The sequence below is a fragment of the Chenopodium quinoa genome, unplaced genomic scaffold (assembly GCF_001683475.1).
Source record: "Chenopodium quinoa cultivar QQ74 unplaced genomic scaffold, ASM168347v1, whole genome shotgun sequence".
Classification (NCBI taxonomy): domain Eukaryota; kingdom Viridiplantae; phylum Streptophyta; class Magnoliopsida; order Caryophyllales; family Amaranthaceae; genus Chenopodium; species Chenopodium quinoa.
In genome coordinates this window covers 1045392-1117480 of record NW_018745395.1, presented here as the reverse complement: position 1 = coordinate 1117480, position 72089 = coordinate 1045392, and the positions used below count along the sequence as shown (strand labels likewise).

At 34.3% G+C, this 72089-nt stretch overlaps 5 protein-coding genes across 5 annotated transcripts; 2 read left to right on the top strand and 3 right to left on the bottom strand.

Moving 5' to 3' along the window:
• Positions 1-17384: 17384 nt before the first annotated feature.
• Positions 17385-20345, bottom strand: LOC110712988 (caffeine synthase 1-like). The gene is made up of 2 exons (XM_021891447.1): positions 20067-20345; positions 17385-17726 (listed from the first exon to the last, which is right to left on the bottom strand). Exons 1-2 carry the CDS (start codon positions 20343-20345, stop codon positions 17385-17387), a joined length of 621 nt encoding a protein of 206 aa, XP_021747139.1.
• A 10975-nt stretch (positions 20346-31320) lies between these two features.
• On the top strand, positions 31321-36683 carry LOC110712905. Its single transcript, XM_021891367.1, has 3 exons — positions 31321-31650; positions 35285-35401; positions 36020-36683. Exons 2-3 carry the CDS (start codon positions 35375-35377, stop codon positions 36479-36481), a joined length of 489 nt encoding a protein of 162 aa, XP_021747059.1. The 5' UTR covers positions 31321-31650; positions 35285-35374; the 3' UTR covers positions 36482-36683.
• On the top strand, positions 33582-34862 carry LOC110712987. The gene has a single exon (XM_021891445.1). It carries the CDS (start codon positions 33582-33584, stop codon positions 34860-34862), a length of 1281 nt encoding a protein of 426 aa, XP_021747137.1.
• A 993-nt stretch (positions 36684-37676) lies between the features above and the next one.
• LOC110712951 (cytochrome P450 71D10-like) lies at positions 37677-41390 on the bottom strand. Its single transcript, XM_021891413.1, has 3 exons — positions 40773-41390; positions 39965-40301; positions 37677-38350 (listed from the first exon to the last, which is right to left on the bottom strand). The coding sequence occupies exons 1-3, from the start codon at positions 41321-41323 to the stop codon at positions 37736-37738; spliced, it is 1503 nt and encodes a 500-aa protein (XP_021747105.1). The 5' UTR covers positions 41324-41390; the 3' UTR covers positions 37677-37735.
• Positions 41391-46113: 4723 nt separating this feature from the next.
• On the bottom strand, positions 46114-55466 carry LOC110712917 (caffeine synthase 1-like). Its single transcript, XM_021891382.1, has 4 exons — positions 54200-55466; positions 48190-48358; positions 47371-47646; positions 46114-47150 (listed from the first exon to the last, which is right to left on the bottom strand). Exons 1-4 carry the CDS (start codon positions 54235-54237, stop codon positions 46809-46811), a joined length of 825 nt encoding a protein of 274 aa, XP_021747074.1. The 5' UTR covers positions 54238-55466; the 3' UTR covers positions 46114-46808.
• Positions 55467-72089: the final 16623 nt, after the last annotated feature.

Below are 72089 nucleotides of genomic sequence, written 5' to 3'. Positions count from 1 at the left end.
CCGACCTATTTCAAACGTTATTGGTCGTTTTGGTGGTGGTTAGGGTTTTGCAAGTTGCGAAATATGGAGGTTTGAATGGTGCGGCTGGTGGATCAAATTTATCGGGGCTGGTTGTGGAGGCTGGTGCACGGTCAAATAACTCGAATTCGGTGGTTCGAATGGGCTGGGAGCGATTAGGTTAAGTGTAGTGGAGTGGCTGAGGTGGTTGCATGGGCTGGTTTGGTGTTGTCATTTTGTTAGAGTTGTGAGGCTAGGCGAGGCTGGGACCTGGGGTAGTTTCGGGGAGAGGAATGATGGAGTTGCCGGTTCCAGCTAGTTCCGAGGGGAGATCATGTGGTTACGACGGGAGGTCAGGGGTTGTCGGCGTTTTGGTTGGTGGTTTCGATCCGGTGGTGGGACTGGGTTGTGTTAGGATTTAGGGTTTTTTTTTTAAAAAAAATGTAATTATTTTTTTTTTAAAAAATCATTGAGTGACACGTATCCACAATGAGCTACACTAACGAATTCCATCTAAGAATCCGTTAGATGGTGGTGAAATAATTTTTTTTTTGTGTGGTGTTATAATAAAATGTGAGATATTGTGGTATTGATATCCATTTTTTGTGAAATTTGTGGTGTTATCCTATCAACAATGAATTTTTTACTATAATTTATACTATGTAGTATTATTGTATTTTGGAGACGGGGATTATGCGACTCTTGAGCGGGGATTAGGTTGGTGTAAATATCCAAGTAGAAGGGGGACGAAGATGGTTTTGGAATTTTACCCACCGGGCGCAGGGATGGGCCAGGGATGAATTTTGGACCGCCACGGAGATAGGGATGGGGATGGCGTCATGGCGATGGGTATGGGAATGTTACGCAGGGCTAGGGATGGGAAGACCAACATCCGCCCCGCCCCGTCCCATTGACATCCCTACTGGTGACTAGTGGGTGAAGCTGGGCAAACACGTAGGATAAAAGAGTGACTGAGAGAGCAAGGGAGAGATGGGGAGGACAACCGAAGTCACGCAGTCTCATCTGGTGGTTCGCTCGTTGGCGGTTTAGGTAGCCGCTTCACTCGATCTTGTGGTTTGCTCGTCGATTGGTAGCCAATGGAAGGTGTTTTCACTCACTGGTTAGCTGTCGATATGATGGTTGGTGATTGGTGGGGTGGCCTCCAGCTTGCTGCTCATCAGATGTGATCGGTGTCTCGGTGAAGGTGAAGTGAGGGAAATTAAAAGTGTGGGAGGGAGACTAGGAAGGTGAGAGAGGAAGATCGAAAACCCGAAATCCCCCTTTTTTTTGTGGACTAGGGACCAAACCTGAATCCACCGATCGAGTCTGGTCTGGTTCGATCCAAACTGACTTGGTTTCGGTTTGGTTTTGTGTCCTAGTATATATGAAAATGCACACCCTAGTTCTTTTTTTCCTAAAAAAAAATGATCGAAAATGCTACACTTATGGATTGAATGCTATAAAACAATGAACACTTATTTGTTGTTGTCTCCTCCACCAATTCGACATTTTTTTAATAAATTTAAATTGTCCTCTAACAAAAAAAAGTTGTTAACATCTCAAAATTAAAGTTCCTTCAATTCTATTATGAACTTGAAAAAAAAAAACTATATTATGCACATGAGTGTACCTAAATACGTTAATCGCATAAACAATACCTAAGTGCACACCCTGGCCACAAGACATTGTATGCACACTCAGGTGTATGTAATAATTTGCGGACAAAAGTCGAGAATCAAAGGGTGCTTTACAATGGGGAATAGTAGTATTTGTAGGTGGCCAGTTCAACTTTTATAATTGAGAAGTAATTGATGTGAAAATGATGGGAAAGATTTGTGTAAACAACAGTGGTGGATTTGTATTATCCTCTTCCTACTTGTTGCTCAGCTCGGCTCCACATTATTTCACATTATTGTGCTCTTCCTTCCTTTAATTACCAAATGCATCTTTAGAGGGTCTTAGAATAACATAGGTGCATATCAACATGATTATTACTTGGCTTTGCACATGTATCATGACATCTCGATTATTATATTTTATTCTTTTTATTATACCAGATTACCAGTATACATTGACGTTTAAAAAAAAATTTGTTCAAACAATGTTGGAACTCCTGCTCTTATATTTCATGTAAAATAATGTGCAGTTGTATTACTACCACTACAAATGAAAAACTTATATATGGGAAAATACAAGTTTATCTGTCAGATAAACGATGTTTTGTTAATCTGGTGGCATTTCTGTAAATATATTGAAAAAACGTGATCACTTATTTAGTACTTTTGGTGATCTGTTCAATTATTGTTTGCAACTTGCATTTACTGTTTGGTGAGAAAATTACACATGTACCCCTCCATTGGTACTTGAAAAGACGGTTATTTAATTTGTTTATCTGGGGAATATACTGGGCACAACTCCTTATATATATGACTCAAAAGTAGTTTACAAAAATATTAAAAATAAAAAAAAAGGAGATCGAGCATTCTTATAAATGTTACAAGTAAGACTAAATTGTAAGTTGTAGATTTTTGCAACATGCAATCTATGTAACAAAATTTGTTCATTCACTCATATATAAAGTTGTCAAAGATATATTAGGCCAAGTAAATTAAAACCCTAGCCTCTCTTAGTCTCTCCTCCCTTGGTTTTCTCTTTCGGAATCTCAAAACTCAACTTGTATATATGAAAAAAAAAAATGTTATATTAAGTCCGTACCCTATATTTGTATATACTTCGTAATTTCGTTTATGAGTAGAAATAATAGAATAGGATTTACTGTGGTGGGCATTGGTATTGTTTGGTGCACTATTGCGTGAGGTTCTTGAGCCACACGTACGACTGTTCATTTAGGCCTACAAGTTGAAGAGTACAATATCATGGTCCAAAATTATTAGTGTCTACAACTTATTGACGAGCCTAGGGCCTTAGGCTTTGTATTATTAGAGTTTTGTCCTTCAATGTAAACATAACATGACAAATTGTTGGTGAATTCTACTCCTATTCTCCCTTTCTTTAAGATAGAAGCTAGGTTTAATTCAACATATTCAATAAAAAAAAATTCAGTTAAAGCTTTTGATTGAGTTGGTTATCTAACATACTTGTAGTATTTAAAACCAGTGTGATAAAAAGATTATGAGTTTAAATCTCATTCACCCTTATGCGTCGGTATGGAGAGTTTCCAACTGCATCCACATTTCAAACTATTGTAGCTCTCACGCAAGAGAGTGTGATAAAAGCATACAAAGTATAAAACGATCCTAGGCTTCAAGTACCATCAAAGTAAACTTTTAATTGAGTTGACACTCTAATAACTTATTTCTAACAAGTAACAAATAGTCTTCAAAAAAAAAAAAAAAAAACAATTAACAAATAGATAAAACCATTTTTTTTATTTGTATATTCTTATCATTAAACATTTTGATTTTATAATTAAGATAATATTATGAAATTTTAAGTTTTGAAAAATACATAATAATACAAACCTCATATCATGAATAGCCCTGAGATACCACAACTTTACTCTTATATTTTGCTCCCATCAATTTTTTCTCTCGTCAACATTTTATTCAATCAAAACTTTAAAGAGTACTAGTAATTAATGAGTAAGTTCCGTTTGAAAAAGAAAAAATGAGTAAGTTGTATTCAACATGTTTATTTTTCACAATTCATATAGAGAAGTGATAAACATACACTAGGTGTATGTGGGGTAAACATACACCCCCAATAAAAAGCCGCCACATCAACATAAACTAAAAAATAAAGAGGGAAAAATGAGGGGGAAATTAAATGGAAAATGGCGCTACAATGCAAGTTAGGCGGGAGTAGTTTCTTAGTGCTAAGCATGCATTAATTGTGGAAATAACTACCCTCCACTAACCCACTTATTTTCAATTGAAAACCAAAAGGCTATCCCATGTATTAATATAATTGGCCGGAAAAGACAACTTCAACATGGAAGCTATTAATAGGGAGAAATTATCTGGCAATGTGGTTTTTTTTTTTTTTTTTTTTTTTAAATGCTCTAAAGATCGATAGTATTTTGAGTACTTCATACTCGTATTAAACTAATACACTCCATGCCCGAATTAAACTAATTTTCAGTCCTGTTTGTTCATTTCTAAAGAAAACATTCAACAGTACATAACTTGAATTGTTATTTATCACCAAAGTGTGGTAACTTCTAATTTGTTCAACTATAATCGTTAAATATATATTCCACTTAATTTATTAGTTTTATTTTGTTATTTGAATCTACTAATTTATTTTTGACAAACTTCTGGGATTATACAAAGCATTATTTGATGATAGAGAAACTTGATAAAAACGTGTATTGAGTTCTAGTTGGTTTTAATAAGATTAATGTTAAGTTAGTAACAAACAAATTATTTTAGTATCATGACAAGGACACGTTCTGAGTTTTAGTTGGTCTTATTACCTTTTTAAGTTTATAATATATTAAAAAGCTTGATATTAATGTAGTAACAATCCCTCAAAAAAAAAATGTAGTGACAAAACCACTATTTTTGTATCCTAAACTATTTTTTCCTTACAATTTAAATGTTAAGACATTGATCTCTCAAGTCCACAACAATATTGTGAATGAACTAGGTTCACGCAAGTTTTTCCCCAACTCCGAAGTATTTATTGTATCTAAATTAGTAACAAAGTGTGTAACTAAGGGCTTGTTTGGAATCATTTTTAATTTTAAGTTTCCTGTTTTTTTTTAAAACTAAAAACCAAAAACATGAAACAAGAAAAAAATGTTTCCACTTTTCTGTCGTCAGTTTTCAAAATTATCATGATTTTAATAAGTCTAAATATTTTTTGATTCATTATGTGACATATTTTTTTTTTAAAAACACTCAAACTCAAATATATTAAGTAATCAAAGAGTCTATGAGTACAAAAGGAGCAACATCGTTGGGACAACGATTTTCCCAAAATTGTTCAACCCCGAAAGGAACATATTTAGCGAGGGAATGCGCTACACAATTACCGTCTCGCTTTACATGGGACCAAATAACCGAATTAAACTTCGTACACATGAAGAGAATATCTCCTAGGACAATATCAATATCTGTTGTGTTCCTTGCTCCTGCTGACAATCGATCAATGACTAACTTGCAGTCCAACTCCACAATGATATCCTTGAGCCCATATCTGCTGCCCAGCACCAAAGCACGGAGGATAGCCTTTGCTTCCGCAACCTTAGGTGGCCAAAATGCTTTGACTCTCCTAGTGGCTGCCCAAGCTACCTGGCCCGGCCCTTATTGTCCCTAGCAACCATTCCCATACCAATCCAACCCTCAATTGCAAGAGAAGCATCAGTATTGATTTTGACAATGCCACTTGGAGGGGCACACCAGTGAGAAGGGCTACGGCTAGTGTGCACTCCAACAGTTTTGTAAATTCTAGCAGCATATTTATCAAAATCCTCAACCCACCTGAACACTCTCTGGGATAATATGGCATTTGGAGTTGTTTTATTCTCAAAAACCTTTTGGTTCCTCTCACCCCAAATGCACCAGGCCAAGAACATACCACGTTGCTGCACTTTTTTATCGAGGTCCTTCCAGCTTACCACCAAGTCGCAAACTGATGCAGCCCTGCCCCAACATGCCATTTTCTCACACTCACAATCAACCCACAAATCCTTAACACGAGTGCAACTAACAAAGGTGTGCTCAACAGATTCTACCTCATGCCACACCAAGGACAAGATGTGTCCTCAACCATATGTCTATGAAGCAAAAGGCTACGAGTAGGAAGTGTACCTGTGCATAGACGCCAGAAAAAGTGCTTCACCTTCGGTGAAACGGCAGCCTTCCAAATTTCCACCCAAGCTTGGTGAAAATTGTCAAGATCACATCCTTTACCAAGGAGATATGCGGTTTTGACATTGTAATCCCCACCCTTCGAGAACGCCCATGTTAATTTATCCTCCTGCCCAATTTCACTAAGAGGAATAGCTAAAATGTTGCGCTTATCCCTCTCATTGAAATGTTCATCAATTACCTCATAGCGCCACTCCTTGTTGTCCATATCAATGATATCATTCACCAATTGTAACTCAGGAACTGCATAGCTCGAAATGAAACGTCCCTCTTCATCAGTGATCCATGGGTCATGCCATAAATTGACCAGTCTACCATCTCCCACTCTCCAAATAATTCCCTCCTTAATGAGAGCTTTCGACGACCAAATGCTACGCCAAGAGTAGCTACCCGCAAGTCCAAGGGAAGAGTCGAGGAAATCAGAATTGGGGTAATATTTCGCTTTAAAGACACGCCCCAATAATGAATTTGGAGCTTGCACCAGGCGCCAAGCTTGTCTACCCAATAAAGCATCATTAAAGACACTTAAATCTCTAAATCCCATACCTCCCAAGCACTTTAAAGTTCACATAGCATCCCAGTTTCTCCAATGTGTTTTCCTCTTCCCATCCGACGAGCCCCACCAAAACCTTGCCATGGCCGAGTGGATCCGCTGAATAATTGAGCTTGGAAGTTTGTATACTCCCACCAAATAAGTCGGGATCGCCTGAATAACAGATTTAAGGAGAATTTCCTTCCCAGCTCTCGAGAGAAGTTTTTCTTTCCACCCTTGAAGTTTTTTCCAAATTCTATCAACTAGAGCTCCAAAAACAGCTTTCTTCGATCTACCTACAATTGTAGGAATGCCAAGATATTTCTCATGTCTCTCCACCTGACGCACATTCAAAATACTCATCAAATCTCCCCTAATTTCACTGCTTACCCCTTTACTGAAGGACACCTCTGACTTTTCATAGTTAATTTTCTCCCGGATGCCTTTTTCATACTGGTTGAGTATATCACCTACAATTTGACATTCCTGTCGAGAATCCCTTGTAAAGAGTAAGCTATCATCTGCAAAGAGAAGAAGAGAGATCGTCGGCCCATTGCGACTTGCTTTAGCCCCGTGAAGTTTACTTTCCCATACTTTACTCTGCAACATACTAGAGAAAACATCTTCCACTAGAATAAAAAGGTAAGGAGAAAGGGGATCTCCTTGTCGAAGCCCTCCATTACTAGAAATAGGCTAAATTGCGACGAAATACTTACGACGGACATGTTTTTCCGTCGTTAAGGTGGATATTTTCGATGGGAAACATTTCGTCGCAATTTAGCGACGGAGAATTTCGAGGCATTTTCCCATTTTACGACGGAAATAAATTCCGTCGTAATTTAAAACTTCCGACGGAATATTCCGTCGGAAGTTTTAAATTACGACGGAATTTATTTCCGTCGTAAAATTCATTGTCATTTTTTGAAAATTAAAATTCTATCCTTGACCTAAAAAAAAGGGGGAAAGAAACGCAGAGAGAGAAAGAGAAGCAGCGGGAGGAGAGAGAGAAAGAGAAGGAGAGAGAGAAGGAGAGAGAAGAAAGTCGCGGCGACGCTTACCCTTGACGCCGGCGACGCCTGCAGTCGACGCACATCAGCCGTCGAGAACGAAAGAGAGAAAGAAGGGTGAAAGAAAGAGAGAGGAGAAAGAGAACAAGAAAGAGAAAGATAAGGAGGAAGGGAGAGTTGTCGAGGCAGGAACAACCGCCCTGGTGGTTTCCGGCGAGCCGCCGCGTCTAGGTAAGTGTGTGCAATTGGTCAATTTATTTATTTTTTTTTTGGCAAAAAAACCACCAACGGCTAACATATAACCACCACAATGTAGCCGCACCTCCGTCCCCTAGCCGTGACTGAACCACCTGGCCGTGGTTGTTTCCGGCGACGCCACACCTCCGCCTGACAGTAAGTTGCCTTTGCTTTCCCCCTTTTTTTCAATTTAATTTTGTTTACTTATAAACCCTTAATTATTTTATTTTTTTACATTACAAACCCTAATATAATGTATGTGTGTATCTTACTTTTGTATGTGTGTATCTTACTTTGGTTGTTAGATAGTGTGTTGGATTATAATTAGAATGTATTCAATAACTTTTAGTTTGGTTAATTTAGTGACATGGGTCATCTCTTATAAGTAATTAATTGCTCCCTTCTCTTTAAAAAAAACAATATAATGTTAGTTTGGTTTAGTTTAGTTTAACATAATGTAGTTTAGTTAAGTTTATGTTAATATAATGTGTTTTAGTTTAATTTATTTTAATATGAAGTATCTTATTGTAGTTTAGTTTTTTTAGAAATATGTTAGTTTAATTTAATATATAAAACGGTAGTTTGGTTTGGTTTAGTTTAATATGATATATTAGTTTACTACGGAATTAACATATGTTACGACGAACTTTTTCCGTCGCAATTTTGCTGTTTTCTTGTAGAGCTCTAGTGGGATTCACCGAGCCACAAACTCCTCCATTGATCACAAAGGAGTAAGAAACAGACGAGACACAATCCATCACCAAATTCACCCATCTCCCATCAAAACCCATAGTAAGAAGCAGCCTTCGCAAAAAACCCCCATTCAACCCTATCATAAGCTTTAGTTTCATCGCAATTGACCCTTTCTACCCTTTACTCCTATTTTTCATCGTATGAAAGACTTCCAGAGCAATAAGGGAATTATCAGTAATCAGACGATCCGGAACAAAAGCACTCTGATTTTCCGAGACAATATCAGGAAGAATATTTTTGAGTCTAATCACAATAGACTTAGAGACTAGCTTATATAACACATTACATAAATCAATAGGGCGGAATTCAGCAGTAGTAGTCAGTTTATCAACTTTCGGGATAAGGACAATATTAGTAGCATTAACATGACAAGGAGAAATTATGCCATGAAGAATATTACTAACAAATAAAGCAATGTCATCACCAATAATATGCCAAAATTGTTGATAAAAAAATAGCATGCATACCATCCGAACCAGGAGCTTTGCAGGGATGCATTTGTTTAAGAGCACCATAAATCTCCTCCTTTGAGAAAGGCCGAGTGAGCTCCCTATTTGCTTCCTCCGAAATCATGGAGCTCATGGAATTGAGCACTTCATCAATAATACTCTTATCGGGATTGGAAGTAGTGAAAATAGAGTCGAAATGGTTGGTGATTATCTTTTCGATTCTTTCCTCATCCTCATGCCAAGTGCCCTCTGGATCAAAGATACCTTTTATGAAATTCTTCTTTTTACGCTGCGATGCCTTATGATGAAAGTACTTGGTATTTTTATCTCCGTCCCGAATTTCAGCTACCCTTCTTCTGACGTACAAGTAGGCTTCTAGCTTTTCATTATAGTCATCAAGAATTTTTTCGAGCCTTGTACACTCCGCAATATTCACAGCTGAATTCCTCCTCTTTTGGGCCGAATGTAGAAGCTCCTCGGTTTCTGCAATTTTTTCTCCAACTTATTGAATTTCTCGCTGCTCCATTTAACTAACCCCTTGCCATTGCTGCTATACGGGTAGGAGTACCCTCCCCAGCTGAGCTTTCCCAAACTTGTTTCACCGTGGCTTCATAAGTTTCATCTAAAAGCCAACTTGTCTCAAATTTGAAGCTCTTTTTCTTCTTCTCTTTTTTCCCTTGGGAAACCTTCTGTGAAAGCAAAAGGGCAGTATGGTCTGATCTGTAGCGTACAAGGTGTTCCACCTTTGAATTTGGAAATAGCCCAAACCAAGACTAAGAAGTAATGAAACGATCAAGCCGCTCCCTCACTCTAGTCTCCATCGAAATGCCTCTTTCCCAAGTGAACCAACTCCCCTCAGTGGCATAAGGCACAACAGCCTTAGCTATGGGTTCAGCAGTAGTATTCACCTTCGCACTCATTGAATGCACCAAATCTAAATTACCCAAATTTCCTTTCTTCTCACTGTATACTCTTTCCTCTTGTTGTGACTTCATAGTGAAGGTGAGTCTTTTGGTATATTTCAATCTTTCCACCTCTTCAATTTCCTTTGAGAGACCCTTCCTTGGAGTGGCTTTCAAATCGGTACTCCATCCAAGTTGGTCCTGCCTATCTTCCTCTGCTACATTGTCGCAATCCTTCTCGGAGGGCCCCATTATGCTGCAAGCAAAGCAGAAGAATGGAAGCCTTTCATAAGCAAAATCGACTCTTAGTTCTCTTCCCTTACGGTCCTTGATCATCTGAAAACGCCGCAGCGGTTTAGAGGTATCAAGCATTAATTTCACATGACGATAACGCCCAATCCCAAGCACATCCTCCTCTATTTATATCACATCTCCCATACCTTCTACTAGGGCTTTGACATGAGAATCAAACCTGCAATTAAAAGGGAGATTTTTAAATCGCACCCAAAAGGGCGATTCCCTGAGCACCACTTTCTCTGGTTGTTCATCACCGTCGATTTCTTTTAAAAGAACCAGCATATTGTCAAAACACCACGACCTTCCTCTAAGCACCTTTTCAAGGTCCTTCCAGTGGAAGAACTGAAACGCATACATGTTAGGGCTAAGAACCCTAATCGCTAGTCCATGAATTGGAGCCCAAGTATTGGTAATTGTTTTCTTAAACGCCTCAACATTGTAAGATCTCTGGGTTAATAATCTTCCCACAAGCATTAAGGACAGATTATTCTCCTCTGTTTCAATCACTAGGGCCCCTAAATCAATTGGTTTTTTCTCCTCTTCACAAATGCAAAGTTGGGAGTAAAGGTTCGCAATTTCATCAGCCATTGTTGGGGATAATTCACGGTCAGTCACAGGTAGCAGCCACCGGAATCCGGTAGAGTCCTATCTCAAGGATAGAGGTCACTCTTTTTCGCAAGAGGGTTTTCCCTTTCTTTCGAGGGAGTTCTTTTGCTATTTCAATTATATGGGAATCCTAATTCAATTTTATTATGTGATATATATAATATACTTTTAAAAAATAAAAAACCAAAAAACAGAAAACCACTGACAAACGAACCCTAAGTAACTAACCACCAAATTAAATTAGTAACAAAGTAATGTATTTATGTAAAAATATATATACAAAGTAAGGAATAACTCTTATAAGTTGGAGGGCTAAAATCAAATAGTAAAGGGTTATTTTTTTTTCTTTGAAAGAAATAAAATGGTTAAAATTAAATAGTGGAGGGTTAAAATAATAACTATTGGAGTATACATAAAATATAGTAATCGGTTATGAATAAATAAAAAAAGAATTTAAAGTTTGTAACAAGTTTATAATAAAAATGTAAAAAAAAAATTATACTTTGTTACTTCTTGTGGGAAAATTTCTAACTAATACTTGCTCTATAACCCTTCTTTTTACATCTTTGTTAGCATTACTAATATGACTGTATTCTTTAATATTGACATTAGATAATTGATTATTATTAGACACTTCAATTAATCTTGTAATATATAAAAACTAATTATTCGATCAATTATTTTACCAAAAAGTTAAATTATATATGCAAAACTAAATATTTTCAAACCATATATATATTTGTTAGCATTGCTAGTATGATCTCATTCCTTAATATTAATATTAGATAATAGATTATTATTAGACACTTTAATTAATCTTGTAATATATAAAAACTAATTATTCGATCAATTGTTTTATCAAAAGTTCAATTATGCAAAACTAAATATTTTAAAAGTAAGAAGTAGCCGCTGAAATACTCAATATTGCTTCAAGCACCAATTAAATAACACATTCACAATAAAACTTATATCTTTATACTTTGTTTTATGTAAAAAAATCTCTAACTATTTTTCGTTTTATCATCCTTTTTTTCAAAAGATATAATACAAATGCACATTAAGTAAAAGTTTTAAATTTCCTTAAAAAAAAAGTAAAAGTTGTAAATCATATTTATAATAAAACTTCTAATTTTCAATACTTTGTTTACTTTTGTAAGGAGAAATATTACTACTTTTTTTTTAACTACTAGTAATGGTCTCATTCCATCATTAAAATATAATATAACATTCGATTTTTTTTAGTTGCAACTTTGGAATATTTTATATTTCTCTCAAATAATACCCCAAAGTTGCAACTAAAAAAGAAATTTGAGGTAGTATAATTGATTAATATAAGGCACACTAAGCCAATTATTAATTTTGAATTGTTTTTTTTTTACGTACTAAATAGTGAAGGATTAAAGTGAAGGATTAAAATCAAATAGTGAAGGGTTAAAATAATAAAATATCAAATTCATAAAATAGATATAGGTTACTAATAAATATAGCATTATGTGAAATAAAATACAATGCAAATAAATAGAAAGTTTCAAATAACATGTTCACAATAAAACTTATATTTTTTTTTACTTTATTTTTATATAAAAGCTCTCTAACCGAGGGTGTGTTCTATTCACCTGATTTTCACTGATATGAACTTATCTTAACTTATCTGAACTTACATGAACCTTATTATAACTTATTTTAGTTGTAATTTGTAATTGGTTAACCCTTATACCTATCAAATATGATCTGAATTTATCTGAACTTAATTAATTGAACTTATCTGAACTTATTACACCTGAAATAAGTGAAAATAAGGTGAACAGAACATACCCTTGTCTTCATTTTATGATTACACTTATATATTCTCCTATTGTGTCAATTGTATAATGTCTATAGTTACTAAACAAATAAAGGGAATACTATTCAAATATATATTATTACTAAACAAATTAATAAAGTGGCACTTGTAAACATATAAGATTCGAACTCGAGACTTGAATACATGGAACTCATTTTGAATGTTGCAGTTGTAACTGAGATTGCGGGATATTCACCATGTTAACAAATTGATGCCCCAAATAATTATAGTATACATCTCTCTTATTTGCAAACTATAATATAAGTTTGAATACTATTCAAATAAATATTGTTACTAAAAAAATACAAATTTACAATCGTTTCGTTAATAATATACTTGAAATTTATTGCCCAGTTTATGTTTTAATTTCATTTTTAATTATCATATAATAATGGACTTAAACATTTCATGGATTAAAAAGCTTGATGTTTAACTCTAAACTAGAAGTTTAATTTCTTACTAATCTATTACTATGATAAATCAATGAGCTTCATGTATGTGTTGTCTTTGTGAAGAATCAAGTATTGAAGAAATATAAAACTTTCATGTTTTAAAATCTGGGAAAAATGAAGAGCATTGGAATTAATTCAATTTCATAATACAACATTATTGAAAATTTATAATCGATTTTAATTTACATTGTTAGGATGACAATATATTTCTATTTGTCTAAAAACAAATTGCTTAATGAAAAACAAAACATTAAAAAAAACTTATTAGAAATTAACAACATGAAAGCAAAAATTTAAGACAATCTAGAAAAATTAAATTATTTTTATTTTTTTAGTTTCGAGCATAAGATTCGTACAAATCTAAACAAAAGAAAATTTTATAAAACAATTTTTTTGGTCAAAACATTGCATATTCAACAGAATCTTTGTAAAAAAGAAACAAATTTTAAAGCAAAAGATGGAGAAAGTATATAATAAATAATTTACATGTTAAACAAGAACATAAAGAAATCTATAAAATAGATTAGTTTGTTTAAGCATTTCTAAATTCAATTTATTTTATTGAAGCAAACTTGAAAATAGATTTCGTTAAGCAATTACATATAAATTCTGTTAAAAAAATAGAAACTAAGTAGAACATGATGAACAGAAGAGAGAGAAGTGAGAACAAAAATGAAAGCAAAAAAAATTACAGAAAAAAATGAGATGAGAGAGAAGGGGTAGTTGAGAATTTGGATCCATTAATTATATCTTGAAAATTGAAATAGAATTTGAAATTCAAACTAAAATTTTCATTTAAATTTGAAAAAATAATCTGAAATTTTTATTTTGGGCCCCAAATTAACCACCTATCATAGGTTGACACAGTCCAAGTGTATATATGGCCCACATACACCTAGTGTATGTATAGCCTTTACGATTCATATACTTCCTCTGTTCTTTTATTATTGCACCACTTGCCTTTTTAGGAAGTTTCACAAATATTGCACTATTTCCTCTTTAAGAAAAAAATCATTTGTGTTCACACTACAAATACCCAACATACCCTTGGTTTTTCACACTTACTTTTTAGTTTATTAATATGTCACATGGACAATTTTGTATTTTTACCTTTCTCTCTCTTACTTTTTTCCACTACCAAAATATTTACACCCAACCCTTATGGTGCAATAATAAAAAAACGGAGGAAGTATATACATTCCTTAGACCATTCTCAGCAGTGAGGAAAAAAAAAACCTCTCAATCTCTCTCTACCCACTTTCTCACTCCTCCCATACAATTTCTCTCATCAAATGTTTTTTTCACCACAGCAATGAGGAGAAAAAAAACCTCTCATCACTTTCTCCTCCACTATTTTTTAATTTATTTTTTAATTACGTTTAAAAATAATTTAATAAAAATTTATAATTACGTTTAAAAATATTAATAATACTAACTGGAAATTTTTTTTATAAGAAATAATTATAATAATAATAATAACAAGAAGAAATTGGGAAAATATGTTAATTTCTCTAATTTATGGGTTTTTTTGAAAGTATATCAAAATGCATGTCTATTTATAGAGAAAAAAATTTTATGGTCGTTGGTGAATTTTTTTTTTTTTAAAATAATTACAACGGTTATATTTCAAATACAAAATATAACCGTTGTAAAAAAACAACAAAAGCAGTGGGGGCCACATGTTACTGTTCATCACCAAAAGCCCTCAACTCTTGAGGGTTTTTATTTTCACTCATCGGTGAGTGTTTTTTCACTCACTGATGTAGTGTTCGGATTTTTTTTTACACCCTTATTTTTACTCGTGAGGGCTTTTCTCCTCACTGCTGGGAGTGCTCTTATATCAACAATTCAGTGCTCCCATCACTAATAACCGACAATATATTTTCAAGAAAAAGTTGATGTCAAATTTCATTCAAAACATGAGACATGATCACACTAGGCTAGATAGACCAATAGACATGAGAATAGGATATTTCTACAGTGTCATTTTTCAATAAATGACACCACAACATAATGATGTGTCAAATTATAATTGGTCCATTTTTTATTTATTTTTAAAGGACTAAATGTACTATATAGTATATATGCTTGTAAATACATGTACTCCGTATTTTTTTTATAAAGAATACTGTACATCATTATACGAGTAGTTTTTTTTTTTTAACAAATCATTTCCAAAAATTAAATTAAAATTAAAATTAAAATTCTGAAAATCAAACTTAAAAAAGCAAATCAAATATTTAGTGTGTGTTCATCATCGTTAATGGCCATTTTTTTTATGATCTCTCTCCTGGGCAATTAGGGTGCAGCGATTAGGTTGCAGTTCCCGACGAATCCTCCGGCGCACGTGGATCCGGCGAAGGTTCAAGGCAGCGGCTCAAGGTTTCGACGAATTTTCAAGCGGTTTTAGGCGTATTTTGGGTGCGTTTTTTGGTGCTTTTTTAGGGGTCTTTCTGGGAGGGTTTCTGGTGCGGTTTTCAGGCGACATTATAGGCATTCCGGCATGGCAGTTCTTGGACTATTTGGTGACGGTTTTAGGATCGGTTTTGGTCAATCTCAGGAAGGTTTCAGGCGACTTTCCCGGGAAGGATTAAGGATATAGTCACTTTTCCGGCAATTTCCAGGCAATGTTACTGACTGTCATTCTTCTTCTCTAGAAGCATTCCATGATCTTGATTTTTAATTATAAGTATATTTTCAAAATTTTATTAATATTATAAAATAGATTTTCACAAAGATGATGAATGATATGATGAACGATGATGAACAATTTTGATGTAGATGATGAACGAATTTAATTTTATGATTTCTAATTATAATTAAAAATTCGAAAATTAATTTTTATTATAAAATTAGATTTTTCATAATTTATAATTTTTTATTAAAAAGAATAAAAAAAACAATTTGAATACATTATGGACATTAAAAATAATTCAAAAAGAAAATAAAAACACAAAATACAGGCCAATCAGATTTTGCCACATCAGCAAGTTGTGGTGTCATTTTAAAAAAATGACATTATAGAATTTTTAATTTACATGAGAATATAGCTGATCTCAACAGTCAATTGCCTTATTTTTCTGACAACCACCATTACATACAATTATACAAGGATCACTATCAACATGAACAGAATAATAAGTAACAAGATAAAAAAAAAGAATAAAGGAAAAGAATAAATTCAATAAGAAAAGCGACATAATATTATATTATGTGAAACTTAGGAATATTTTATATCTTACAAATCATACAAAAAATTGCACATAATATGCAAAGGAGGTTGTTTTTGGAAACAGTATACTCCTCAGGTATTAAGGTAATAATATCAAGATGCCTTAGAGACTAAGTTCAATGAATGTTCAAATGTTCTTCAGCTCCGCTTAGCAAGGGTATATCTGAGGGCTCCACCTTGATGTCCGAGAGCTCGGCCTGCAAAACAAATAAGGTTAGCTGCCCGAGGGGGTGTGACCCGGGAAAACCCCTTCGATGCTTAAGTCAGCAAATATGCTTTCTAGAGAGAGAAAGTAGAGAAAGAATGAGAGAGAATTAGGAAAAAAGTTTTCATCATTAATAATTGGAGAGCTATTTATAGATGTACTTATCTGGTGGCAAAGTTGTATTTGTGTGGAGCCGGGCCCACGGTATGGGACCTCTAATGGTTTGAGTATATTGCCAGGCCAAAAGTTGGGGACCTTTAATGACATTAAGTATTCTGGGCCAAATTGAATCGGATCAAGTGATCATTGAGTTAAATGGACCTTACATGTGAGGGGGAGTGTTGAAGATTATCCTACATTTAACACATGTAAGTGTCATTCGTTGATAAAAAGAAGAGAGAGTTAAACACTTTGTAAGGCTAAGGGTCTAATCCTCCTATTGCCATATGGTTTTGGGATGAAACCTCCTTGGATTTGTGAAGTGGACTCTCTCTCTCTTGGTTTGCGGGTACGGCCCAGACCCGCATTTAATACTAATTACAACTTTATTTCATGTCAAGAGAATATAATCTCCAGTTTCGATAGCGAGTTGCCCTAATTTTAGGAACAACCAATTTACATACACTTAATACAAGGATTAGTAGAAACAAAAATACAAAAATAATATGCTAACAAAGAGATTAATAATTGGAAAAGAACAAATACAACAAGAAAAGCAAGATAGAAGAGCAAAGAAGCAGCAATGCATCCTTCTATACTAACACTTAAATAATTTCTTCTTTTTATCTTAACTAGGACTCTTCCTTGAGACCTTGACCTCGAAACCATTGATGAATCGATACCAAATGATCCAACTCCTTCACAAATATGCATAAACCAAATCAACCTAACACACACAAAGTAAGAAATGAAAATAGATATTCCTTGTTTCTTAAAGTTTTCTGGTTTGACTTTTTTGTGCGACAATCACTCTATAATTAATCAAGAATAACTTTTTGAAACAGAGGGAGTATTTATCTATGTTCATGCATATCATGCTTATTTTTTTCTAAGTAAAATCGTAACAGAATAGTGTTTTGCAGCTTGATCTTGAGCCAAATACTGGTATGCATAATATTTAAACTTCTCATATAAAGGGGTAATTATCTCTTCACCAAAATGATGCGAAAGTACTGATTCTGTGTATGCTCTAACGAGGTTCGTAATTATCTGAGATCTTTCCCATTTGTCCTCAATTTCAGGTACCATATCAAGTTCCGTTGTCACTGAATGTTCGACTAAAAATGACCCTTCCTTCTGCACTATGCTTCCAAGTTCATCTGTGTTTGCCAAATACAACGGAAACTCAAAATTGTCTAGCTTCTCTTCCTTGATTACTCCCTGAAAAATATTCATTGTAAGCTATCATTAATAACTTCTTCTGGCTTATTCGAAAAAAAAAATTTATCTACAGATCTACTCCATATGATACATATAATAGAATTAAAATACTACCTCTGTTTCATACTACGTATTTACTACCTCCGTTACAGGTTATATGCAACGATTATACATTTTCCTTCTCTGCTTTATGTTGGAATTTTAAAACAAAGAAGTTACGGTGTTTATTCTTTTGACTGTTGGGATTTATTGGCTATTGGAATCCCTTAATTTTAGCTTCCTCTTATTGCTAATTTAATGGGCATTATTGCTGATTAATGTTGTCACTTAAAGACTAGCCGTTACCCCTTTTAATGTTGATAAAAGCTAGCTCTTATTGGGGATTAATGGGTGGATGTTACACCACTTGATTGACGACCATTTTCCCCTTAATTGTTAGTTGTTTTTACTCCCTCCAATGCCTTATAAATAAACCTTATTGACCTCCGAAAGAAAAACAACAATCAGTCTTCTCTCTTTTCTAAATATATCTAAACACGAATTCATTCTGTTCTGTTTTCTGGGCAAGTATTCTGAGTTCCAGTCTGGTTTTTGAGTGCACATAAACTCCGGCGCTGTGCTTATCCTAGAGGGCGACCGCTTCTAGTCTACTGCACCGGGAGGTAGCGCGGAATTGTCTTTTAGGTCGGTGGTTCACCACAACACGGCAATTGTCAATTGGTCTACACAACATTAAGATAAGTATTTTCTGTTTAATTTGCTTATTTACTAACACTTTATGTCAAATCGTTACACATAACCTGTAACGGAGGTAGTATCATGTTGTCTTTCATACCATACTTAGTTTCATTACCAAGATCCTTAGGAATTTTTTTATTTGATTTTGAAACAATTTATTTTATCTAATATATTGTGCAAGTCTATGTACGGATATTAGGGTATGGGTAAGTTGACTAGGGAGTAGGGACGAGCCGACGAGGTCTTATGGGTCGTGGGTAGGGTTTGGGTAGAATATGGCTCAAAAAACATTATATCCAGACTCGTGTCCTACTCAATGCCACCTAGACCCACCACCTATACCCTACCCGACCCATAAGGTCTGGGAAGAAAAAAAAGAACATATGCATTATGTAGAAAAAATGCAAAATTAGAAGGTAGTTGATAAAGGAGAGTGTGTAAGACCTCTGAAACAAGACAAGTAAGGGCTTGAGTCATTATTTTGGTCATCAAGAACGGCGTCCATGGCAATGAATCCGTCAAACATGGTGAACCGGTGATTGTTAGGAGCATAAATCCGTTTAGTACTACTTCTTTTGAGCGACATTTGAGAAACTGATTGAAGTCCTGTTCAAATTGAGCCCAATAAGCTTCAGCAACTGGTTTGGGACTTGTTTCGGCTATGTGAGTGTTCCCCTTGTTTATTGACATGCCTTGATCATCATAAAGCCCGGGTGGAATCTGTACATATCTCAAATCGAGGTGTTAAAATTGACACGACTCAAAACAATTTGATGTAGTTTAAATTGACCTGATCTAGAATACAATTGGTATGGACACAAATATTTAACAAAAGGAAAATTTGTTAATTACTACCTCAGAAAGAGCTCCCTTGTTAATTACTACCCGTAAAAAAAAAGTTTCTAATTACTACCCCACATTCAACATAATTGCACCGATTACTACCCAAGTGCTATTTCCGGTGACTTAACTCAACATATGACGTCATAACCCAATTGTAACCACACACTAACCTAACTAAAGTTAAATAAACCTAATGGACCAGAAACTGAGAAACCCATGGACCAATAGTCCAATACATTTTCTGTTTATTTAATGTCAAGCTAACATTAACTTTGTCACGCATTATACACTTGCGTACATAGTTACATCTAAAAAACTAAGAAAAATATGTGGCCATTACAATGGTTGGAAATAATATGTTATAGACCCATTTTATTCATTTTGTACATTGAATCCTATAGTCTTTTTTTTTTTTTTTTGAAGAATTGAATCCTATAGTCTAATTGATCTGAACATGGGTCTGAACATTTTAGACCCGACTAACAAGGCAATATGTCAAGACCGAATTTGAGTTTGCATTAAAAAAAATGAGTTTGGGTCCATTGTAATATCTAACAGAGTCGCACAAATTTGACGTATTTCCATCTCTAGAAACAACTTATATATCACATTGAATTAGACAATCGATTTAACTAGCCACACATTAAATGTGGGACATTCTGCCACAACCACAACAAATCATTAAAGATAAAGAATGCTCAAAGTAAGAAAAAATAAAAAATCCACTTAACAAAATAACGAGTGTTTAACAATACAAACCTTAGATAACCAATGAAGAGTGTAATTGGAATGAACAAAGTGCAAAGTATTGTGAGGAAAAAGCACGTCATAATAGGAACCGGGCACACCCATTAAGAAGCAAACCGGCTCACCTTCATCCTTTCTTTTTAACACCTCCAAATTCAGCAAATCTTTAAACAATAAGCTAAAATCATTTGAGGGAAGGTCATTCATGTACATATGAAGTTTAGGCTGTTGATGAACTTCACTATCATGCTTCGATTCCTTGCACTTCCTTTGCATAATTTCTATCACCATTGATACTAGGGCCAATGGAACTTGTCCTACTCCACATCCCAAATCAGCTACATTAAGACCTTTAATTAAGCCTTTACTCTCCGAGATTAGAGATTGTATTGTGCTCTCTATTATGTGTTAGGTTCATTAACCACACTTCATTCTGTTATAATTGAACATGATTAAAATATAATTAACATTAGCTTAGCCCCGTGCCATGCATGGTAAGTCTAATTTATTTATTTTGTAAAAAAGTTAAAATAATTATATCTAATTTTATATATTTTTTTATGGTTAAAAAAAAGTAATTTTTTAATATCAATAATATAAATCAAACTTTTTGTTACTACTTTTTTCTGGAGAATCTAATATTACTCTATTTATCGAATAACTAAAAAAAAAGTTGAAATAATAGTTTAGGTAAATGAATACGGAAGAATAAAAAAGGAAAAGAGGGTTTTGGAGGGAAAAAACAGCACCAGAATGTGACATGTGTCACTCCCGGTGTCTGTTTTAGTATTAGCTAGCCTTATGGCCCGTGCAATGCACGGGTTATTCATATAAAATTGTATTGAGAGATAAGTGAGGAAATATCAGTAAATCATTATAGGGTATAATATGTAATCGAAAAAATTGCATTGAGAGATAAGTAAGGAAATATCAGTAAGTCATTATAGGGTATAATATGTAATCGGAAACGTGATTAAAGAAATTAAAATTTTGGAACTTTAATCGAAAAAGAGGCTTAAATAGAAGGTGGAATGAGTAAAATTAAAGAGAGAATAGGAAAAGGTTGAATCAAAGGGGAGAGATGAAGTGTGTATGAAAGATGAAGTATAAGTTTAATGAAAGAATTAAAAAAAAATGGTGTAATAATAAAAAATTAATAGTGTAAGATGACATATGACACTATGGTTAGAGAAGTGTAATAGAGTGGATAGTGACATGTGTCTTTCTTAGTATCTTGGTTATAGTTTTTAAATACTAACTAAGTATAGACTAAGTATAGATTAAGGTTATTGATTGATTATTCTTATGTAATTCATGCAAGAGAGGACAATTTTGATGATTATAACAGCGCCATATATATGTTTTTCTAAGGTAAGATACAATGACAGATTTGGTTCGTCTTCTTGCAAGACCAAAACCTAATCCATTTACCATATATGTGAAACCATGAATAATTGTATTTTACTAGCTCTCAAAATACCATGTTTTGATTAATTGTATTTTACTAGTTCTCAAAATACCATGGTTTGATTTAACCACCCGTTTTTTCTTTTACTTTATTTAACAACCCACACACTAAAACACAAAACTTTAGATTTCACTACCTCTTAATTAAAAAAATATCGATTTTTGTGTCAAAACTTGTTCTATTAAGGTTTTAGGGGTCACTGTGATCCTTTAGGTTTGATTTGAAGACAAAAAAGTATAAAAAAATGTTTCATTTTGTGTGTATCACACAAACCAATGTAGTTCTTAGCATGAAAACGAGACATTTCCAATAACTTTTTCAATTCTGATTTCAAATCGAATCCTTTTGCTAAAATGACTCCCACAACCTTAAAAGAGGAAGTTTTGTAACAAAAATCGATGTTTTTATATTAAAATAAATAAATAAATAAAATCTATTGTTAAGAGGTGGCAAAATCTAACATTTTGCATTTTTGTAGGTGATCAAATAAAAATAATTTTAAAAATGGGTGGTTAAATAAAAATAGGATGTTTTGAGGGTCGTAAATAAAATTATAAAAACATATGGGATTAATGTACAATTTTAAAGATTGGTGGACAACTAGACAAATAAGGTCAAAGTTTAATTTGTTTGGATTAGAACTATGCAATTTAACCCAATATAGAAAGAAGGCCCTAGTGAGCCAAACGAGACCCATTTTGAACGGGGTTTTATCCTGGCTGGGCTCATATGAGTCATATCAGCGGAGTGACGGGTAGAAAACCCACCCAAAGTCCCAAAATGGCAACTAGTAGCATTAAATTATTTATTATGAAATTATTAATATTGGTAAATAATTAAATACTTATGACCAACTGATCTGACAGTGCCTTTTTTGAGTAAAAAAATTTTCTTAATCAAATAATGGTTAAATATTGATAAATACTCTATTACTCAATATTTATAAATCATTTTTTTTTCTTATGGTCATAAGTACCTGTGAAAATGCATTAAAAGGGGTTAAATACATGTTTAAGTTAATCAAACAGAAACTTTTTTTTTCAAAAATAAAATAAAATCAATCAGAAAATTCGAGATAGATAAACCAAAATTACCTGGACAAAAGAATTCTGAGCATAACTGAGCTCCCCATCACCTTTATTCATATGAAGAAATTCATTAATTCCCATATGTATATATATATATATATATATATATATATATATATATATATATAAATATATATTCTAATATCTAGCTTCTCCTCTGTTTTTTTTTCCTTTCTGAAATCTCCACTATAAAATTGATATTCCTATTATGGCAAAAAAAAAAGTTATTTAAAGCAATTGAGTCTTCACTAATTAAGCTTTTTGTATTTTTATTTTTACACATGGGCCGGTACGGTAGGTGTTAAGATAATAATATTGTAAGTTTATGAAAATAATTATATAGTAACCTTGAGATACGCATGAATTATACATTATTTACAAATTGTCAAATTATAATAATGATCATGTAACATGCAATTTTAATAAATTATGAACTTATTAATTAAGAAATTGATCTAGTAGACATCATCGTCATAAATTATGAATTATCTTTAATTATTTATTATTTATTAGTTGTTTTTGCTGGTCAAAGTGTTAATTATTCTACATGATACTATGATAGCTGATGAATTATCTTAATTATACAATATTCTTATATTTAAATCAAATCATGCTATTTAATTATCAGTCATATACTCATATTGTTAAAATTTTACAGTAGTCTTTTTGAATTATAGGTTTCCAAAACTAACACATGTATGTCTCATATTAAAAAGAGACGAGAGTATGAGACTAGAAGAGAGTTAAACAATTCATAAGACTAAAAGCTACTCCTCATATCGCCATATGGAATTAGGATGAAACCTCTAGGGACTTGTATAGTGGACTCTCTAGCTATTTAGGTGATTGTGCGATCCAAACGGTTTGACGGTTCGGTTTGAAATCAGTTTGGTTCAAAAAAGGGTCGGTTTGAAATCGGTTTAAGTGCCCAGTCGATTTCGGTTCGGTTTATCATTGAGCAGTTTTAATTCAGTTCGGGTTGAAAATGATTTTGTGCAAACAGGTTGCGGTTTATTATTGTGCTAACGCGTCCTAGCTAGCCATATTTAGAGAGGCCTTTCAGTTGTTGGTAACATTGATGAGTGAAAATATGTATTAAAATAAAATGTTTTTAGGGATGTAAATGTATGTTTGCACACTTTTCTTAAGAGTTTAAAAAGAGGCAATGACATTAATGATGTCAAATATATATATATATATATATATATATATATATATATATATATAGAGAGAGAGAGAGAGAGAGAGAGAGAGAGAGAGAGAGAGAGAGAGAGATTTTCCAAACACTATTTATAAGAGTTAAATCATTAAATCACACAAGGAAAAGGTTATATGTAATTAACATTAGGATTTTTTAGATTTTAACACCTGATAAAAACGGAAAAATTGATATTAACACCTCCAAAAAAAAATTATTTTAACACCTCTTAAAAAAATTTAAATTAGAAGTTACCACCAGATAACGGATTCCGTGACGGCAAAAGTCTGTGGGCCCCAGCATTTGGTTTTACCTCCAAATTTCACCTAACAAAATACGAATCTTCTTCCTTCATTGAATACTCACCCAACTTCTTCATTCAATTATCTCTGAATCTTCATCTAATCAAAAAAATATTCAAAGGGCAAACATTTAAACCTAATTTTGAGTGGTTGAGGTCCAAAGCTAGGTGTCAACATTGCAGAAGAACAACTCAGTAGGTGTTCGTCATCTTCATCAAGAAAAAAGGGGCAAACTGCTGGAGATCTGACAAAGACAGTCGAAAGATTCCAAAGAAGGTATTTTTTTTTATCATCTTTGATTGTGGTGCTTGGTTGATGTCAAAATTGCAATTATATGCTGAATTAGGGTTACTTTTGGTAGAAGAGCATGAAACTAACCCTTGACAATTCAATTGACTATGCGAATTAGGTAAATTATTTAATTGACTTTGCGAATTAGGGTAATTGAATTATTTAATTGAGATTAGAGGTTATTTACAGTGGTTTATTCTTAATTAATTCATGGAGTACTTGAATTGAGTTTGAATTGTTTATGCAAAAATGTTGGAGTTGCTGCCTTTGCACTGCAAGTTAGATAATTAGGATAGATTTGTTTATTCTCTTAGTGTCATTGCGCATGCAATGTAATCATATAATGTTCAATTATTGAATGGGTTTTAATATTTGTTATCCTTTTTGACTGGTGGGTAGATAATGGGGGACAATGATGGCATAATTGACATTTGTCTTAGAGTTGGAGGTGCATTTGTTCCAAAAAGAGTAAGCAAAGATAGGCAGCTTCTTGTTTGGTGTGGTGGGTGGTGTTATTGGAAAAGGAAAGTTGAAGTGTCTAAGATGGATGTGCATTTGATTAGGACAGCTGCTATTCATGGGTTTGTTCAAGGGGATATCCCTGTTCCTATGCATTACAAATGTTGGTATAGGGAGAAGGGGAAAACTTCTAACAATGGGAAAAGGGAGCTAGTTAATAGTGAAGATATTAAGGGTCTTTTGGAGACAGTAAATGGTGAAGGGTATGTAGAAGTATTTGTAACAGTACCAACTACTAATAAGCCCACAAATGAGGCCCAACCTAATCCACCAAAGGCAAATAAAAAGGGCAAGAAGGGCACCACTGATACTATTGTCAGTGTGAGAAGGAGCCCTAGGTTTAGTAAGGCAGAGAGAGGAAAAGAGAAAGTAGCTGAAGTGGTAACTGAGAAGGGTAGGTTGAAAGGGAAAGGGTCAGCAAAGGCAAAAGCTCTGAAGTTGAATGAGCTTGAGGATGTTGACTCTAAGTACTCAAGTGAAGTTTTAAGTGATGAGGACTTGGACTGGGAACCTAGTGAGGAAGAATATGATGAAGGGGATGAGGAATGGTATATTGAAGGGTCATAGGATATTTTGGACAAGGTGAACAAAAGCTTGAAGAAAGGGCTGGGAAGTGAAATAGAAGAAGGTGTTCCTGTGAAAGATAAGAGGTCAGAGCTTAGGGAAGACCTGGATGTTGGAGATCTGCATCTGAATCCAGATAATGAAGGAGATTCAGATAAATCAAGGAGTTTGTGTGGTTTTGATGAAGAAGAGGACACTGCTCTATGGTTCAATGCTGATGTTGACTTTCCGAACCCTATTCAGTTGAAAGTAAATCTAAAGTTCAGCAATGCTCAAGTGCTAAGGAGGGCACTTAGACTTCATGCAGTTCAGAATAGGTATGAGTTCTACTTTTTGCATAATGACAGTACTAAGATTACAATACAATGTAGGTATAGGTGTGATTGTGAGTTCAACACTTACACTTGTAGAATGCCTACTTGTACATGTGTGGGGGGGGGGGGAGTGAAGTGTCAATTCAAGGTCTTTGATTCAAAACTTTTTAAGCAACAAACTTGGAAAATCAAAAACCTCAGATTGAAACACACTTGTTTAAGAGTGAGGAAGAATAGGATGCTTACTGCTGAGTATATATCAGAGAGGTATTTGGAGGAGTTTAGGAGTAACCCTAGCTAGAGAATTAAGGAGATTAGGGCTAGGATTCTGAATGATTTGGGTATTGAAGTGACTTATTTTATGGCATGGGTAGCAAGGTGTAGGGCAAAGTTGATTATATTTGGTTCTGTTAGGGAGCAATATGCAAAGGTGTGGGATTATGGGAAAGCTGTGATGAAGTACAACCCTGGTTCTGGGTGTAATATTGTTGTTGATGGTATTGATAGGCCAGAACCACCCTTGTTTCTCAGAATGTTCATGTGTTTAAGACCTCTGAGAGATGGTTTTGTAAGAGGTTGTAGGCCACTTATTGGGGTGGATGGTTGTCACCTCAAAGGTGCCTACCCTGGGCAGATTTTGGTGGCAGTGGATAAAGATGGGAACAACAATTTGTTCCCTCTAGCCTGGGCCACAGTGGAGGTGGAAAACAAGGAGACTTGGGGTTGGTTCTTAGAGTCTCTAATGGCTATGTTCACACATGACCAAGGAGCTGGGCTAACCATCATGTCTGATAGGCAAAAGGTATTACTACCTTACTTTTTTCTTCCAAAACTGTTATTCATGTGTAAGTGTTTGAGTTTCTTCTAATATGGTTAATTGATGTTTGCCTTTTTTAGGGATTGATTGAAGCAATGGCTGATGTTATTCCCAAAGCAGATCAAAGGTTTTGTGTTAGGCATATTTGGGCCAACTTTAAGCTCAAATTCACTGGAGCAACATTTAAGGAGCTTTTCTGGAGTGCTGCTAGGGCTAACACTTTTGTAAGTGAACTTGTTCCCTATGATGTGCTAAGTTTTACATTTGCAGTGCATGTTAGATTGTGTAATGACATTACATGTTTAATTTTACTAAATGCATTTGTCAGTTTGAGTGTTTTTCTGATTGTATATGTATGTATTTGTCAGTTTGAGTATGAGATAGCCATGGAGTCTATCAAATTTCTTGATGAAGCTGCATATGAGTACTTAGTGAGTATTCCTCCCAAGCATTGGTGTAGACATGCTTTTCCACCTACTCCAAGTCCAACATGTTGTTGAACAACACGTGTGAGACTTTCACTGCAGTAATCAGGCTTGCAAGAGATAAACCAATCCTCACCCAAATGGAATGGATGAGGAGGTATATAATGAACAGGAATAATGAAAAGTGGGAGGATGCCAAAAATATAAATAGTAACTTAGTGCCATATGTCAGGCATGTTCTGCATAGGATAGATTTTGTGGCTAGGGGGTGTATGGTGCAGCCATCAAGGGACAACACATATGAAGTGCAGCTTAAGGATGACCAAGTGTTGGTTGACATGGAGAAAGAAACATGCACATGTTACCATTGGGAACTCACTGCGATACCCTGTGTTCATGCTTATGCATGCATGCTGGATATGAGGGGTGACATAGAGGCTTATGTTGACCCATAATACACAATGGAAACATACAGAGCTGCTTATGAACCAGTTGTCCACCTAATGCCAGGTCCCAAACACTGGGAGAAAGTCAAAATGAGAGAACCACAACCCCCTGCATTTAAAGTGCAGCCAGGCAGACCAAAAAGCAAGAAAAGGAAGCTTGAGCCAGGGGAATGTTCAATTGCAAGTAGCTCAACAAAGAGGAAGAAGCAATGCAAACACTGTGGGGGGTTTCGGGCATTATGCCAAGACCTGCAAACTACCTCCAGAACCAGCAACAGAGCTGATAAAGGCAGCAGGCAGACCCCCCTTGAATACACCTTGGATGGTAGAGGAGAGAAAAAAGAAAGAGCTCAGGGCTGTAAAAAAGGTAACCCAAATCAACCTCAACTTGCTTACTCTTTTTTTTGGTACATTTTCAATCCTATAATACATGTCATTAACTATTCCATTTTGACACAACATGTCTGATAGGCTGCAACAGAGGCAGGAGTTGGAAGACAACCTACCTCAACCCAACCAACCTCCAGTCAATTAAAAACAAAGAAGAGGGCTAGCTCCAGTCAACCTAGATCAAGTCATCTAAACCCAAAGAAAGAGCCTCCAACCAAGGTAAGAACCCCCTCAAGTTAGCCTGCAGCACAACCAGCTCAGCAAACAGGTGTTGTGACAAGGGGCAAGATGCAGTCCTTCAAGATGAACCTCACCCAGTGAATTCATGTGTCTAATTGGTGAACAATGTTTATCAGTGAACAATCTGTTAGTTTTATGTATGATTTGGTAGATTTCCTATGGGTTTGATTACCATATGACATTTTAAAAGTTGTATGTATGATTTGCATTGCTTTAAGGCAGTGTAAAGTAAGCTTCTTTTGTCAAACTACTTTTGAAGTGCTTACTTATTTTGCCAATGAAAAAAGTGCAAGAGTTTCACAGCTTTTACCATCTTCAATTCCTTTAGCAATGTTAAAGCATTTTAAAAATCAACAACTCAGTCAATGCAAATATCATTGAAACCATTCTCATAACAACTCAAGCCAATACAAAATATTTAAATTTAGGTTCCATAACTTAATTGATACTAATACAAGTTAACCACCCCTACCCATTATGAAAACAACAAACATTGACAAACTAATACAAATTGTAATGCCCAACCAACCAAAATAGTTCATTGAAGTTGTCTTCCCTGCACTGTACTCCCTGTTCATTCTGTTCCTGTCACCTTTTAAGGCCTTGCATCTAATCTTCAAATTATCAACTTCATTTAGTAGGCACCTCCTTTGACCACTGATTTTGTCAACTTCCCTTTTCAATTCATTGACTTCACCCTTTAGCAGCTTCTTATCCAATAAGAGGTTGTTAATACCCCCTGTTTGCCAATCTGTCCCATCAGGTTGATCAACCCACTCGAAAGATTTGCAGCCCCTTGTTTCTGTGATTGGATCATAAAACTTACAAGCTTTGAACTTCCTCCCTGGATTCTCCTTTGTCCAGCTAGTTAGCTTGCCCATTGGCACACCACAATTGCATTTCTTTTCATTAGAAGGGGAAGAGCTAACAAACGCCATAATCTGCATCAATTTTAGAACAACAATTACATATACACATTTAATCATCAACGAATTAACATTATCAACAACAATTTTCAATTTTAATTAACTAATACAAAAAGGCCCAAATTTCAATTTCTGATAAACCCTAGTTTTGTAATTGGGAAATTACATTCATACATAACACAATCTAAGTATCAATTCGAGTATAAAACAATCCTAATTAATAAACCTAATGAATTTATTACATAATTAACAGACAACCAACCTAAATTTACCCAATTTGATTCAACATAATTCGTTGCATTCGTATAAATCCAAATACCTGTTTCAGTAGCTTCAATGTCTTCCACGAACTAAAATACAACCAATTACTCTAGTAATTTTCGTTATTTTGAAGCAAATCGATCTGTTTCCAACAAAGATTAAGTTAAAATAGGGGATAATTGGGGAGAATTGTGCATATATAGAGGGAATTCAAAAAACTATCCGTTAGAGTGGGACCAAGTAACAGTTCCGTCAAATGAACTATGATTTTGGTGGTAACTTCTAATTTAAATTTTTATAAGAGGTGTTAAAATAAATTTTTTTTTGGAGGTGTTAATATCAATTTTTTTCGTTTTTATCAGGCGTTAAAATCTAAAAAATCCTTAACATTATATCAATTTGGGCATATAGGTAAAGAAACATTTTAAGAATATAATAATTGTCCTCACACTATTCATAAGTGTTTTATTTTTACACTTTTTAGAACGTATAAGTGTTTTTTTTACACTTTTTAAAGGTAAGAATATAGTTTGTATATTTTCTGTAATTATCTTTTGAGATCTCCTAAAGTGATTAGGTCCCTTGTAACCCTATATATTGGAATCAATGGAATACACTCCAATATGAGGAGTTTTCACAAAATCTAACATGGTATCATAGTTTCAAATTACGATCTAGCTTCTGCAATATTTTTTCCCTTTTATTTTTTCATTGCTCAAGTAAAAGACAAACTTTTAAATAAATCGGATGTATAGTAAATATTGTACATCCGTTATAAAGTTACCCCTAAAATGAGCAAAAGTTACCTTAATTTGTATAAAAGTTATCCTAACATAAATAAAAATTACGAAGTATTTATGCTTTATTGATAAAAGTTACCCAAAAAATTGTAAAAGTGACCCTAAATTTGATAAAAAGTCACCCTTGATTTACAGTAAAATACTGTTTACCAGATGTATACAAAAATTATTCCAAGCTAGTTAAAGGATTGGAAAAAGGATTGTTGTCAAAGTTACCGAAGAAAAAGCATGTAGTATATTGATCAATATGCATCATATAAATTCCATTTATTCGCGCATTTCTCCTGATTTTTATTTTAACCCTTAATTTTATAATCTTTTCAACAAACCTTAAGAATATTATTTGATGAAAAATAATTACACTGTACTGCTGAATTACTCCAGATTTTATTATCATTTACATTATTTTCTTTAATAATTTTTACCCATCGACTAGGTTACTTTTAAATAAATAAATAATCAATTTACGATATAAATCATGTGTTAAAATAAAATAAAAAATTTTACATGTGCATAAGGAACTATTTCCTACCAATTGAATATCGCCATATTGGTGTAGTAGTGATTGAGACTACACTTAATATGGTTGACCTGTATTCGATCCCATACAACAACAATTGGGAGAAGACTAGATTCTAACCACCCATAATTGATCCCCGAATCCGGATTAGCCCAAAGGAGTTTTTTTTCACGTTATTTAAGAAAAGTGGGCCTCATGTGATCTAATACATCTAAAATGAGGGTGACAGATTGTTAAGAGTGTAATTTAGTGTCTGTAAAAAAAAAGGTGTAATTTAGTGGATTATCACTACAAGAAAAAGGGGAATTAGCAACTGATTTTTGCAACTGGCATAATAATTAGTCGCAAAAATAATTTTGTGACTGAAAAAGACGAGCAATCACAAATTTTGCAACTGATTTTGCAGTAGTTGCTATGCGGTCGCTAATTAGCAACTAATATTTGCGACTACCATAATAATTAGTTGCAAAAATTATTTTTGCGACTGCAAAAAAGGAGTTGTCGCAAATTTTGCAACAGATTTTGTAATAGTTGCTATGCAGTCGCTAATCTGCAACAGTCCTATAACTTTTTGCAACTAAATTGCAGTTGCTAAGGCTAACAAATTTGAAACAATTTTTTTAAAAAATTTGGGACTAATATTGCAACTAACATGGTAGTTGCTACTATTTTTTTTTAAAAAATTTATTAAAAAGGAATTAAAACCCTTAATATATAATAAGTTAATTTTTTTATTTTTTATTTTTTTTTTGTTACGAAAATATAAAAACCCTTAGTACAAAAGTAAGGAAACAAGTACTACGTAGTATAATGAGTTGTTACCGCCAAAAAAACACAATAAACAATTATATCACTCCTTCCTAAAAAACATAAAATTATATCACTCCTTATTTTCGTGCTACTCGATACTCTTCATCCTCACCAAAAGAAACAAAAAACGAAGGGAAAACGAAAGCCATAATTCAGAACTTCAGATCAAACCATCGTCGTCCTCATCTGTCGCCGTTGCGCCATCCATCTCCTCCCGGTTAGTTACGCATGCTTCCTCTTCCTACCGTCCATTCAATCTTTCTCATATTGCAATTTGCTAATTGCGATTTAGGGTTATCATTGAGTATTTTGTCCAATTTTTTTAATTTTAGTCTAGTTTCGTTTGCAAATTGCGAACTGATTATAAATTTCGAATTGATTAAATTGCGAATTGAATGAGTTGTGAATTGATTGAATTGAATTTAATCTGGTTTATTGCGAATTGATTGAATTGATTTTGTTTGGCTGCCAATTGCGAATTTTTGGGTTATTTTTGAAGTCAATTATTGTAAAACCATTCAAACATGATTTATTATTCAAAAATCCCTAATTATTATTAATTTCTTTATGACTGATTTTTATTTGCCCTGAGGTTTGCAAGGTCTGGATAAGTTTGAATTCTCTGTACAATTTTCAGAAAATGAAAGAATAATTAAGTGAAGGATATATGCATTTTTACATTGTAATTAAGGATAGAAATGACGATGATAAAAAGGAAATGTAAAAAGTGATCATGTTTAGTTGTATATTTACCTTGAAATCTTCATATTAAACTGTTGGCACATTGACTAATCATGTCATTGATGATTAGCATTGTCTATTTCACACATGCTTGTATATTTTATGACATGTTGCAGCTTCTGTGTGATTAAAAGGGTATTTGGTTGCCTCAATGACATATATCCCAAGGAGTTCTTTTATTCAAGTTCTTGTAGTTATTATAATGTGTACTGTTTTGTTTACTTCCTCAATAATTTCATGGGTGCATCATTTATATTTGTGTCATATGGAATTGGAAAACATTTCTAATTCAATATCAAAGATGTGTATGTGTTTCTCCTTGGTTCTACTAATGAGTGATTTCCTTGGCCAGACTTTGAACTTACTTTTCTAATAGGGAGATTTGGCCCTATATTATCGATTAAAAATGACCGAAGTCTCTGTCACATAATGGTAACAATATAAAAAATTTGATGTGGTTTTGTAGTTTCTTTCTAGGCTAAAGTCAATAATTTGTCTGTTTATACCCCAAGCTTCTGAAAAATGCAGTCTGCCCAACTTCTTATTTACTGATCAATTTCACTTATTCTATGAGAATACATTTCATGTCAGGATTTACTGTCTTTAGTCAAAGAGGATCTTTGTGGGGGGAAGGGAATGGGGTTGAGGTGGATTAGGTTTATCACCTGCTTGATTGCTTCAATGTTACTTTGTCATGAATTTCTCAAAGCCTCAATATATGTTTAGAATTTTAGACATTCTCTTATATTCATTGCTCTTAAACTAGTTAAATGTATAAAACAGAGCAAAGAAATTGCATAAAACTTCAAGGAAAACAACCCTTACTAGCATACCATGTTTTTTAGATTTTTCAGCTATACCCCTTGGCAAAAACTGACTTAAAACCTTATATAATATTTTTAGATTATTTTTCTTATATTTTTCCTTAACACTAGATATCCTATTCTCATATATATGCTGCTTCATATTGATGTATGTAGTTTCCGCTGTTCTGAAATTTTGTTTCTAGATTTGGTAAAATATATTGAGTTATACCTATCATTGTTTTGTTCTGCTTGTTTCACTATAAGCATATGCAAATCGTGGATATCATACACTGATGCATTAAGTTTCTTTTTTTTTTGGTTCCTATTAAGTTTATTTTTTTGGTTTCTCTCTATTTATGTTGTCCCTCCAAATGAATATTGAACACTTTTTTTTCCATTGTTTCAAAAATAAAGAAAAAGGATTGTGTATACACTATATGACTTAACTGCTGCACCTTTTCTTTCTTATCTTTCTTTTGTCTTCTAAGTAATTGCCTAAATAACGAAGTATCGTATATAATAATTAAGAATAAATTACATATATAAGAAGACTATATTACATATGTTGTATGATTAACAATGTCGTTTAGCAGTTAGGATCATGGAGAAATTGAATCGAAAATGGATGTATGAGAGATTAGAAGGTCGACTACTAAGAAAGGAGTTCACAATTGGCGTGCGAGGGTTTATTGATTTTGCTAAACAACATCGTGATTTTCAAGAATCTTCCAAGATCAGATGCCCTTGTTCAAAGTGTAAAAATGTTCCTTTTTTAGATGTTGAAAGTGTAAGACAGCATTTGTATAAAAAAGGATTTCTTAATGACTACTACGAATTTGTTTGTCATGGAGAGGATTTTGATTCTTTAAAAGTATCAGATGAGCCATCGGATCCGTATGTTGACATGATTATTGATGCATTTGGTCAAGTTGATGGTGATCCAATGCATGAAGATATTCGGAATGTTGATGAAGAACCTAATCCTCAAGTTAAGAAGTTTTTTGAGATGTTAGCGGCCGCACAAAAACCATTGTATGAAGGAAGTCGATTATCTGTTTTAGAGATGGCTTCAAGGATTACGAGCTTGAAGTGTGAATACAACTTGCCCCATAGATGTGTCGATAGAATTTCATCGCTCATTAGTGAAGTAATTCCTGATGAGAATTCAATGTCCAAGACGTACTATGACACTAAAAAAGTGGTAAAGGGCCTTGAACTTCCTCATGAGAAGATACATGCATGCCCTAAAGGATGCATGTTATTTTGGAAGGATAAAGCTCACCTTGAAAAGTGTTCGAAATGCGGGGGGGGGGGGGGGGAGCGTTATAAGAAGACTTCTCGTGGAAAATGTGTGCCGGCTAAAGTGTTATTCTACTTCCCGATCGCGCCAAGATTGCAAAGGCTCTATGCGACCAAAGACCTTGCACATGAAATGCAGTGGCATTCACAAAATCCTAGGGTAAGTGGAACACTTGCTCATCCAAGTGATAGTGAAGCATGGAAACATCTTGATAACACATACAAGGATTTTGCAAGTGAGCCTCGTAATGTTAGATTGGGTCTATGCACAGATGGTTTCTCAGCACATGGAAAATTTGGAAGGCAATATTCTTGTTGGCCTGTAATTGTTACCCCATATAACTTGCCTCCATGGCTATGTATGAAGAAGCCGTTTATGTTTTTATCCTTGCTCATTCCGGGTCCTAAAAATCCAAAAGGGAACTTGGATGTGTACATGCAACCCTTGATTGACGAATTGAAATCTTTATGGGAAGTAGGTACAATGACATATGATGTATCCACAAAGCAAAATTTCAAGTTACGAGCTGCCCTTTTATGGACGGTTAGTGACTTTCCTGCGTTTGGGATGTTATCTGGTTAGACTACATCGGGAAAGATGGCGTGTCCATAATGCATGGACAAGCATAGGTCTTTTTGGCTAGACAATGGCTCTAAAGTATCATGGTTTGATAGTCACCGTCAATTTCTCCCACCTACACATCCTTTTAGAAAAAACCGAACTGCTTTTTTCAAAAAAAGAGCAGAAACTCGATTGCCTCCTCCAATATTGACGGGTCATCAACTATGGGAACAGGTTAAGGAGATTCCAAAGTCCATTGACCCAAAAATCCGTTTGACAAAATCAAAAAAGGTTAAGACAGGGTGGCATAAACAAAGCATCTTTTGGGAGCTTCCTTAATATAGATGACTATAACTGGTCTTTATTACAATTGCTCTATAGTCTATGTCCCCATATTTTTTTGTTGTTTTTCTTTAAGTGCTAACAACTTCTTCTAATACAAGGCAAAGAAAAAGGATGGAATTTTACCAACGGCTGCTGAAGTCTATGAGAGCACTCATTCGGTTTGTGTGGGAAATGATGAAGTTGAATTGATGGGTGACAAGTCTCAAAAATTCATGGTATGAGTATACTTCTATATTTTTCTAAGATTACAAAAAAAATATATATATAGTAGTTAATGTTTGGAGATATTATGGATTGTTTATTTGTTTGTGTGATTGAGTTGGAGGATGAGAATGATTTGTCGGCATTAATCATATGATTAATGTGGTATGGCATAATGGGAATTGACACAGGTTTATTTTGAAACCATACCCTATAGGAGGGAATTCTTCAATTTACAAAGGAGACTCTGTCGAAATTTTTACTAATAACTGCTTACATAAATTATTTTTCTATAAGTGTTGCATCTTTTATTTTAAAAAAAAAACAACGATAATAAAAATACCCCTGATCCTCTGTTCCCCAATAGTTGTACCTTTGTAATTTGGAGCATCTATGAAGAGGTAAAATGACACTTTTACCCCTAATCCTCACATTCAGGAATTTCCAAACCATCACCACCCACTCTCAAATTAAATTAAATTATGTTTTAGAAGTCCAAACTTGTTTTAGGCCTGGACGATGTCCCAAGTCATTGCTTGTATTTTTATTATAGTTGTTTTTATTTAAATGTATTTAGTTTATTTAAGTTTTAACATTTGAGATCATAGTTACTAATACATATCTTAATGCAGGGAGAATATATGGAAAAACTTGAGGAATATAAGAACAAAGGAATTTGGATAAACCCCGACAAAGTCTACTTGGAGGTTGTAGATGGGCAAAAGAAAGGAAAAGTCTACGATTTAGGGAGTGCTTCACAAATGTATTACAAGAGCGATCATACTTCTCAATCTACTGCATCACCTTCCACTCCTTCCATGATTTCTCAATTAAGTTCTCAAGTTGAAGAACTAAAGAAGATGGCGGAAGAAAACCATAACAAGGTGGAAGAAAGCCAAAAAATAGCGGCAGAGAGCTTAAAATGTGCTAAGGAATTCGTCGAAAATCATGAGATCGAAAAAGCTACATGGAAGAAGGAAAAATTAGCTATGCAAAATACATTGCAGGAAACGGCATCACTTGTAAAACAAGTTTACCGTCCTTATAAGCCTCCTACGCCTGCAGTCACCCGCTCTCGTGATACAACTAAGTGATTTTAATTTTTTTGGTGGTAATTTTATGAACTGGTCTTTTACATTGTCATTAGTTCTTATTTGAAGCAGCATTTTTTATATGGGAGGTGACTTTTGGAACAATTAGTCATATGAGTTAAATATTGTTTTTTAATACATTGATACAAAATTGATTATATTTTGGATATTTGAATAAAATTAACATTTTGGTTATTTGAATTTATGCGTGGGTACCTTTTTTTGTTTTGTGATTAATATTGGTGGTTGCTTGATTATGGTCTCAAATATTGATAGTTAGTCGCAAATATTTAGCGACTGCAAATTTGATTTAGAGACTAATTGGTTAGTTGCAAAATCATTAGTCTCAGTAGTCGCTAATCTGTCACAAATAATTAGTTTTGTAGTCGCAAAAATTTGGTCTCGTATGTAGTTGCTAATTCATCGCAAAAAACATTAGTCTCAATAGTCGCAAATCCGTCACAATAAAACTAGTCTCCGTAGTCGCAAAAGTTTAGTCTCGTAGTCGCAAAAATTTGGTCTTGCAGTCGCTAATCCGTCGCAAAAGTAGTCTTAAAACATTGATCTTTGTAGTTGCTAATCCGTCGCAAATAAATTACGACGGACAATAATTTAGTTGCTAAAATTTGAAATTTAGTCGCTAAATGATAGTTGCAAAGGCGTTGCAAATCTGTCGCTATATTTGCGACTGTTCAAAAATTAGTCGCAAAAATGGATTTGCGACGAGGTCTTTGGCAACGAACCAAAGTAGTTGCAAATCCGTCGCAAATCCATTTTTGCGACGGAATTGCGACTACTTTGGCCGTCGCTAATTACCCTTTTTCTTGTAGTGTATGAACTTAAAAAAAAAAATTCCTGTATTTGTGTTACAATTAAGTATTGTGATATTTTAATTTTAAGAAAATATTTTAAATATCTAATAAAAAATAGAGGAAGTAGTATATATCACCTCAAGTGAAGTTATCTTACATAGGCCCATGTATTCAGTCTACTGTATGCCTGTATGACTTGCACTCTACTTTCATTTGAGAGTGGTCCTAAACAACATTACACACCCGCCTTTTAAATTAGATGGTTTCAACCTAGTTTCTATGAAATATTATCAGATCAACTAACAATCGATCCGATAGACAACAAAAGAAAAGAATGAAAACACATATAATGTCTCCCTATATTACCATACTTTTGTTCAATATAATTTAAGAAAAATCACATTTCAATAAAGCAAAAATATAAATTACTTTACACTATGCAAGATTAGTAAGGCCAATGGATTGGAATTACATGCAAATCATTTTTCCTTCGCATTGTTATACCAAAAGAATCATCCATATCTAGATTTTCAGGATTTCCATCACCAAGAGGTAATTTCCAATCAAAGTGGTAGAGTAACATGGCTAGTGGGAGCTCAACATTAGCTATACCAAGTGCCACGCCAGGGCACTTTCTTCTCCCTGCACCAAATGGAAGTAACTCGAAATCACTTACTTTGTAATCTGTACAACAATCTTCAAATCTTTCGGGATTAAATCTCTCATGTTCCAACCAAGATTTAGGATCTCTTCCTATAGCCCATGCATTGATAATTACTCGAGTTTTGATAGGTATATCATAAGATTGGATTTGACATCTTTCAACGGATTCTCTAGGAACCAAGAGAGGAAGTGGGGGGTGGAGGCGTAAGGTTTCTTTGATCACTTGTTTCAAGTACGTGAGCTTGTGTAGCTTTGTCTCATTAACTACAACCTCTCCTTGATATACTCGTCGTACTTCAGCTTGTGCCTTCTCCATTGCTTTTGGATTTTTTAGCAATTCAGACATCGTCCATTCCATTACAGTTGATGATGTCTCACTTCCTGCACCAAAAAGCTCCTACAAGCACAAGCAAATTGTGAATGTTTAGATCACCATTATTATTCACCACATAATGCTAATGACTTAATTTCAAATAACCTATCAAAGGATTTTAATTGTGGCTACAACCTAAGGTGATGTTTCAATATCTATGTTCCCTCCTCTAGTTGAAATGTCCGATTTCCAAGTAAGCAAAGCAAAATAAAATAAGTTACGTTAGTTGGTAACTTTCTTCATTTCAATGCAAGTTAATGGGCTTAGCTTAGACCTGGCAAATGGGTCATTCGGGTCGGGTATGGGTCGGGTCATTTCGGGTAGGGTCAAGTTCGGGTCAAAAGATTATCGGGTCGGGTCATTTTGGGTTTCGGGTTAATTTCGGGTCGGCCGATAATCGGGTCGGGTCGGGTATCGGGTCAACACTTCGGGTCGAGTTCGGGTCGGGTCAAGTTTGGGTCGGGTCAGTTTTCGGGTCGAGTCAGGTCAATTTTCGGGTCGGGTTAACTTCTAGTCGAGTCATATTCGGGTGATTCATTGGGTTAAATTCAACCATGTATATATATATATATATATATATATATATATATATATATATATATATATATATATATATATATATATATATATATATATATATATATATATATATATGATGAAAAACTCACTATATTTATTAAGGCTATTTTTTTTCATGGATTATAGTAATTGTTTGACTTTTATTAACCTTTTTTTTTGTGTGTGTGTTTAGAATTTTAGACTGAGAATCACTTTCAAGATCTCCTGAAAATAAGAGGGATCCTCTAACTAATTGAGTTATACCTCACTCTCTTATTGATCTTAGTTTTAATACGTACTCTTATTATCATTATCGTCATTGTTGTAATAATTTCTTTGAACTACCTCTCCGTCCCAAATTACTCTTAACGATTTGACATTTTGCACTATTCACACATCTCACTTTGACCATCTTCTTTAGCTATTATATGAAAGTCAATGTAGTCATGTAAGATGTTGTTGGGTCTATTTTAATGTATAATTTCCTAATATAAACTTTTTATAACTTATATAATTATTTACTAAAAGAAGATAAAGGTCGGGTCAGGTCAACTTCGGATCGGGTCGTTTCGGGTCTCGATTCAACTTTGGGTCGGGTCATCTCGAGTTGGATCGTTTCAAGTTGGGTCATTTCGGGTTTCGGGTCAAGGTCGGGTCAGTTCCACTTCGGGTCGGGTTAATTCGGGTTTTGGGTCAATTTCAGGTCACTGGTTTTGGGTCGATTTCGGGTCATGGGTCGGGTCATTAGGGTCGGGTCATCAGGTCTGGGTCAGGATTGCCGGGTCTAGCTTAGCTTAATCCTTGATCAACACAATTATGTATGTAAGACGGGTCATTTGGTTAGTAAAAGCCTTTGCAGGACAAAAATGATAAAGTATAAAACAATAAAAATATATTTCTGGACCTCAACTATCAGTTTAAACTTTTAGTTGAGATGGGTCGTTAACATATTGCTGGGTGCCTGGGTATGAGGATGTCATATGCGATATGTCAGAAAAGGGAGCACATAGTAGTACCATGTAAAAATTTGTGCAAATGTGCATGATATGTATATATATGAATGGAGGTCCGGCAACTTACCAATGCAATCGCCTTAATGTTATCTGTACTCAAGCAGAAATCATGAGAAGTTTTGACATTATCCTTGTGAAAGTTGAGTAGAACATCGATTAAGTCTTCCTCTTGTTTACCCTGATTGTTCTTCTTATTAGACTTGTGTTCTTCAATTACAGGATCAAGTAATCTATTTGATTCCTGAACAAGGTCCTTGAATTTCTTCTTCATCCCACTTATCGTATGAAGAAAATCGAGTGACGGGTAGACGTCTGCAATGGAGAAACCTGAGGCAATCTTTGTAAAAGCTGCTGATAGAGCTTTAAATTTTTCTTGCTCTTTGCCTTTCTTATTGAAGGCTATCCTGATGTATTAGACCATTTTAGTTTAATAAACACATGTTCAAATTTTGAATTACTTTTACTTACACATTAAGAACTTATGACTTTGATTTTAATTTTAAATTACATGTGAACAAGTTCTGTAAGATACTCCATCACCTAATCATCATATACATAGTAATATTCTTAAATGCACAAAAAAATGTTCTGTTATTTAAAATGAAAATTCCACTCAAATACCAAATCAAATTGACCTGAACATACATATTGAAGATAGCCTAAGCCAAATTAGACCGATCTATTATTGTACCTGACTTAATTGTTTACTTTACTCAAAATGATCTGATCCAAATAATCAAATCGATCTTAAATTATAGATTCAATATAAATAGTAGATGTCTATGTATAACTTTACCGACTAAATTAGCTAGCATAAGGTCAAACATATTGCATAGCAAAGTTTAAAAAGCAAAAGTAAATTAAACCCAAGTTACCTAGATGTAATGTCAAAAGTGAGGGCAAAGAATTTCTGGCTAAGATTGACCACAGACCCTGCCTCCGACCTTAGCAACTCTACAAACTCCGCAACCTCCTCCTCCCTAATAACCCGAAACGACTCGACCCGCTTCATCGTAAACAGCTCGAGCACCGAGATCTTTCGCACCTGCCGCCAATACTCACCGTACGGGGCTAATCCAATGTCCGAAGAATCATAGAAAAGCTCTTTCCCAGCCATAAGAGTTGGCCTATTACAAAACACAGCATCATGAGTCTTCATCACCTCCTTTGCCATATCAGCCGATGATACGACAACGGTAGGAACTTCTCCGAGTCGGAGGTGCATGATAGGCCCATACACCGTCGCCAGCTCGGCGAGGCGACGGTGTGGGAGGGTATTTCCCCATGCTAGTTGGTGTAGGTTGCCAATCAAGGGTAACTTTGTTGGTCCTGGTGGTAAATTTTTTGGTGTATGTTTTTTCAAAAGATTGAATACTACAAGGAGAGATAATATGAAGAGTGCTAAGCATAACCAAGAAACCTCCATTTGTTTTTTGCTATCTTACATTGATCTGTAAACATTATATGAATATATAGATGCAAATGCAATCTGTTTAAATATTCGTCCAATGCATTATTTTGACAACGGTGGTTGCAATATAAATGCATTTAATACATTTGTATACGACATTAATGCCATGTATTATTGCACTATTGCTATTTATGTGTCGATTAATGCCACGTCAATTTTAATTCACCCTTTCCCTCCTTTTTTTCTTAATTGGCATGTGATGTACTGAACGCCGGAAAATAAAAGTTAATGATAAATTTTCGTCTAATGATAGTCTCTTACAACATTTACCCTTTTATAAGGTAGTTTCTTATTTTTTTATTAGGTAGTTTCTCGAAAAAAAAAGTATTTTACAAGGTAATTTTTCATAAAATATCCTTTATTATTTTATAAGTGATCACACAGTGGTTAGCCATACACAAGAGCAACTGTGGAGGAAGTACAAGCTAAGCACATACAAGGTGCTCGTGGGGCACATGTGACAAAGTGCGTGTAAGGGACGTGATTTAACAGGTGATCACGTGTGAAACTCTATAGACCCAGTTACCACTAATGGACCATCAATTAAAATTGAGGGATCCAACTTTACCACGAGGATATTTTGGTAATGTCAGTTTCTTTACCGCAATACTGCTTGCAAACTTGCATTGCTAAGAATGCTACTGGCTACTGCTAAGGCAAGTGATATCAAATGCAAGCCGGTATCATACGCAGCGAGTGCAAATGTGCAATACACGAAGCTATAATGAAAGCTCAAAACACAGAGAACTTAAGATCATCAATTGATTACTCTTCTTTTTTTTTTTGGCAAGAGTAATTTTTTTTTTTTTTAAACCTAGAATCACATACTGACCTAAATGAGGGATTTTAAAGGGAGGAATGTTAGGCATGAAAAATGCATAACGAGGGGTATTCATGTAAGTATACATATGTACAAACGAAAGCATATTCTGGTATCATTGGATGATCAAATGGTACCACTGAATATACAGTGATACTATATATGCACATAATGGTATTATATATGCATTCAGTTGTATAAAATTTATGCATAAATAGTACCACTGAGGATTCAATGGTATCATATTCAATGGTACCATATAAACTTTCAATGGAACAATCAACATGTGGTCCACCATCACATGATATAATCCGACCAAAAAATAGGTGAGGTCCACCTACAGACCTCTCTCTTCCTATCTCTCTCCTCTTTTCTCTTTCTACCATGTGTTTTAAAAATATTTTAATCAATACTATGTATTTACAAATGCATAACATTTCTCCATTTCCACTTCCTCGACCTAAATAATCTGATTTATGGGCCCCACATTATACATGTCCAAATATTATGATAAACTCTTTGGCCCAATTACCCAAGTTAGCGGCCAATGGTGGAATAATATTTATATACGAGGGCTAAGCTTACAGAGGAAGTATTAATACAGTTTGGTTATGCATTTGCAAATGCATAACAAATATAAAAATATTAAAAAGTACATGAAAAAGAGAGAAAGGAGGAGAGAGATAGGTAAATGGGACCACTTTTAAGTATATCACTGAAAGCTTATATAATACCATTGTCTATTTAGTGATATTATTCCTACACGTAGTTAGTACCACTGAATGCATATATATTACCAATACATATTGTACCACTGAATGTTCAATGGTAGTATTTGAACATCCAATGATAGTATTAGTCATCCAATGGTCCTACTCTTAATTCTGAATATGCATATACGTGTAATTACACTCTTACCCCTTGTCTGCGTTTCTCTATGCATAACGAAACTCCATCAGGACAAGCTCTAGCGTATATCATCCCAATCCCAAAAGAAGATGGTGGCATTTCATTGAAATTACTCCCTTCGATTTTTTTTTTATTTTTTTTTTTGGATTGCACAAAGTTTTAGGAGAATAATATAATATTGTGAGTGGGTGAATAAATTATTATATAGTAAAAATAAAATGGGGACCATGAAAGAAAAAGTGTGTAATAGAGGATAAATATTTAATTTTACTCCGTATTATTTAGTGGGGACCATGGAAGAGAGAGAAATGATAAAATAAGTTGAGTGGTGTTTAAAGTAAGAAAGAGAAATGATAAAATATAGTATAAAGTTACCAAATATAGAAGTAATGCATTTAATAAAAACACCCAAAAAGGAAAGTGATGCAAATAAAAAAGAAATGGAGGGTGTATGATTTTGGAGAGTTAGAAACATTTCGGTGTTTTATTTATTTTCTAAATTAGTTTCGGCCCAGTGTAATGCACGGATTTGTAAAGTACGATTTATTATTAATAAAAATAGTCAATTAAAATAAAGTTAATTGAAATTAAATGACTTAATTAACACTTTTTTTTTGAAATTTAAATTTATTAATGTCTATCCTTTAAATTTTTATGTGTTATAGTATGGAAATTTTTTGACAAAATTATGCCAAGTTTCACCTCTGGTGATTACTTTAGTACTACGTATATAGTATAGAAGTTTATATTTACCTTTTTATTTATTATATTTTATTTTGTGTATGTGAAAAACAATGTATTGATTGTATAATTTCTATATATTATTTTCTCAATAAAATAAAAAAATCTATTTATTTATTGGATTTAAAAATTTGAATGTTGTACACTTCTATATTGTTTAAAGTCTGATAATTCCTTCAATAGTTAAAACAATTTGTTTTTAGTTAGGGGTGAATAACCGACGAGTAGCCGAGTAGGTACCAAACACAACATGTTACGCAATGCTCTCAATGGCCGCAAGCTAAGCCAACAACAAAATGATTGTTTCAACAATCAATCGAGCTCTTAACAAGATTTTAATCAAATATATGTTTCTTATGAGTCCATTATACTCATAACAAAAATTTTAACATCTCAAGATTGATCCCACTTGTTTTTTTTCCCTCTGTATTGGCATGCAAAATAGCCAAATTTTATTCAAATCATAAGATATGATGATGACACATTCACACTAGATTTATTTCATGTTTACGAACATAATTTTAACAATGAAATTCCCTCATTTCGAGAACAATCAATTTAAATATACTTCCTCAAAAAAAAAAATTTAAATATACTTGATACAACTCATAAAAGGATCACGTATTACTGTATTAGAAACAAAAACAAAATATTTTGTATTCCCTCTATTTCATAATTATAAGTCTTTCTAACATTTATTACTTTAACAATAAAGTCATAAAAAGAAATAGACTTTTAATTATGAAACGGAGGGAGTAAGTAATTTGAGAAAAAAAAAGGGAAAAGAGTAAATGCAACAGAAGCAGCAATGTAATCCTTAGAGCATCTCCAATGGTTAGTTTTAGGGTCTTGCTTGCAATATTTAAAAATATTAAAACTGTAGCTTGACCATTGGAACAAAATTTACATACCTGCTTGGAAGAGCAGCACTGCTCACTTGAGCAACACTGCTTGGAAATTTTCAAGATTTATATATTATTTTAAAAAATTGGAGTGTGGTATGCACGGCTAATGGAAATGCTCTACGTGATCTACAATTGCTCAAAAGATAATGCAACAACTTTTTTTTTTATCTTTTTCTAAAAAGAAAAAAACATTTTAAAATCAATTTTTCATCTTTATCAGAAGGTGTAACTGACATGCTCTAGCTAATGTTGACTAATGTGCTTCCTAGCTTATAGGTTATAGGTATACTTTGTTTTATTCTTTTTGTTAAAAAATTTAGTAACATTCATTATATTCGTAAGATCACTTGTACGAGATTATAGGTATTTTAAAATTTAAAATTTTTGATTACGTTATATATGATAACAAATTAGACTTTGTCAATAAAATATTTTGCCAAAATTTTAGCCAATGTACAATATTTGGTAACCATATTTAACTTTGAATTATTAGCTTATACATCTATAAATAAGTTTTTTAACCTTAAGAATACAACCAGTATATTGTTTCAAAAAAACATAATCTACAAATACTTTCATATCTACGATTAATTCCTCGTAAAAAATTTGAATGGATGATACGGATAATCCATTTAGTAAACATTTTGGTTTGGGAAATTCATCAAATAGTGGAAATTTCACCTCCGAAAATTCCTACCCTCAAACACACTACCACCCTGGCTACTATTATCCCAATACTACAATGCCTAATTTGCAAGACAACATGTCAAGCTACCATCCTCGGCACCCGAAGAGGCTTTTGTTTAAGGAAAAGCAAGAGAGTGCAAGGAAAGATGTTGAGAGGGCATTTGGGGTACTCCAATCTCGATTTGCTATAGTTCGTGGGCCTGCACGTTGTTGGCATAAACGCAATATCCACGATATTATGGATGCGTGTATTATATTACATAATATGATTGTTGAAGACGAGCGTCACACTTATAACAAAAACTTTCCTAACGATGAATTTTCACCAAGTGTTGTTGATGATGTGCATCAAGGACATGGAGAATTTTGAGTCATATCTTGAAAGAGATGCAACAATCCAAGATAGACAAATGCATCACCAGCTAAAGGCTGATTTAGTTGAGCATATTTGGTCACGTTTTGGTAGCTATAACTTGAATTGATCTTAAGTTGCTAAGTTGTTTTTTTGTTTTTTTTTTTTTTTTTTTTTTGTTTAAGGAATGTTGTTTTGTTAATTAGTTTTATTTAGTTGTATTGTCAAATGTTGATAATAAAATATGCAAATAAATTTAGGGAGAAAAGTTATCAATAATTATTTTTTTTTTTTTTTAAATGGAAAAGGTTATCAATTCTCTTGATGAAAATATTAAATACTTCGTACAAGCTCAAATAATTAAATCGCAAGCAAGTCGTCTTATAATACGAGTACAAAACAACTTATATGAAATTATATAAATTATTGCATATAAATTTTAATATTGATAGCAGGCACAACTTATAAAATTATATTATAAATTAGAACTTTTTTGGTAAAAGTAAGTAAAATAGCAATGAAATTTTCAGCTCATATAGTGTAGTAAATAAAGTATTACATGCAAGCTACAAAATTATATAGCCAACCATTGGAGTACTTTGTAGCTTGAAATAATGATGTGGCAAATCAAGCAACAACTTCTTGTAGCTTGCCATTGGAGTACTTTGTAGCTTAAATAGGTTGTAGCCTTAAAAATTAACATGACAAAGCAAGCTACAAGCCTTTGTAGCTTACCATTGGAGATGCTCTTATGTATACTGTAAAACTTAAAGCTTCCCGATTCTTCTTTTCATTCTTAACAAGGACTCCTCCACGACCTCAAAACATTGATGAATCGATGCCAAAGGATCCAACACCAGCACAATACACTTGATAAACCAAATCAACATACACAAATGGTCGAAAAGAGACACTCCTCTATCTCTAAAAGTTTTTGTTTGACTTTTATTGTGAGACAATCACTATCCACGCTGGAACAACTTTTGGAAACAAAGGGAGTATTTATTTCAGTTCATTTTATAACGCTTATACTTTTCTAAGTAAAACCGTGACAGCATAGTGCTGAAGAAGCTTATCTTGAGCCAAATGTTGAAATACACAATATGTGAATTTTTCATAGAAAGGGGTGATTATTTCGTCTCCAAAATGATGGGAAAGTACTGATTCCGAAAATGCTCTAATGAAGTTGGTAACTATCTGAGATCTTTCCCATTTGTCCTCAATTTCAGGTGCAATATCAAGTGGCAATGTCTCTGAATGTTCAACAACAAATGACCCTTCCTTTTGCACTATAATTTCAAGTTCATCTGTGCTTGCCAGATAGCAAGGGAAATCAAAATTATCTAGCTTCTCTTCCTTGATTAACCCCTGAAAGATACTAATTGTAAGCCATCATTAATAAATCCTCTTGACTCATCCAAAAATATTTATCTATATATACTCCACTTTAAATAGTGTGTGTTAAGACCGTTAAACTTATAAAAAGGCGGTCATTTTAGAGAACTGTTGCATTTAAAAAAAAATGAAGGGAGTTACTGTAGCAACATCTATCTAAAAAAATAAGACAGAGGTGGAGAAAGTGTAAGACCTCTGAAACAAGACAAAGAAGGGCCTCAGTCAATAGATTGAACCCATACGACCTCCAAATCGATGAATTCGTAGAAGAACATGGTGAGCCAGTAAGAGTTAAGAGCATAAATCCATTGGATACAACTTCTTTCGAGCGACATTTCAGAAACAGGTTGAAGTCTTGTTCAAATTGATCCCAATAAGCTTTTGCTACTGATTTAGGACTTGTTTCGGCTGTATAAATGTTTTTCTTGTTTATCGGCATACCTTGGTCATCATAAAGTCCTGGTGGTATCTGTACATTAAGTATACAAAGTCATGAAGTTGACTGACTACAAACTACAATAGATCTCTCAATTCAAAAGCAAAAGGACTAATCATTTACTCTACACAATACAATGAGGGCTTTTTCTGTGTGGCTGGCCACACCGTGTGGCCAGCTAACACAGTGGCCAGCCAACACAAGAGTAACCCCTCAAGTAACCATTGGCCTAATTACCTCTTGAGTAATCATTGACCGAACTCCTCAAGTATTCCCTAATAGAGTAACATCTCAAGTAATTCCTGTCTGAGTAAGATTGAACCTCTCAAGTAACCCTTGAATGAGTAACCCCCGACCAAACTACTCAAGTAACCCTTGACCGAACCCTCAACTCCTCAAGTAACCCCGATTTCACGGTATGGCAAGCTACATATAAAATTTGTGCTATACAATTATATTGACTAGTTCTTTAACATGAATATATATTGAGGAAAGCATATACATCACATAAAGAAAAAAAATAGAATAATTTCATCCCATATAAAAAAAGTATGATAAGTTTTTAGCAAAACAAACCTTGGATAACCGGTGAAGAGCATAATTAGAATGAACAAAGTGCAAACTGTTGCGAGGAAAAAGCATGTCATAGTAAGAGCCAGGAACACCCATCAAGAAGCATAAGGGCTCACCATTGTCGTCTTTTCTCTTTAAAGCCTCCAAATTCAGTAAATTCTTAAACAATAAGCTGAAATCATTTGAGGGAAGGTCATTCATATACATATGAAGTGTAGGGTGTTTATTTACCAAAAAAAAATTGATGAACTTGACTATCAAGCTTCAACTCCTTGTACTTCCTTTGCATAATTTCAATCACCAATGATACTAGAGCCAATGGAACTGGGCCCACTCCACATCCCAAATCAGCTACATTAAGACCTTTAATTAAGTATTTATTCTCCGAAATTAGAGATTCAATTGTCTTCTCTAATATGGGTTGGTTCGTTAGCCACACTCTCTTTAAAATACGCGTGAACATAATAATTAATATATATACAGACTTTTAAATGATTATTTTAAAATTGTAGTGATTGAAAATAAATATTTAAACTGTTGTATTTATATAATCTTGACAAATAGTTTTTGGAAAATTTAATTTTAATAATCCCTTCTTTGACTAGCTTGCGGAATAATCCCACTTATTGATTTTCATTTACGAAAAATTGTAAATAATAATCATAACTTTGTTGTATTTTGTTTTAATAATCTCAACTATAGTTTATTCTGATATAATCCGAATTTAGAAGGTGGTTGATTTACGTCAATCCCAAAAACCGGTGATCGGTTGAATTTTTTTTTAAAGTGACACGTGTCACAACTTAATTTGTGTAAAAAAACAAACAAAAGTAAATAAAAAACACTAACCTAACCCCAAACTTTCGCTCTGCCCTTTATGCCAACGGCTGTTGCCATTTCCCCTCCCCCTGCGCCAGTTTCCCCTTTCCTACGCCGCAGTCGGCCTTTTCCGGCTAGCTTTCTCGATCGCAAATTAAACCCCCAATCTCACTCCTTATCTCCTTTTCCCGTTTTTCGGCTACCATTATAAATTGGAAACCCCCAACCTCCTTTGAAGCCTCTCCCTCCACTAGTAAATCGCTTAAAACCACCATTTTTACCCCCAAAAACTCCCCCCCCCCCCACCACCGAAAACCTTATACCTCTTAGGGTTTTGGGGTGGTGGGAGGAATGATTTGGGGTTTTTGGCAATGGGGAGGGGTTTCATTGGTGGTTTCGTGGGGAATTGCAGGGTGTTTCAGGGATGGAGGAAGACGGACCCATCGAATGGTGTTTCCCGTTGCTGGCCGGCGAGAAAGAGGCGGCAGACTTAGCATTGGGGTGGAGGTTAAGGTGGGCTGGGAGAAGGGGAGCCTATCTGGTGGTTTAGTTATTTTTGGTTTTTTTTTATAATTTTTTTTTTAACAATTATGGCTTGACCCGTGTCAAGTGACCTGAATAATAGGTCATTGACCGGTTATGGATTGATGAAACAACCCTCAAAGTTCGGATTATTCTAGAATAATACAAAGTTGAGATTATTGAAACAAAATACAACATAATAAACCTGTTTCGGGGTTTTCTGATGTCCTGCGGGAGAGTTACAACACCGAGACTGGAACCGGCCGCCTGTACCTGCAAAATAACGGAGACTCCTGAGAGCTCCGCCTCCAACGGTCAAGTTAGTACCTGATTAAGGAGTGATGAGTGCGGAAATTAAAGTGGTTTAGTCTCTCTAGGTGAGAGTGTTTAATGTATAATCCGTGTGTTATTAGAGTTCTCTGTCTTTTTCTCTCCCCCTTCTTAATGAGGATTAAGAAGAGTATTTATAGTCTTGAGAAGCGTGCCACTCTCTAGGTTTAGGGTAAACCTAGGGCTGACCGGGCCTCTAAACAGGATTGGGCCTTGGTGGCCGGTTTTCCCATTTGGCATGGGTGGACACGTGGCGTGTCTCAATTGGTCCGCAGAGGACGTATCTGTGATTGACACGTGGCAGGCTCCTATTGGCCTACGTGAAGGACACGTGGCGGAACCTGGTTGGTCCACTTGTCAGAAGGTGATTGGAGGATAAAAATCCCCTAATCAAAACCCACCTTAATTGGGGGGGGGGGGGGGGGCATCTTCTCCTATTGGCCCCTTAATTATGACCAGTAACTTGAAGAATGGGTATTCTTTTTTCTTTTTTCATTTTTCTTTTTTTTGCTCTATTCTCCCTAACCCATCCAGCCTTCTATTACAACTCAGCCCATTGTCTCTCCTCCCTTTCCTTTTCATGACTTCCCACCTCGCAATCTCTCTCTTCTTACCACAATGGTAACATTAGCAACAATAAGGGAAATGGGGAATACCTAAGTACGGTTGGGTGTTTCACGAGAAGAGGAAGGATGAGTTTTTTCATGAGGTGAGGATTTTATTTGTGCATAGGATTGCCGCCAGTCATGGTAGAACGTAGGTAGGGTGGCCGACCTTGGGTGAGTTTTTCGTGGATGGGGTGCAGTGGCTTGTCTGTGGGTGGAATTTTTGTGGATGGGGATGGCTGGTCTGTGGGTGGGGGGTGGCCGGCCGTGGACAATGGCGGATCCAGTATGGCCTGGGTTCAACTGAACCCATATAGGATCTAGTAAAAATTTGACCTGTTTAATTAAAAGGAAATTTTGTCAACAACTACCAATTAAAGCACGTGTTTTTATAACAACTACCTATTAAATATTTTTTTGTAAAGAATTACCACAAAGTTGTAAAAATTTTAACAAGCACTACCACTCTAACAATTTCGGCTAGAATATCCGGCATTTGGGTCTCTCTTTTTAATCACAGTTTACCTTTATAAGGGTAATTTAGTCAATTCAGATAGTAATTTTATGATGTAAAGGTAAAAAGTGGAAACTACATGCCAAATATTCTAGCCGAAATTGTAAGAGTGGTAGTGCTAGTTAAACTTTTTACAACTTTGTTGCAGTTCTTAAAAATAATAATAGGTAGTTATTTCCAAAACTCGTGCTTTAATTGGTAGTTCTTGACAAAATTCCCTAATTAAAAACCAAAATTTAGTTATATATATAAGGAAATTTTGTCAAGAAATTCCCCAAAGATGCCTAAATTTTGTCTAATACCACCCATTAACGAATTTCGTCTAATTAAGTGATTTGTAGGTCCCTCACCAGCTCACCTACATTTTTCCACCCAATGAACTCCCTTCCCAACTACCTCTATCCTCTTTCATTAACTTTACCTCTATTTTTCCTTCTCTTTTAACTTTTAACCATTTTAATATAACCTAAGTTAATCTTAAAGAAGGAAATTCTTTCCTCTATTCAGCAAAAATCCTATTCTTTCGTTCCTTTCATGTATTGTCTCTCTCTTTCTTACTTATTAAGTAAAACATAATTGAATTCAAACCCTAAAACCCAAATTAAATAAAGCAAAATCCCTAGTTCAATTCAAGCCTTAAACCCTAGAAATTAAAATCTCTAAATTAAATTGAAACCATAAACTCTAAATTGAATCCCTTATTATGATAATTGAAGTTAAACCCACATACATACAAACCAAATAAATAAGCCAAAAAAAAAAAAAAAAAAAAAAAAAAGCTTAAAACATTACTTGATTTGGTGAGAAATTATATAGAATTGCTTAAATTTTTAAATGTTATATGAGTTTAGGGAAGAAAGAACAACACTAAGACTTTAAATAATTAGGAAGAGATCGAGTTAATTGGGTGGGAAAACGTAGCCTAATAGCCTACAGCCTAGTGATAGTTGCTTATAATTTATCACCGATTGTGGTGGGTTGAAAACCCACAACGCCCTTTATATGACTATTTCTTTTGGAAAAATAAATTGGTTTTACCAACTTATAGAGGTGATCAATAGGCGGGCCCGGTCGGGTTTGGGCCAGGCCGAGATAAAAAGAATTTGCCCATTTCTTGGGCCGAGACGAGTCGGGCCAAACTTCGGGCTGGAAGACGTGTGCCCAAACCAGTCCAAACTAGTTGGGGCATACGGGCTTTTCGGGCCGGGCCAAAAAAACAACTAAAAATGCAAAAAATCCATTTCCCAAACCCGTCCAAACCTATTTAAAATTTGGGCCGAAAAATTCTGCCCAAAACCCACCTCAAATCGGGTCAGGTCGGGTCGGGCCAGCGGGTCGGGCTCAGTGTGATCAGCTCTACCAACTTATTACTAACTTGATGCATGGTAGATAAGATGATAATCCCTATACCCAAAATAATTTTCTTTCTGCAAACACTAAATTATGAAGACTTTTTTTGTTCAAATATGAAGACTAAATGAGTTCAATTGTAATTTTTGTTAAATTAACATGTGCACGCCCAAATTATTAATTTAATTTGTATTTTGGATTATGTTATTTCATTTCATTATATGTGTTTGGAAATTCCAAATACATATAAGAAAAAAAAAATCCTAGATCTGCCACTGGTCGTGGGTGAGGGTACATGCATGATTTTAGAGAGGAGATGGCTGCGTGTGGGAGGAGGTTAGTCAGGGTGGCCGAAATTAATGGAGGGGAAGGGGAAAAGGAAAGGAAAGGGAAAGAAAATAATAATAAAAAAATTGAATAAAATTTTAATTTTTAAAATATATATATATATATATATATATATATATATATACACACTGATGAATTACAAAGTGACACATGACATGTTAACACATTATATTGGTTTCTAACAAGTCAAAGACTATTAGAAGAAGATGTCCCCAATGGTGGAATTATTAAATAATAATCCAACATTAAAAATAATCGATCAGTTGAATTATTATCTTCGAACTGGCCAAAAGTGGGATTATTAGTTACATGTTTTCCTTTTAAATTTTTTTAAATATAAGTAATAAATACACATTAATAAAAATCTAATGAAATATCATTTGAAATTTTAAATCACCAGGAATAATGTATAAAAAAAAAGGTCAAATCTTATTTAAATGATGAAAACATAAATTTAGATGGATGAGATGTTATGGGAAAAACCTACATCACATGACATGCATGATTTATTTAGGAAAAGTTGGTAAAAATAATTTCAACTTTTGCTCGTTCGTTATATAATGTCTCTACCACCACGCACCCACAACAACCTCCCTACCACAACCCACTAGTTGCTTCTGGAGCCCCCACCCATCGCCGCCAACCCTCCTTACGCAGGCTCCAAGACCCTCTCTCATTCTACGTCGATGCTTCCCTCCTCTTTCCCCCTAAATCACGTTATAATCTACGGTACACCGAAAAAAAACAAAAAAAAAATGAAACCCTTAAAATAATAACCCAGCCTCGTCGCACAAACCCCCAAATTGGCCCTCTCCCACCCTCGGAACCCTAGAAATTACTGTTTTGAGGGTGGGGGAGGGCCGATTAGGGGTTTTTGCGGTGGGCATGGGTTATTTTAAGGGTTTCGGGCGAAGGTAAGGAGGTTTTGTGGTGGTGGTTTTGGTAAGGTGGTTCAGGAGTTAGGGAAGGTCTGGCGCGACGGTTAGGGCCGGGGGTATCTGGCTAGGGGGGATAGGGTTGTAGGAATTCGGGTTGGTGGTGGTGGGTTTTTTTTTTTTTTTTTTTTTTTGTGCAGGAAAAAAAAATTCAACCAACCATGTGGTGAAACGTGTCACTTAAATTAAAAAAAATACTTCTTTAACAGGTTACCAGTCACTTAAGACTGTTTAAAGCGAATAACTCCAAAAGTTTGGATGATTTAAAATATTCAAAAGTTAGGATTATTTAAAGCAAACGGGAAAAAATTGGGTTATTTTTACCAACTTTTCTTTTATTTACTCTATATCTGCTTAATTATTTTTATGGCAAGTAGAATGACTCTAACTACCCCACATATTCACAATTTCTTGGTCTAGATATCGATTTTGTGGATCATATGGGCTAAAAGTAGACTTGTTTAATAGACATTGTAATCCCAATAGAGTATTGCACACAAGCTAAGTGATCATCTTGATCAAGGAGTACATAAAATTAAACATTTAGTAAATGTTGAGATACAAAAATCATATTCAAAACTTAGAGTTACCTGGACAAAGGAATTCTGAACATAACTGAGCTCACCATCACCTTTATTCATATGAAGAAAATCATTGACTCCCATTTTTTATTTTTATTTTTATTTTCTACTTCTAGTTCTTTCTCTTTTTTCTTTGCTTTCTGAAATCTACCCTGAAAATTGAAATTTGTTTTGTTGGAAAAATAGTCATTTAAAGCAATTGAGTCTGAATAAAAATAAAATAAAAAAATAAAAGTCTGAATTAAACACAATTTTTGAAGAGGATTTTTTTTTTTTTTGATGACATGAGAGGCGGTGAGATTATATTATATCACTAATTCATGCAATAATTATTGAATAACCAACGATATGAATAGGATAATGATCTAGTTTTTTTTTTTTTTTTTTTTTTTTTTTTATTTTAAACAAGGATAATGATCTAGTTAGTTCACATACAATTTCAACGACTAATGAACTTATTTAACTCTTTGATTCCTTTTGTTCTTCTTACTTATTAAACTTATTAAACGACTAATGGAAAAATAAAAAGGATATGGAGTATTAATTAAGAAATTAATCAAATAGTCATGCACTCATGCATCACTTTCATACATTATTATACTCTGTAGACTTTTTTAATTTATGTATTTGTTGGTCTAAATTTTAATTTACGTCTTGCTCTTAGAGTCTTTTTTATTTTTGAGTCCACATTGATAAACATTAATTATCCGGCATATTGCATGTTGATATATTCTACTTTTAAACCAGAAAGTTATTGTACGTCAGAAATGGTTTACGGAGTATTAGTTTTAGAATGGCAATTTTGTTATATTATATTGTTACTCATTTGTCAAATATATGTTTTTTTTTTTTTTTTTTTTTTTTTTTTTTTTTGTGGTGTTTAAAGAGCCACAAGGGCGGGGTGAGATTCGATCCCAGGATCTCCTAAAATCGGGAGGGAAGCTCTAACCACTTGTGCTATCCCTCACTCTCATTTGTCAAATGTATGTAGCTAGGTTGTCCAACTATTTGGACATCTTCTTTTATGGAGTTATATTTATCTTGTTTTGCTATGGAAATTAAACTAGTTGTTTAGCCTGTTTGATACACGGGTTAACATTACGGAATAATCTACATTTTATTATGCAAGTTACGAAATGCCTAAAGTCTTAAACCGTTTAACGTTATATAATTAATCTAGATTTAAGTTCTAGATCCGTGCACCATGGTGCACCATGCACTCAATAAAAAATAGTAGAAGGAACATTTTATAAATTATATAGAGAAAATACAAGTTTATAACTTTGATAAATGAAATTTGTTTATCAAGGTGTAGAGCTGTCTTTTCACGTTGTTTAGTAAGGGCATTTATGTCCATTTTTCAGACAAATCTAATTTGGGCTGAAAACGCCGTTTATATAGGGAAGGCTCTCGTGAGAACCCCTCCTTTATGTGAGAACTCTTTCTTATGTGAGAACACTTTTTATGTTCTAAACTTTTACTCGTATGTTCTAAATTCTAAATATGATGTTCTAAAGTTTTCCCAAGGTGTTCTAAATTAGTACTCACATGTTCAAAACCATAAGGGCTCGTTTGATATTGTTGTGGTTTTCAGTTTTTTGATTTTTTGTATTTCAAAATCATATTATAGATGTCATATATTGAATAAAAAAATAATCAACTTTATTTAAATCATGATAATTGTGAAAACTAACAACAGAAAAGTGGAAACACCTTTTTCTTGTTTCCGGTTTATGGTTTTTGGTTTTCAAAAAACTGAAACTAAAAATAAAAAACGATGTCAAACAAGCCCTAAATTAGTTAAGTTAGATGTTATAAATTTTGTGGTTTTCACCATATACCCCTGAGTTTTTTGTTTATTCACCATATACTCATAAACATTTTTAAATTCATCATATATACCCTCGAGTTTTCGCAAAAATACACTATATACCCTTGATTATTAATGATTGATAACTTTGTCAATCATTAGTGTAATACCCCGTATTTTGATACGAATTTTTCTAATTAATTAATTATATTTTTGTAATTTAACTTACTATTTGAATTTTGGAGCCAAAATAATATTTGAATTTTGGCGCCAAAAATATTTTGAAACCTAATTTTTATTTTTAGATTTTGGATAAGATTTATTATCCTTTTTTTAAAAAAAAAACGGATTATTTATATATTTCGGATGCTTTAATTAAAGAAAACACTATATTTTATTATTTATTTAATAAGGTCCAAAAATTCCTAATTATTAACTAAGAATTTTGGATTTTCCTAGCATGGAAAATCTGATTTTCTAGGTTAATCTAATTGGTGAATAATTGGTATTTTATTACTCCGTAATTAATTATTTTATACAATAAATATTATTTACACAATTATTTTTAATTCCTTAAAACTAGAAAAATTACTTCCTAAAATATACTAAGGTAGTCCAAAAAATTGTGCTATGGAAGCTCAATATTTTTGTCCCTCTTGGAGGATGTTTGGGGGAATTATTATGGTAATAGCATTTTTAATTATCTTCCTCAAAATTAATATTTTCCTTAATTTTATTTTTCCATCTCCTAAATATTTGATCATCTTATATATTTTTCTACCTTATATATCCCTTGATTATTCACCAAGTAATCTTCTTTACCATATTATTTTTCATGACAACACACTTTCCTTATTTTTATTATACTCAATTTCCTTAATATCAAAACTTTCCATATTTCTTTATTCACCTCTCCAAGTAATTCCTTAATTCTTCTTGCCATAATTCTTTCTACATTTTCCTACCATAATTCATGCATGAGCTAGCCTATAAATACCCCTTTTATTCATGAGCAAATACTCACCTCAATTCTCTTAATTATCTTCTCTTTTTCTCTTCCTTTTCTTCTCCTTGTGCGCCAACCACCACCACCGAACACCTTCGGCACCACTTGCCCCCAACCACCACCACCACCAGCCATGGTAGCAACCAGCTGTCGCCACCTATCTCCTCCTTCTTTGTTTTTCTACCTTTTCTTCTTCTCTTATCTTATTTAATTAATTAATTATTATTATTATTATGGGGGATTAATAAAAAAGTTATTATGAGTAGTTTTAATTAAATATAATCAGATTTTTAATTATGTGTATGAGAAAATAATTTATAAGGTTCATGTACATTTATTTGGGGTTTTTAATTTAATTATTGTGATTATTTGTTAACTTATATTAATTAAGGTTACAATTAATTGTAGGGTGTGTTCAACAAAGGTTCTTGAAGTTTTTTTTTGTGATTTTTCTAGTAAGGATCAAGATACGTTTAGGTGGCTAGAAACCTTTGAAAGTGCGTGATTGGTTTGAATAACATGTTATATATGATTTTATTAGTGATTGAATTAAATTGAATTAAATTATGATTTATGAAATAAAGCATGTTTAATTAATTGACTTTAATAAATAAATTGGATTGTTGATTTTTATATCATGTCTTGGATGATTTAAATTATTTATCATGTTTTAATGGCTTGATTTTAAATACATGTTGAATGTCATTAAAAACGAGTTTGAGTTATTTATTGGAATTATTGATAAAGAGGGTTTTTTTTTTTATTATTATTATTATTAAAGCTTTACAAAGAATGTTAGTAATCCCATTATGCGGATTTGGTTGATAAGAATTTGGACTTTGTATGACAAATTCTTTTCTCAAGAATAGCCTTGTAATATAAGGAGACTAGCTTCACTACTAGAAAACAAGCAAATAGCGACGGATTTGTTCTGACGGACACATTATTCCGTCGAAAAAGTCGAAATTTCCGACGGATTTTCATTTCGTCGGAAAATTCCGACGAATTTAACAATTGCGTCGAAAATCCGTCGGAAAATTCCGACGGATTTTAAATCCGTCGAAATATATCTACTTTGCAACGAAAAAATCCGTCGGAAAAGACAATTTCCGACGGATTTATTGTCAGTCGGAAATTTCCGACGGAATTTTCCGTCGGAATATTATAATTTTTTTTAAAAACATCATATACTTTTACAAAACCCTACACATAATTTCCGCCTCCTCTGCTCTCTTTATTTTCCGACGGATTTTTTTTATTTTTTTTAAAACCACTTTTCGACGGAAATTCCGTCGGACATTTCCGAAGGAAAACAGTCCGTCGGAAAATTCCGACGGACTTTGACGAGCCTAAAAATCGCTTCCAACGGACTGAATTCCGTCGGAAAAGTGCTTCCGACGGAAATTCTGTCGGAAAAGGGTGTTTTTTCCGACAACAACTATTGCGACAGCCGGTTGCGACGGAATTTCCGTCGAAAATGGGTTTTTTGACGAAAAACATGGTGTTTCCGACGAAAAATTTCCGTCGCAATTTACGTGTTTTATAGTAGTGCTTGGGGGTGTGCACACTTGGGTGAGGAATTGGATATAAAAATGAATTGGTATTAATTATTATTGAATTATTGAGTTATTGGAATTGTTTGAGAATATTGGAATTGGTTTTGAATCATGAGTATGGAATTATTGGATTAATGAATGTTATTGAATTTTAAAAGCATGTTTGCTAATAAATTAAATTTACTTATCTTGCACTTATCGTACTTAGGCTCCGTTCTTTAGAGCTGCTCTACTCTGCTCAAATCAAATCTGCTCTGCTCTGCTTTGCTTTATTTTCAAATAATAATAGTTAATATTCAATAATAATAATAATTAATATTGTATTGATGATAATAATTATTATTTTGAATAGTTATAATAATTATTAATATTAAAAATAATTTTAATAATTAATGTTTATTAATCATAATAATAATTAATAATAATAATAATTATTATCAATAATAATATTAATAATTCAAACTATTAAGAATTAATATTAAATAATATTATTAATTAATAATTTCTAATAATTATAACAATTCTTTCAAAAAAAAAGTAAATAATAATAATAACAATTAATAACAATTTCTTTTTATAAACATTTGATATTAGAATCACAATGTGTAGATTCCTTGAAAAAAAAAAGAATCATAATGTGTAGCAACGTTTTATGTGGATATTGATTGTTAGTTCATTGAGTTGAATTATTTTTTAAATCTTTCCATACAATTTAAGAATTAAAAAAAAAAGGTTGTTTCATGTAGTACTTTATATATCATTATTATTTTGAGGGTTAAAAATATATGATTAAGACATATTTATAAGTAAAATTATTATTACTCACTAAATCATTTAATTTTATTTTAAAATTTTTGTGAAATAAATATAAGTAAACCGTTGTCTTTTATCTTTCGACTATTAACATATGTTAAATATGGTACACATTTATTTATGTTTTCACTAACCTAAATCAATGGTATATGCACATAATAATAATAATAATAATAATAATAATAATAATAATAATAATAATAATAATAATAATAATAATAATAATAATAATAATAATAATAATAATAATAATAATAATAATAAATGGTATATGCACCTAAATCAATGGTATCGTGTGCTGGTATGGTTGGTATTAAACATCGGTATAATGTTGTTTGGGATACTGTTGTTGATGTTTGTTATCGATCTGGGATTTCAGCTAGAAAGGAGGTTGACGTTGGGTTGTTTGGAGGGAACGACGGGGCCCTTAGACCTGCAGATGTATTACTGTATTCCTGGGATCGTGGTCGTGATGTATGTGTTGATTTGACATGGTCTTCTCCTTTGATACAGTAGGGGCTTCTGACTTTATCCTTGGACGGGTTGTGGTTGATGCGGCTCATCGGAAGCGGAACAAGTATGAATCTAGTTGTCGAGCAATTGGATATGGATTCCTTCCCTTCTCCTTTTCTTCACTTGGGGAATTAGACAAGGAGGTTGTTGCGTTGATGAAGCGGGTTCAGAAGTTCTCGACGACTCAAGACATCGGGGCTCGTGCTACTGCTCATATTTTTACTAGGATAAGTTTTTCTATATCTAGAGGAGTGGGGCCCAGATTGTATCTCGGCTTCCCACTAATTTTTTGTAGGTTGTATGAGTTTTGTTTTTGAGATATAATAATAATAATAATAATAATAATAATAATAATAATAATAATAATAATAATAATAATAATAATAATAATAATGTTGAAATCTGCTCTGCTCTACTCTGCTTGCCTTTGCTCTGCTCTGCGCCTCTACTATCCTGAAATCTGCTCTGCTCACCCTGCTCTGCTATGCCCATAAGTTCAAAACAATAGGGCCTTAGCATATTTTACTAATCCGTATAGCATTTCCTATTTGTTTTAGTTTACCCTATTTGCCTTAATGGTAAGCAGTGTTGACTAATTTCCGGTGGAGTCAAATTATAAGAGCATTGGATTCCTGCAAATGTCTTCATCTATATTAGGAATGTTGGTCCTTATCTTTATTTATGAGTATTCATGACAATGGTTACTATTTATGGTTTTTCATTAATAAAGAAATAGTATTGAAGGTTTTTCGCTGCAAAGTATTGTTTTTATTTAGTAAGTTTAATTAGCCTTGCGTGATCACGCAGTGGTAATACGCCTAAGTCTATCTCTACGGTATAATTATATGTATTTTACTCGTAGTTCTGTACAGGGAGATTTGGGGGTGTTATAATTAGGGTTAAAAACCACCCTAAATAGTAGGTACATTCCCTTACCTCCGAAATCACCCACATTTCTTTTTTCCACCCACAAAACCACCCAAAATTTTTTTTCTTATCCTCAAAATCAATCATACAGATATGGTGATATAGTTTTGGAGTGGTTTCAAGGATTGGACGAAGGAGATGAGTGATTTCGGGAGTGGAGGGAAAGATCTAAGGTGGTTTTGATGCATAATTAATCAAATTCCACACATCTTGTTGTCATCAGGGGTATATGGTTAATTTTTATAACAACTTAGAGGTATATAATGAATTTGAAAACAATTCATGGGTATATGGTGAAAAACAAAAAACTCTTGGGTATATGATGAAAAATTCTTATAAATTTTAAAAGACTTATTCCAAAATCTAACTTAAATTAGAAGTTCTCAATTTTAAAACTTGTGTTATAAGATTTTTAGTTATATTTTCTAGATTTGAAAGCATATGTTCCAATTTTTTCCATGTTTTAAATTTTTACTCATAATTAGTACTGTCAAATTGGTTTGACAATTCTGTTTCAGTTTGGTTTGAAATCTGGTCGATTTGAAATCGGTTCAAGTGTCTTACGGGTCAGTTTCAATTCGGTTTAATTAATTATCGGTTTGATTTGGTTCCGATTTATTCTTGAGCGTTTTTAATTCAGTTCGGATTGTAAACGGTTCGGGTAGTAAACGGTTCGGTGCAGACGAGTTGCAATTTTATAACGGTTCGATGTAAACGATTTTTATACCGGTGCAAACTGTTTCAGGTTGGAAATGGTTTCGAGTTAGAAACGGTTCAGCTTTTTTCGGTTTAGTTTTATTTTAGTTTGGTTTGTTAACGGGTTTGGCTCTTATACGGTTTAACGTTATTCGGATCAGTTCCGTTTCGCGTTTACTAAATTATGGTTCGGAACGGGTTTTTATTTCAAAAAGTCGTTTTTTTATCGGGTCATTTGGATTCGAAATGTTAAACGATTTTGGTTTTAAATTTGATAGTACTTGCTAACCTTTTGCTGGTTAACAAGTTTTTTATATTAAGCCGAGACTTCATCACTTTATATTTAGGCATCATACTATATACAAATTCATATAGATTTTATAAATACATATTATGTTATTTTCAAGTTTAGTCATACTGATCTTACTAGTTTATTACAAAGTAGATTATAAAAGTTTAGTGTATAAATGTATTATTATTGTTTTACTATCAGGTTATTAGCTGCAGCATCTTATTTAATCTTCTAATTTATATGTCATAATCATAATTTGATGAGTTGTTATGACGTTGAAATTACAGTTTGATTTAAAGGCGATTCGGTTTGTAAGTGGTTCGGTTTATAAATGGTTCGATGCAAACGGGTTGCAGTTTGTTAACGATTTGGTGTAAATGATTTTTACCTCGGTTCAAACGGTTTCGAGTTGGAAACAGTTTTGGGTTAGAAATGGTTTGGTTCTTTTTCAGTTCGATTTGATTTCAATTCGGTTTAGAACTGTTTCGGTTTGTTAACGGGTTCTCTTCTTATACGGTTTAACATTATTCGGATCGGTTCGGTCTCGGGTTTACTTAAATACGGTTCGGGTCGATTTTCGATAAAAAATCGTATTGAAATCAGTCGGTTCTCGTTTGGGCTGGTTGGTTTCGGGCAGTTAAACAATTTCGGTTTGAATTTGATAGCACTACTCATAATAATTTCGTTCAAAAAATGATTGAATTTAAACCCCCCTAGGCCAAAAGACATATGAACCTACCCTTATTATTCATAACAATAATTAGTACTTCGCATTAGTTATTTAACAAAAATATCGATCAATTTTGCTACTAATTGAATACAAAATACATGAAATTGATGTAAATCAGCCCCAATTTCGTAAATTGATCACTAATTTAATAACAAACCCCCCAATTTCAATTTGAAACCCTAAATGATGAACACCGTATTACAAATAAGAAATCGAAAGAATTAGGATGGAAAATGAAAAAAACAAAAAAAAAAATCATCATTAGTGAGCCCCATTTTGGACGAAATTCATTATTAGGTAAAGTTGTCAATTCCGGTAAATGGATCAGGGTTGGGTCGAGTAAGTGTGAGTCGAGTCAACTGGAGTTATGTCAATTCGGGTTAATATCATAACCTATGTGGGTCAGGTTCGGTTTGGGTCATGCTTGAGTCGGGTTATACATCTTATCGGGTTTGGGTCGGGTTTAATTCGGGTTACATTCGGGTCGGGTGAATAGTAGGTCGGGTTTAATTCGGGTTTTCTAATATGTCTATTTTATATATTGATTTACCCCCGTGCCTTGGTCATAATTAGGAGTATTTTTTGGCTCTTTAGAGACACATTTATTACTAATATGTGTTTTCTAGTTTTGGTATTGTTTTATAGAGAACTGCAGGTTTTGAGCATTTTTCCGAATTTATTTGGAGCCACTAAGAGCATTAGAGAATCACAGCCGTCTTTCGTAGCCCAAGGCCGGTTAGAATCATCATACATGTTCAAATTTAAAATACTTCATGTCTGTGTGATCAATTTTTTTTTAGGGAAATTATACCTGTAAAAACCCATTTGTGTCACCCCAAAACCAAACCCGGTGATGAGTACCTTTCACGTCGAATCATAATCGAATGAAGTAAAAAAGTGAAAAGTTTAGTGTTGCGGATAGTTTTTAATTTATTTTCTCTCATCTCTCTGTTTTTGAAAACCTATTTTAAGAAAACAGTCAATCCAGTTTGTTTGGTCCATTATATGGGTCCAATAGTAGTGTAGTTGGATAAGGTTTGAAAAGAGCTTTCCAACGATATATTATAAGCCCAATTCCGATGAATATTGAGGAAGTTATGGCCAAATTACCGAACTGAACCCGGTTTGAACCTTATATGCGGCCCAAGATCTAGAGGAGAGTCTAATATAGATTTATCATTCCTAATGTAATTAGGAATGATTTTAGTCTTCTAGATTCTTCTAGAAGGCTCTTTTCATTCCTAATTCAATTAGCATTGATAAATTGACTTTTGTTGACTTATTAGAGTTTTAATCAGAATAAAAGAACTTTTTGAGGAAAATACGATTTTATCCTCCTGTACGGCAATTTCTATATGATTTTAGAAAACGCGTCAATATCTTAGTCAGCGCCAAATGCCAGCATTAGCGCCTGACGCTAAGCTTGGCGCCTGGCGCTAATGTCAGCGACTGGCGCTAACCTCCGTTTTACGCATCAGAACTCTGTTTTGATTTTTTATCTTTTTGGTTGATTTTCTTTATAAATAGCTTCCTAAAAACTCCGTTTTCAATTCCCACCAATTCTCATCAATTCTTATTCTTTCTATTTCTTTCTAATTCTCACCAACTCTTATCAAGATTCTCTTGATTACTCTCTCTCTCTCTCTCTCTTTTTTCTAAACTAGCTTTTCTCAAATACAAAATTCCGCATTCGCGAGACTTAGATACACCTAGCCATATTCGAAGTTGCCTTCGCCCTAGACGTGAAAGGTTTTAATTTCTGAGGGTTTGGTCCCAAATCTCTCTTTCAATTATTTAATTTAATTGTTTATATTTTCCTTGAAGTTATTAACATGTGTATTTTGTTATTAGAAAGAGGTACGAGGCATCCAAGTAAGTACTTTAATGGTTTAATTGATATTATGATATAGAAATCATGCTTAGGTTATTATGATTCCTAGTATCATGTCTAGGGTAACTTTAATATTAAGTATGATTAAAAGTATGATGCCTTTTATGTTCTTCCTAATATTTATGATTATTAGTATCATATTAGGGTTAAAACTTTGATTTTTTATTGTTTAGTGACATGATAGGGTTTGTTATTAATCTTGTTAGTATCATGCCTAGGATCTTGCTATTATTATGCTTTAAAATGATTATGAATATCATTATTATTATTATTATTATTATTATTATTATTATTATTATTATTATGATTTATGTTGCTTGATTAGATTTTTTTATTGTTATTGCTTGATCACGCCTTTTATGCATGTTTAAAGGGAATTTGTACTTGTAATTACGCTTGATAAGATAATTAATAATCTTGTTTAGGGTTAATTTGATTATAATTCAAGTGATCGCCAATAATAGTTCTATTTGTGCATTAATGTTCAACCAACATAGATAAACAGGTTTAGGGTAAACCTATTGATTGCACGTTAGTCAGAAAGCGCACATGAATACGATCAGAATAAAGTAGAGGCCTATTATTAGGGCAGGTTCAATCTCTTTTAGGTTGGATTTGTACCTTCATCCTCGAATACCAGTCATGGTTCAAGACCTATTAGAGTTAACGATCTCTTGGATCGTTAAGGGGTGTAACCTTCACCTCGTGAACGGTTTACAAGTTCCTAAAACTTGTTGGCGACTCTTTTGCTCTATCTTCTTTCCCTTTGGACGCCACCGTACTTTAGTGTATGATCACAGTGGGGTTCAAGCTAGGGATTAATGCTTGAAATATTTCCTACGGTTTTTGGCGACTCCACTGGGGAGGATTTCTATTTTAATTCCTGAAATTTATTTCGGCAATGATTTAGAATGAGTGGATGAGACTCGAAAAGTTCTAAGTATTTCATTTGCATAATTTTGATTAACATTATTGTCATATGCATAAAAAAGATCTCATTGGAAAGACCATTCGTAATGAGTTAAAACACAGGATTTTTACACGTAGGAAATTTGAGGAATATCTTTCACAACTAGGACCGAAATAACACTGCGCGAAACTGGAAAATTTTATCGAGCACAGAAAGCTGCTGAGGCATGTAGGAATTAGCGTCAGCGAACCGAAGATTAGCGTCGGAATTTTTACTGTAGCGCCAGACAACAGCTCTGTCGCCAGGCGCTAAAGCCAAAATTCGGCGCCAATCTCTGTTTACTAGCGCCAAATTCTTCCAATACCGAGCCAGAAATATGCGTTCTAATTTCGACCATTTTTTAGCATTGTTTGCTCGATCATACTTCCTGATTGAGCTTTTCTCACTTTTCTGAAACCCATATGTGTTCTACATATGGACATAACCCCCCGGGAATTAATGCTCCATCGACCTGATTGAACGCTCTGAGCAACAAAGGGTACATCCGAGAATGTTGAATTCACCAAACCATGGAAGCAAGTTTTTTCTAAAACTCGCGGTGTCCCATCCACTCGCGCCAACCCTTCACGGTTAGGCTTCCGCACGGTGCATTTGGACAATTAACCATGGACCCTCTTTGACTAACCCATATCCCGAACTTTAGAGAACTAGAGCCATGGTTAGGTTGCAAACTCATTGCATCATGTTGTGCCTACTTGACTAATTGTGCATTATTTGTTGTGCATGTGGTATATGTTTTTCCTAACTGTTTGTTTGACTTGTGCTAAGATTAAATAAATTAATGGCTAAAAGAACTTTGCCTAATTAATTAATTAATTAATTTGAGTAAATAAAGTCTAATATTTTAACCAGAATTGACCTAGTACGACTTTAGGCAAACCCCTGTTGATTAATAATACCGAAAACAGTTTCAAATTGAAGCTCCAGCAATGACGCCAAAGTTTAAACTGTAGCGCCACTTTGTGTAGTGTGGCGCCTGGCAATAGTTCTGTCGTCTGGCGCTACACTGCAAAGAGAGGCGCCAGTCCTGTTGTTTTGACGACAGTTTGGGTTATTGATCGAGTCATCACTTTGTGTCTAATTAACCAGTTTGCTAATTAATTTGGTTAAATATTACTGACAATAATACCTTGTTAAGTCATTAATTTAGTCTAGTCACATAGTCTAGCCACATGGTCATGACACAAGTCTTAACATGTCAACTACACTCACTAGTCTTAGCACACACTTTGAGTATATATATCACTATGACCATGTCTTAGGTTCATGCATGAGTCGGTTTTTTCCGTCATTTGAGTCGGGGGTACATTATATTCCCAATTTTCCGCATCTCTCCATCTACATGCTTTCTGCATATCACCACCCTCATTTTTCTACCTTCTTCTATCCATTGCATGTTGACTTAAGTTTGAGTCAAACAATTAACAATGAATATCCCCAAGTTCCTTTTCCACAGTACTTGGTCGAGGAGAGAAGGACGATTAATCAAGGATAACCTCTTTATTCAAGTCTTACTTTTTGATAAACCGATTCGTCAAAAGAGGAAGACTAAAAAGATAATGGCAACTCAAGAGGAAGTTAATGAACTTAGGAGTCAATTGACTGACGTGACTGAGATGTTAAAGGCTTTAACCCTCAAAATTGATGACCCTGTGAAGCAACAACAAATGAACCTCATGCAAGAAAGCTTGAGCAAGCTATCTAGTGACTATAAATTTCAGGGCATTAATTCACAAGGGGTCTCGCTGGACAAGGAACTTCTTCCGCATAAGTTCAATGCCAACGACATCCCAAAATTCAAGGCAACAGATAACCCTTACTTTCATCTAAGGGCTTTTGAAACAATAATGAGTGTTAAGGGTATTGATAAGAAAGTGTTTCCCTCTATATTTTCTCTATCTCTTGAAACCGTTTGCCAACAATGGTTTTTCTCCCTTGACAAGAAGAAAACCTCTTCTTGGGAGTCGATAACAAACGCTTTTATAGTTAGATATAAGTGTAACATTCAAGACGAAACAGACCACAGACAACTTGAGATGTTAAAACAAAAAGAAAACGAATGGTTCACTTCTTTCTTCAACAAATGGAGGGAAACTTCTGCTAATATGGTCAAGGTTCCTACCGAAAAAGAATCTGTGAGGATGTTTATCAAGAATCTCCAAGGGAAGTATTCAAAGCACTTAAAATACCAAAACAACTTGAATACTTTCAAGGTTGTGTATAATATAGGCATTGACATTGAAGATGACCTTCTGAAAGATAATAGTGCGAGAGGAAAAAAGAACAACCATCCTTCTTCTTCCTCTCCCATTAATGAGGTACATGCTGCGAACGCCTCTAAATCGCGAATCCAAAGGTCAAAAAGAGTGTTCACTCCACTCGGTATGAGTTATGAAACAGCTTTCGAGAAGCTACATCACAAAGGACTAGTCATGCCCATAGGTCCCATCAAAAATCCAGTTCCAGAAGCCAGGCCACCCAAGTGGGACCCTAATAAGCACTGCAATTTTCACCAAGGAAAGGGTCACGATACTGAGGAGTGTTGGAAACTCAAAGAAGCTATTCAAGATCTGATCGATGACAATTAACTTCCGAGGTTCTAGCCATTAAAGAAGATCAAACATCCTTCCATCCATCACTTCTTATCACACCTGTAGGAGAGCCCATGATCGAGACAGCTTATATAACCTCTGTCGATGAAGTGGCCATAATTGAGGAGGATGAAAGTATTTTCTTAGATAATACCAGGGAAGACTCGTCAAGTATAAAAGAGGACGTTCGAAAACTGCAAGATGTCGTTGCCATGCTCTTGAATGTGGTAGAAGGACTAGCAAATCGGGTGATGGTCATCGAACAAAATTTTCGCCAAGGATTTAATGAAGAACTCAATGCTCCTAAGACACGGGCAAAATGGACCTGAAGAATACACACCAATAAGAATGACTTACAATTAAGCTTTTGACTGTCTTCATGATCAAGGACTCATTCACCCCATTGGTCCCAGTCAAGACCCTCCGCCTGAAAAACGGTTTCCCAATTGGGATCCAAATTCTTATTGTCGATACCATAGAGGTCGTGGTCACACCACCGAAGTATGTCTCGCCCTCAAAGATCGTGTTCAAGATCTCATTGATTCAAATCTCCTTCATGTTCCTCCGCGCGACAAGAAGGCCAAGATTAGTAACAATAAAAACAGTGGCTGTAAAGGAAAGAAGAACAACTATCCTTCTTCTTTCGAAAACACCTACTCTAGTAACAATATTGGTACTTTCGACCTTAATGAAATCTTAGCCATGGATAATCAAGGATTTATAAAGCAACTAAGAAAGGATTTCACCCCTATTGGAATTAGCTACGATGATGCTTTCGATCGACTCCATGCAAAGGGACTCGTTACTCCTAACCCATTCAAGATCCCCCACTTGAGAAGAGATTACCTAGTTGGAACCCAAATGTGCGCTGCAAGTACCATCAAGGTAGGGGTCATACTATTGAGAGCTGTTGGAAGCTAAAGGAAGCAATCCAATATTTGATCGACAATAACGGGCTTCCAATACCTCCATTCGGCAAGAACACCAAGTGATGATTAACACAAGGCAAGAGGCGAGCTGCAACGACAAGATTTCATGAACTCTTTTTTCTATTTCTTTTTCATTTTTTCCTCTCCCCAATAAGTCTAGCATTGGCACCTTTCTTTCCCCTTAGATTAATTTTGTAGATTATTTCTTTTTTCCTTTTAATAAAATGAGCATTTATTTTCTTTCATATGATCATTTCATTACATTGCATAAAAAAAATTAAAAAAAAAATCCATGTCAAACTAAGCACAAGGTATACTAATGATTTGAGGCATCCCTTGTAGCCACATCATATCATCTTTCACCCTTCAAATATGCAATCTTTTTTTGATAAACCACTTTGAGCCTCGACTAACGATAGACCCTTCATTTTTCAACCTACATCTACTTAACCTTGGGATGGGATAGTGTGCAACTCATGCAGTTTTCAATTTCATAAAAAGCTTGAGTGACTTCAAAAGATCAAAATAAATAAAAGAGTACAAAAGGGCAAGTGTTCCAATGTCTTTGATATGAAAATGTCTTTGACAAGAACACGTCCCAGATTGCGTCTCTTATCGAGTGCTCGGTACCGTGCCAGAGAAACATGAATGCCAAGTGAGTGATAGACCGCATGATCGGGATTGCCCACACTTATAAAAATAAAATAAATGCTAAAGCAAAAAAAACAAAAAGCTCAAAAGAGTAGAAACTCAAGCATAAAAATATAAAGATTTCAAAAGCAAGGTTGCACACCTTGGGGGCTTATCTAGGGTCTTGAGCCTTTATCCCCTTCTTCTTCAAGCCTTTAGCCTAACCACGTTACAACCCTTAAAAGACCTTTTTGAGGTATGCATACACTTGTGTGAGGTTCGGCTAGAGCTACGTTCGGCCTGATTCCTAACGAATACGTAGGCAACCTCACATCGAGGTGCGGCCGTAATAAAAAATTGCATTCATATTTACATTCACACATCATGATCATATCAAGGGATCTCCAATGCTCATCCCTATCTACTTAGAGCTAGACTTGGGGGCTTGATCCCTACATCATTAGCTTACCTAGCCTAAAGAGACCATTATTTGACTCTTTTCAATATATTTTCCACACACTTAGCCTTTGCGGCCTAACTTTAGAATCACTTTCAAACACCACACAGATACATGACCAAATATACTTTCCCTGAGGAACCCTTTGTCATGAAATCTTAACACAACGCTGAAGCATGCCTTGTCATATCATTGTCATTGCATCGAAGTATAAAGTGCTTAGCCTCCGTGCCTAAGTTACCTAAATACTTTCATTATCGAGTCAACTAGGATAGTCTAAGATGTTACAATCCTTGTACTGTGAGAGACAACATTTTACTAAGCTCATTCAACATGCACCTTCAAAAACTTCGATTCTTTTTCGCGTCTTTCTTTTTCGGGAGAAAGTCGGTACCCTCCACAAAAGTTACAGAATATTTTTGCTTTTTCATTTTCGAGTCCCATGATCACAATACAATTCACACACGAGTCATGTACAAGTTGAGTCATGTCATGATATCACCTTGATTTGAGTCTAACACATGTGTCAAACACTTTGAGTCGAGTCAACCTCGAGTCAATCACAGCGAGTCAAGTTTATACCTTGAGTTGTGTCAAGTCAATGAGTCAAGCGACACTAAGCCTTAGGTCAACCCTAAAATAATTAAAGAGATTAGCAAAGTCCTATAGTCAAAGATAAATACAGGTGCATCCCAGCAGCAGCAAGAGCGGGATAGGGAAGACCCTACTCCAGCGCCAGATGACAACATCTAGCGTCTGGCAACAGATTTTAGCGCCTGGCGACAGAGCCAAATCGTGGCGCCGGCAACTTTTCAGCGGCGACAGAATGCTCAGCCACTCAGAGTAGTTACTTTAACCTCTTTCAGCAAATTTTGGGTTCCTTGGTACTCCAATTAGCCCCTATAAGAAAGTTGGCATGATTAAGTAGTCGGCTTGATTACAATCGCAATAAGTGATCGACCTGACAAAAGATCGTCTCACTTAGCTTAAAGCGCCTAAATATTGGTTCATCGCAGAGACACCGACATACTGGTTCATAAATAGTAGAGGCACCAACATAATTGTTCACAAGCAGAAAACCGCCGCCGTACTGGCATAGCGGAAGCAAAGTTCAAGCGAGCTTTGAAGATCGACAAGCGTTGGTCTTCAGAGATTTTTCTTCGGAATATTATCGCAACAAACATTCAAGCTCTTTTGTTCAGAGACGCGTGGACATTTCTTTCAAGCTCTTTTGTTCAGAGACGCGTGGATATTTCTTTCAAGCTCTTTTGTTCAGAGACGCGTGGACATATCATTCAAGCTCTTTTGTTCAGAGACGCGTGGCCATATTATCAAGCTCTTTTGCTCAGAGACGCGTGGGCATCCTATTATCAAGCTCTTTGTTCAGAGATGTGTGGACATATTATCAAGCTCTTTTGCTCAGAGATGTGTGGGCAACCTATTATCAAGCTCTTTGTCCAGAGACGCGTGGGCATATCATTCAAAAGCTCTTTGTTCAGAGACGCGTGAACATATCCAAAAATCTCTATTGTTCAGAGACGAGTGAACATCAAAACAGCAAGATGGCGTACCATAGATTGTGGAAGGTTGTCACAACGACAGATGCAGTAGCAAATCGGTTACCTTCAAAGACGTGTGCTCGACGGTGCAAGATACGTGTTTCTTAACTCTTTTATCTGTTTAACTAACGCTAGTTTTGCAGGTAATGGCATTACAAGAAATATTTAGGATCGCAGAACGTTATGAATCATTCTCCGTCCCTATCGATACTTTGACCTTTGTTTTTGAAACTTGCGTTTCTCCAAACTCAGTCAAAGTGGGGGCTTCTGTAGACACCCATTTGTGTCTCCCCAAAACCAAACCCGGTGATGAGTACCTTTCACGTCGAATCATAATTGAATGAAGTGAAAGTGTGGAAAGTTTAGTGTTGCGGATAGTTTTTAATTTCTTTTCTCTGTTCTCTCTGTTTTTAAAAACCTATTTTAAGACAACAGCCAATCCAGTTTGGTTGGTCCATGATATGGGTCCAATAGTAGTGTAGTTGGATAAGGTTTGAAAAGAGTTTTCCAACGATATATTATAAGCCCA

Coding starts and splice junctions, on each gene's coding strand:
- LOC110712951 (XM_021891413.1), bottom strand. CDS start 41,323: ATGGAGGTTTCTTGGTTATGCTTAGCACTCTTCATATTATCTCTCCTT. Junction 40,302..40,772: donor ACTTTTGACATTACATCTAG/GTAACTTGGGTT, acceptor CTAATACATCAG/GATAGCCTTCAATAAGAAAG. Junction 38,351..39,964: donor ACATTAAGGCGATTGCATTG/GTAAGTTGCCGG, acceptor TTGTGCTTGTAG/GAGCTTTTTGGTGCAGGAAG.
- LOC110712988 (XM_021891447.1), bottom strand. CDS start 20,345: ATGGTGATAGAAATTATGCAAAGGAAGTGCAAGGAATCGAAGCATGAT. Junction 17,727..20,066: donor CTCTTCATTGGTTATCTAAG/GTTTGTATTGTT, acceptor AATATTTTTCAG/GGAGTAATCAAGGAAGAGAA.
- LOC110712917 (XM_021891382.1), bottom strand. CDS start 54,237: ATGGTGAGCTCAGTTATGTTCAGAATTCCTTTGTCCAG. Junction 48,359..54,199: donor TTCAGAATTCCTTTGTCCAG/GTAACTCTAAGT, acceptor AAATGATTTCAG/CTTATTGTTTAAGAATTTAC. Junction 47,151..47,370: donor TTCTTTGTCTTGTTTCAGAG/GTCTTACACTTT, acceptor AGTATCTTTCAG/GGGTTAATCAAGGAAGAGAA.
- LOC110712905 (XM_021891367.1), top strand. CDS start 35,375: ATGGGTGACAAGTCTCAAAAATTCATG. Junction 35,402..36,019: donor ACAAGTCTCAAAAATTCATG/GTATGAGTATAC, acceptor ATCTTAATGCAG/GGAGAATATATGGAAAAACT.
- LOC110712987 (XM_021891445.1), top strand. CDS start 33,582: ATGGAGAAATTGAATCGAAAATGGATGTATGAGAGATTAGAAGGTCGA.